We start from the raw sequence: 54,622 nt of genomic DNA on the forward strand, positions 1-54,622 counted from the left end.
GCTGTAAAACAGCTGGACTAATAAGGCACGTCCATCTACGAGCGAATTCTTGTAGAATGACTTGAATTCTCGCAACCTTTCCTGTACCCTCAATATCGTGTTACAAAGTACTCGTATATGCAATTTACATAAAGAAATCTTCGATCGCAGTGTCAGAATTTTCCCTATCGGCGTTTTTTGGTACTATTTTTTTTTTTTTTTTTTTGACAAATTGAAACCACCACCTATTTCAATTTGTCAAAAAAAAAAAAAATGGTGGCCAAATTTTGTTATATTTTGTCCAGGACGTAACACGCTACAGGACTCCGAACACCTCCTGTTATTTCTCCATCACCCTGTATATAATTTTCTACTAAAAAATGAGAGAGCTCATTTTTGAATTCAGATAAATCGAACAAAGAAAATCAATAACTTTTGAAATTAGAAGTTCATTAAAAGAAATTAGAAGTTCGTTTTTCAAAAATTTTATTATTGTGATTAATTTCTTATTTTCCGCCATTTTGAATTTTAAATAAAAATTCAAATTTTAATTTATAAAAAAATCAGTTTTTGTGTATTTTTATAGTTACTTTGATTATATTTTAATTTTAAAAATTGTAATGGCGTCATAATTAAAATATCAAACAGTAACATCAAATTCTATATTTTGCCAAATATGATTTCTTCGTAATTTTATTACTTTAAATTGCTAAAAAATGCGAGTACACGAATTTTACAATGAAACTTTCTATAATTTTAATTTAGAACACAGACATATGATAGTTTTATTTTATCTTTTTTCATTTAATGCATTTTTCTCAGGAATTTGTGACTAATTTTCTATGAAACTACCTGAATGTTTTACTTCTGTACTTAAATATGTAATAATATAATATATTTAAGTACAAGTACTAAATAGTAAAGTTATCAATCCTACATTAAGTTGAGACGCTTTCTAATCTTATGAAATTAGTTTAAAAATATACTCAACTATAACATTTCATAAAATTAAAATTATTTCCTATTTAAGAAACATTGCAGATGTTTTGAACTGATGTATTTGCGACTTCTTTGAAAAATATTTAATTAAAATAAGGAGAACTGATAAAATTCAAACAAATATTACTAAATAGAAATGAGAATTGAAGTATGAATTTAGTTGTGTTTGTTCTGTGAATGCTTACTGTCTGTAAGACAATGATTGATAAGAAGCATTATGGACAATTGTTTCGAAGATTTTTAATGTGCAATCAGTATTTATCGTTGCTTAATCTTATCTTATAGTCTTTATCATGCAAAGAATTTTCCATGATCTCTTAAAACTTTTTTACGAAATATTTCAGATGTAGATGATTTTTTTCGTAAGCACAAATCATCATTATTACGCATTTATTTAAAGTCGACTAAGGTAAGCTTGTTTTAATTAACTTCTCTACCGGGTAATTAACCTTTATTTAATTCGTTCGTATTGACATATTTCGTCATACCCAGTTAACGGGTTAATAATGATATTGCAATAAAATTAAAAGAGCATTGAAAAATTGGTGAAAAGTCAAAGACAATTATCTGCCTTCGTTTCGTTTAATTATGCCTATTTTAATTTCATTTCATTCACCTTTGATGAATTAAATACTCTGATAATGAAGCAGATGCAAACATCATTACGTTGATTTTATATTTAAATATGTTATTTCTTTTTTTTTCATTTTGTTCTTTTGTGTTTAAATATTTTCATGAAATCCATTCTATTTACACTGAACGCGGCAGGATGTGTGATACCTTGTTACCAAGATCATTCCTGAGAACTCATCCAACATAACGAATCGATATCAAAGAAATTATCAATGTCTTAAATAAGGATTAAAACGATTAGAAAATAAATAAACTAAGCTGATTAGTTTATTGTTTTATAATATTAGGTTGTCCTATAAGTTTCTTTCCTATTTCTATGAAATGAATACACAATATTTACTGTTTAAAATATTATTTATTTTGTTATATAAGAACCCTTTTGCTCTATTACCTTCTTGCATCTCTCTTGAAGCCTCATTATGTCTTTTTTCCAAAATTGCAGTGTTTTGGAGAAGAAATAATCCTCGAGGTGTGCTTTTATTTCGTTGATGGATTTAAAACACTTATCGCGAAGAGAATTTTTGAAGGACAGAAAGAAGTAATAATCAGAGGGAGCGAAATCTGGAGAGTATACATGTGGCTGTGAAACATCGCAATCAAACTGTAAGAGCTTTTCTCTTACGACTAATTCAATATGTGATCTCGCGTTGACATGATGACGAACAACCACTCTTCGGTTAATTAATTCTGGCCGGGGTTTTTTTTTTCTGTGGCAGTTTTTAATTGATCCAGTGGATGACAGTGTTTCGTAGAATTTATTGCATCACCTTTTAAAAATCACGCCTTTCCAATCCTACCAAATGGACAAAAGAGTCTTTGGGTTTCCTTGGGATGTAGTAAAGCTCTGGTACGACTGAAACCGATGACATAGACGGCTAATAGATAAGTCTACATGTTTGCACAAGCAGAGCCAGATAAGGCCATTCACAGAGCGATGAGAAAGAAACTTTTGGGACAACCTCATAGATATCATGTTTTATAAATATCAAAATCGCTATAAAATATTGATTTTTTTTTCACACTGCAAAAAAGAAACGCAGCATATTTCACAAAATTGTTATTTAAATATTTAAATTTCATACTGACAAAAGATATTTTGCTGATATCTGCTTTACTGTTACTCCTTTGAGAAAAGCTCTAAAAATGCTAAACAAAAAAAAATTAATTTTGAAGTCATTGTTATGGTATTATAGAAAAAAAAGTACATTGAAATGCACATAAGTTATCTATATTTAAAAAATTGTGTACTCGTCCTTCCTGTATGCAGGTTTGTTTTTATATTGAAAGAATTTACATACTGAAACTATATGTACAAGCAAATTTGATATAATATTTTGTACCATTCTTTTCACGTACTTTTATTTAAATAACTTGTTCTGTGTTTCTAAAAACGGAAATTTGTATTCGAATTATGTACATATTTTCAATGTGCTGAATTTGTATAACTGTGCATTTTTCTTGAAAACATTGTCTACTTAGTTTCGTTTCGAGTGAAGCTAAAATGAGATACTTGTTAGAACTCCAAAGATGGAAAATGGTGTGAACCCGTTTGGTTAGAGGATCGGTAACCACAGTGGCACAGCTGTTGGGGGTATCAATAAGAACCGTGTCGAAAGTCATCACATCATCCAACGTTCATATAGAACTAACTATGAAAGAAAAACAAAACTCACTGCGAAAGGCAGATGTACATTAAAGAGGATTGTGACTATGAAAAGGAAGACCACGGCAACAAAAATTATAGCTGAGCAAAATGATCATCTTCAGATCCCAGTGTAGACCTATACAGTTCGAAGAGGATTGCATAAACAAAATATTTGGGGCACAGCTGCGATTACAAAACTGCCTGTGACAGATGTAAGTCGAAAACGGCGAGTACAGTGATTGAAGGACCATGAAACCTGGATTACATATCAATTCAAACATGCCTTGTTTTCTGATGAATCTAAATTTCTCCCTATTCCCTATCATAAGACGGGTTTAAGTGTGGCAAACCCTTGTAGATGTCTACAACTGCCTTCTTCTTGCAGTTAAGTGTGGGGGGGGGCATAAAAGTTTGGGACCTCATCTCATAGTTTAGATTAAGTTCCCTTGTCACCTTACATGGAAGGTCACTAGAAATACCTTTGTCACTCTTTTGCCGATTCCCTACATTCTACAGCACAGACATTGTTTCTGTCTGATGGAGATAATTTCCAGAGTCGAACTGCTAAATCATAGTTTCGGGCACATGAAGACTCTGTTACCTAACTTCCGTGGCCTGCTCGATCTCCAAACTTAATATCATCAGCCCCTGTGGTCTATTTTCGGAAGAAAGAGTGAGATCCCGTTGTTCTCCTCTTGCACGTCTCCTGGAATTAGAGCAATTTCTGCATCCCACTTACCATCATACAGAACCAGTATATGCCCATTTCAAGGTTGGATCTGCCAAAGGTGATCCAACACCATATTATGTGCAAAAAATTTCTTTTTATATGAGTTTTTCATTATTTTGGACAATCCATGTAATTTAGAAATAATTATTAACCTACGATTTTTTATCCATATTTACTAGATAGAACTCTACCAAAAAAAAATTTCAGTGAAATCCTACGCCGCATGTAATTTAAAGTGAGAAAAGTGGTAGATTTTACCCTTATTTTAATTATTAGAGCTCTGATCAATCGGAAAGAGATAAGTAGAAACCGGACAAGAAAATCGTAATACCGGAACGATAGGAACAAAATAGTAAAGCGGACACAAATAATATGATTAAGAGGTGTTTTTTAAAACTTATGGAAAATACTAAATGCCTTCGATTCAAGCCATTATATTTAAACAATGGTTTTAAAAAACATTTTAAACAGTTCTCAAGACACGATTGATTTTCATTTTTTGAGAATAATAGAAATAATAAAATTCCTGAACTTTCCAAAATTTAAACAGAAAATTTATATTAACTTGATAAATATTCCAATTTTTTTTTATTCATAAAAGGATTTGTCGCTTACATCGTATATATATAACTACAGCTATTGCAAGAGCATTATTTTATGTAATACTTAGGTTTAGATTTTAGAATGTTATTTGCTATATAAGGATATTTCACATTCTTTAAATGCAATTTTATTTAAGATCTACTGAACTATTTCTATTTTTTTTAATAACGGGAAAGGAAATTATGTATACATCATGCATGTCTGATCTGTATTCCGCAGGTAAGACGATGCAACCTGAAACGTTCGATTTATGCATCATCGGCGCTGGCATGTATGGATCTGCCGCTGCCAGGCATGCTTCGTCTAATTCAGGAGTGAAAGTCTGCTTAATCGGGCCCAGTGAACCTAGGGTGAGTTCTGTTATATATACATAGTAATGAATGAAAAAAAGAACATATTTTTTGTTGAAATATTGTTTGCTATGTTAAAGCAAATGATCATGCTAATCCAGGAATAAATGCTATACCTTTTGGTGCTTACTGCAGAATTACTTCTGTAAATTGCTTAAGAGTTATAATCTCTAGCTCAATAAATGAAGTGGATTGTATTCGTTTTTAAACGGTTTGTTGATAAGCGCAACGAAGATATATCAAATTATGATTTTTAATGCAAACTAAATTATTAAAGGTATTTTAAAATTCCTCAATTAAACACGCCTTTGCTTAATAGAAGGTAAATATGAACATTGATCCCAAATAAGAAGGTTTTATCTTCTGCTTAGTAGAAAAGGATTTATTCCGTGCTCCAGCTCCTGACGAAAACCAGCCTGAACCCTTCAGTCTGAACTGAGGGTTTTTCTCTCGTTTGCAATCCCAGGGTGATTGACGCTGAAGTGAGCTTAAACAAGAGTAATGTGTTGTTATTGTTTTAACAGATACCAATAATTATTGCATTTTATATAACCCTCTTGTCTCGAGTAGTGCAGAAATTTAGTCTGACTTAATTCCATATTCTGCGGATATGGAATTAAGTTAGGTTTAAAAGTAGTATATATATGCGTGTTCTGGCGCACCTTAAGAGCCATCAATAATTTTAAAATAACATCAAAATTTAGAGCAAAAATAGTGTAAAAAGGCCATAATTAGCACACCTTAAAATCCATCAATAATTTTAAAATAACATCAAAATTTAGAGCAAAAATAGTGTAAAAAGGGCATAATTAGCACACCTTAAAAATCCATCAAATAACCTCAAAATTTAGAGCAAAAATAACATTAACAAATAACATCAATAATTTAAAGTATCAAGTCAAAATTTAGAGCAAAAATAGTGCAAAAAGGTCATAATAAAATAACATCAATAATTTAAAATATCAAGCCAAAACTTGGAAAAAGTTAACAAATTAACCGAAAGGCTATCGTCTTAAAATCAATATAAATTCATGCGTTGTTCACATTATTATACACATTAAAAGAAATAAAAATATAAGAATAAAAATATAAAAATAAAAGGTTTCACTATTCAATTTTCTTGATATAGCAATCATCATATTTACCATCAACCTTACCTCTATAAACAAAAATATATGAGCCTTCATTAATTATATCAATTGCTTCATCAGATATATTAGATTTATGTTTAGGGAGAAAATATTCTTTTTCTTGCCCTTCAACTTGTAATTTTGCAATAACTATATATCCATATTTAGCAGATTGAATTTTTTTCAAAGATAATAGAGTGTATTCACCATTCTTTAAATCTTTTAATCTATATGTTACAAGTGGCTTAAGTCTATTGAAAGCTTCCATTTATTTAGAAAAAAATTTTACAAGTTGAATGACTTCCATCTTATGAATCGATTATTTCTTCAATTGAGTTGATTAATTGTGTGTTTGAATCGATATTTTCCAATGCATTAGATATTTTATTTGTATATGAATTAATTATTTCTTTGACATATTTCGTTATTAATTCATGCAAGTCAGATCTTAAATATTTTGAATTTAGTTTCATAAGTTCTTGTGTAAGTTGTTCTAGATCCTCCATTTATTTCCTTTAAGAATCTATCGTCTTATAATGACCCAATGCTAAAGTGTGAATTCCATCTTCTAAAATATATCTTTTATCATCTTTTGCTGATAAAGCTATTTTATTTATTTGAATTGAATACAGCTCATGTTTCATACTTCGAATTAAATTCTGTGTTCTATATTGATGAATTTTATCAAATAAACATTTTTTATAATCATCAAATGATATTCTATTTTTAACTACAGATTTTTTAACTCCTTTCGATTTTTTAATTTCACATTTTTCTAGTCTGATTGCATACATTTTACTTCTTAAACCTACAAATTCTTCCATAATAACACCACTATTTTCATCTTTCATTTTACCCAATATTTTTTTATTACATCTCGGCATATTATATAGATTATTTTCTTGATAATCAGAAGTATCAAAATAATCAATCATAGATTTCATATCTTCATAAAAATCATCTGTTTTAATATCATATATGAAACTATCTGTATCCATATATAATAATTTAATATTATTCTTATATCTTGGCTTCATTACATTATAATGGAAATCATACATTAAATATTTAGACAAATCTAATATACTCATTCCAACATAGATTGGTTTATTAAAAAGTATTTTTGTCTTTTTCATATGAACAGCAACCAAATTTTCATCAAAAATAGTTCGACTTTTAAAATGAGGTTTGGCAATTAATTTTTTAACTTGATCATAATTACAACATAATCTTATATCTATTCGTTTTCTTATGTTTTCCATGGTTTTTCCAAATACTGAGTTATTCATCAATTTATAAAAATCTTTCTCAAAATCATTAGTTGCTCGTTTTCTCATTTCAGTGTTTAAATCTATATATTTTTTCAACCAATTCGATTGTTTGAATTTCAATATTCTATGTACTTTTATAATTTTTAAACCCATTTTCAAATACTGTTTTAAACTTCTATAATGAACTACATATTTCTCTTTATCGTATAAAGTTGTTAATAACTTACCTTGTTTATATTTTTTTTCAGGACATAATGGTAAATCTGTATGATAATCATGTAATTCTTTTGGATATTCTAAATCAACTTCCAATATATATCCTTTTTCTGAATCATCAGGACATTTAAGAATATTTTGTATTGCATTTGTATTTATCCATTTAAATCCTCCATAAGGTAAATATTGACTCATTGCCCATCCATATAAGTTATTAGCATCTAAATACATTAAAAAATTGGATTCTTTGCTTTCATCATAATTTTTCATATATTTATTATTTGCTTTCCCATATCTATTACAACATTGCGAAACTCCACCTCTTAATCCTTTTTCTAACATAAGAATCATATCATAATCATCTAATAAATCTAATTTAATTTTTGTCATTTTTAACATTGCATCCCAAGATAAACCAGGAGCAGTAAAATACCAATCTGGATCTAATTTATAAGTTTTTAAACAAACATCTCTAAAATTTTCAAATACATCTGTTAAAATTAATACATCTGTTTTAACATATAAATCTGTATATTCACCCAAATTTTTTATATTAAATGCTTTCCAAACACGTTGAGCATGTTGATATTCTTCATCAGTTATATGACATTCATTCAATTTATTATAAAATTTATCTTTTGGAGGTAATTTTGTTTCTTCATATTTATCTTTAGAATCCATATAATCATACGGATATACACCTTTTCTTGTTATGAGATCTAATTTGTCATCAGGAAAATGTAATGATGTCTCTCTAAATTTCGATTTTAAATAATTAATATATTTCATTTCTCTTATTTTTGACGGATATTTACTCAACTCATTTTCAGGCATCTTTCTCAAGTTTTTTGATAATTCATCTAAACTGGATGACATAAATTTAAATGAATCAATAAATCTCAATTTCATTCCTCCTATTTTTTTGCTGAAAGATATATATTTTTCTTCAGTATTAGGTATAGCATCTATTTTTGATTTATCAAATCCGAGCTCTTTTATAAATAAATGAGAATCATAACCTGTTAAATTATGGATTTTTACTGGAATAAATTTTGGAATTTTATAATTTAAATTACAAATATTATGAGCTGGACCTCTATATTTTCCGGTTAAATGACAGTGATCAATTACTTTTTTTTCCCCATCAACAGGAGAATCCTTTAAGATTTCATTTTCACATATATGACAAATATTAGTTCTTTTGTAATGATTTTTATCGAAATCTATCATTGATTTAAGACTTTCATATTTTTCAGTTTTCTCTTTTATAAAAATTTCAATTTCGAGAGTATCCTCTTTTAACATAGATATAAACTTTTTTATTGCATCAGGTCCTCTATAATGAATAGGAGGTTTAAAATATTCATTTTCATATTTGATATAATAGCAAAAATTATCAGATTCATGTTTCTGATATTTCATAGTATACGATTTAGTTTGATCTGGTTCACTTGTATCCATTTTATGTAAAAGACACTCAAAATCTGCGTATATAGTAAATGGATTTCTCATTTTATGATTATATTTTTTAAATCGAATAACTTTACCTTTTTCTGGCATATTAATTGTGACAGCTTCTTTCTTTTTACAGTATTCTTCATGCATTTTTAATTTTTCCTCAGAATAAAAATGATTTAAACATCTATCACATAAAAATATTCGATGATTATCAGTAATTTGGGATCCGACCAATTTATTTATATCTTTAATCCAACAATAATGATCATTTTGCTCATCTTTCATATAAAACAAGTTTACATGATTTTGTAATTTATTGTTAGTTATTCTAAGTGGATAAATCGAACTGTCATAACTGTAAACATTTACAGATATATTATTTTGTTTTTCAAATTTTTTAATATTATCTAATGAAACAGGGAAATCAATTCCTTTAAAATTCAATTCATCTTTAAATTGTTCATATTTTGACACTCTTTGAGGATCTTTTTTTACAGGATGAATCGCTGATAATATAGACCACATAAAACATTTATTATCTTTATTTTTAACATTTATTATAGCTTTTTTAGATTTAATTTCATCAGGTAAATCAATATAACTTGATCCACTCAAAGGTTGATATTTATTTATTCTCAATTCCAAAAATCTAATTTCTTCAAGACTCCAACCAGAGCCTTTTGCTATAAATTCATCAGATTCATTAATTAATTTGTCAATAACATTATCATAAAAAGTATGTAAATCATTAGAATTTAATATAATTTGATTCTCAGTTTTGAATGAAAATTCCTGAATTTCATCATCTAACCTATACAAACAAAACAATTTTAAATTGACTTTTATTCCATTAAATTCATTCAAAATTTGTCTTATTTTATCAATTACAATTTTTCTTTTCTCTTGTAAAAACTCTAAGGGGATTATAATATTATTATAATTATTAATTCTATAAGATCTTAATCTAGATTCAAAAGCAGTGTCATATTCTATAATTTCTCCATCTTTTATTTTTGATAATGCTTTTAGATGTTTTCGACTTGATATGTGATTACTTAAATGTGCTATGTTATAATATTCACCACAAATCATACATTTTCTCTTCTTTTTTGATTTTTTATTCATTAAGTCTTTTTTTATATGCTCCTCTATATCTTCGATTTTGTAATATTTGCCACATATATGACATTTTCTATCTTCTTCCACTGTAAATAACTTATCAAGATTAAACTGGCCTTCAATTTCACCTTTATCAAAATCATATAAATTTTTTACGAAAGAATCAAATATTTTTTTAGCTGAAAAGCTATCTCTTTTAATCTTATCACGCTTTTCTGGTTTTTTGTCTCTTTTACATTTATTCAAATAATCAGTAACATCCAAGTTTAATAAATCTACCAAAACCGGTTTATATTCACCTGTTTCTTTAATGTATTTCCTTAATAATCTAATCAATTCATCTTTCTTACAACCTCTAGGTTGTTTAATCTTTAATTGTTTTACAGCTTTTCTAAGTTCACCGATAGTCTTTGACTTAAACTGCACCTCCATTTATTAGGAAACATTTTTTAAAGGACTTTGCGCTAGACGACTAATATGATATCTTGAACTTTCATGTCTTTTTTTATGACCCATAGAGTATTGTTTACCACATTCACAATCATATTTTGTATAATTATATACAGATTTACATGTTTTACATATATTATCTCGATTAAATTTACCATAATTACGATGTTTATAGAAATCATCTAATGGTTTTACAATTCGACAGTATGTACAAGTTCTTAGCACTTCCATTTATTACGACACATTTTTATTAAGGCTTTTCATAAAATCATTCCAGATCTTTAAAGTGTGTGGTATATTGCATAATTCGCAAATTCTAAAAATTTTAAAAACAATTCATCCGCTTCGTTAGTAAAATTTAAATTAAAATAACACATTTCCTTATTTTTTATTTGTTTAACTACTTTCAAATAATTCAGAAGAAATATCTTCTTCCAAGTCTTTTAAAAAATTAGTATTCATTTACGTGGAATTTTTTGAACCTATCAGATATTAAAAAGAAATAATATAAAATTTTAAAAGATGAAGCCACTAAACAGTGTTACATTCATTGCACTCTTATCAAAGACGAATATTTTTCAAAAGCTTTTGACGAACCTTGTAAAAGTCCTTCAAAGTCTTGAAGGACGCCTTTTTTCATTCATATTTACGTAACTTCCTGGTTTCTTATCATCGCTTCGAGAAGCTTCTCTGATGCTATATATTATCTCCAATTCCATAACTAATTTTATTTCCTCCGATTTTTTCTAATAATTTAAATCTTTTCGGATTATTTCCTTTCTTTTAATTTTATAGTCTTATAGTCATTGTCTTTTTTATTATATTTAACCAATTCAGATTCATAATACGTTCCTTTAATTTCTTCATCATTTAAATCTTTAATTTTATATGTTATTGGGTCAGTTTTTAATATTTTTGAGATTAGAAATATTTCTTCAGTAAATGTAGGATCATAACCTCGTGTAAAAGTTTCTTTATATTTAGATATTCTAACTTTATCACCTACTTGAAATTTCGGTTTTCTAATCACTTTTTGTTGGTATAAATTCTTATAAACTAATGATTCGTTTTCTTCTTTACTTGCTTCTATAGGTGTCATTTTTATAGATCTGTGGTAAGAATTGTTATAATTTTTTAGTAATTTCGGTAATACATTTATATACGTTTTAGTATTGTTAGCTGCTAAATATTTTCTTATTTTAGTATTAATAGTGCGATTAAACCGTTCAACTATAGAGCATTTAATTTCAACATTTTCTGTTGTAAACCAATGAATATTATTATCTTTGAATAACTTTTGAGTATGTTTATTAATAAATTCAGTTCCTTTATCTGTTTGAAGATTTTCAGGAATTCTGCCTTTAAAAACCTTTTTAAATGCTTCAGTAACTTCTTCTCCTGTTTTTCTTTTAATTGGTATAGCCCAAGCATATTTGCTAAAAATATCAATGACAGTTAATAAATAATTAGTTCCATCATTGTATTTACTAAATTTTTTTATGAATAATAAATCTGCTTGCCATTGATCATCAATATGAGAAACATATACTCTTCTTCTTTTAAATTTTCTTATAACAGGTTTATATCTAGTATAAACATCTTGAGAATGTAAAAAATCTGCAATTTCTTTTTGTTTTATCCCTGTTTTTCTTTTTATCTCGTTAATTCCACAATAACCAGTTTCTGGATTATAATATGTTTTTTCAAGGACTTTTAAGGCTTTTAAGGCTTTTTCTCCTTTCCTAGATTGCTCCCTAGACTGAAGGGCTAGCGCCCTAAAAAACGACACTTTTTAGATCCACATTGTATACAAATTCCTTTTAATATTGGTCTATTATTTTTAGTAACAGTTTCTTTCATATCTTTAGTTTCTGTTTCCTTTTTACATTTTACACAATATATCATGAAAACGCCTCCCATTCCAAACCTTTTTTTAGTTTTAATAATAGGTTTTACAATTGCTCTTTCAATTCTTTCTCTAATAGTTGGCTTTTCAATATCATCCAATTCTTTCAACATATTTGAATCACATACTTCATTTCTTACTTTTGTATCTTTATTTTTTAAATAACAAACATCATGATTATAAGCAGCTTTATCAACTCTATTAATCGGTTTACTCAAATCTTTATATGATAAATCTGGATTTAATCTATGTTTTCCCCATAATAATTGAGTTCCAGGACCAGTAAAATTATGACCTGGTAAATGCAATTCGAATGGTAAATTATTTATAGCTGAATTTATAAATCCTTTTCCATATTTAACTGATTCCGGATTACTTATTAGTTTGAATAAACCTGAACCTAATTGTTCACATTTTTGACAATATCCTTTAAATTTTCCATTTTTTGATATTTTTTCAATAACAAATTTTTTACAGCTGCAAGGTGTCTTTTTCTTATCACAAACCATTTATTAAGGATAAAAAATCATACGTTATTAACATATTTATATCCATTCAATTGAGTCTTTTTTACATATTTTTCGACAGGAAAATAGTTTAAACTATTAATAAAATCTTGTTCTCTTTGATATATTTCTTCTTCAGAAATTGCTTTAGCTTTCCATAAATTTAACAATTGTTTATAAAATCTATAACATTGCTTATATTCTTCTTTTCTTTCTAAAATATTTAACGATTTTTCAATAATTTCAACAATTCCAGCACTTAAACTTAATGCTGCTAAAGGAATAAAAACAAATGCTGATAAGCCTGTTCCACTTAAAATAAACTTACTGACAGATAAAGAAATGCTTATCTTGTGAAAGTAATTATAGCTCTTTCTGTAAATAAAGATCCGTTTTTCTAAATATTCGTCCATTTAATATAGTCAAAATTTTGTCTGTATCTCATTTTTGGATTCACTAAATCTAGCATAAAGAAATCATATGGTTTTTGAATGCACTTATTATATAATTGTTTAAATTCTTCTGTGTTTAATTTACCATCTATTTCTCTAATAATTTGTTTCATTTCTCTTGGTTGAAGATTGAAAAAAATGAAATAATTACAGTTTTTTCTAATATTGATTGGTGTAGAATAATAAGATTGTGATAAATAAATAATTGATGCATTTTTTTTCCTTCCTCTTATGAATAAATCTTCTATACATTTTTGATTTTTTTCTGTAACGCAATCATCAAATATAACCAAGTTTTTAATAGCAGGATCTAAATCATCCACTGTAATAAATTCATTCAAATCAGATGAAAATAAGACTTCTTTCTTTTTGAATTTGTTGTACAATTTTAATAACCTTTCCCTTTTTTTATGATTTTTAATATTGCTAATAATATCTTCTTTTTGAAGATCTTGAAACAATGTATAATTTTCTTGCAATTTAGAATATTTAGGTTCAAATAAATCTTTAGCACATACGTATAAAGCATCAAAATCTAAATAATCATAGATTAAATTCAATAATAAATTCGTTTTTCCTGAACCAGATGCTCCTGTAATTAATAAACGAAATGGATGTTTTGGTATATATGGATTTTGGTTTTCATCTGTAAATTCTTCTTCTTCACTATAATTTTTGATTTTTATCATTTATTATAGTTGAAAAATATTCTTTTGCTCGTTGCAAATATTCTTTTGCTCGTTGCAAATATTCTTTTGCTCGTTGCAAATATTCTTTTGCTCGTTGCAAATCTTAAGTTTTTCAACAATAATAAATGAATGAAAAAGACTTGAATGAAAAAGACTTGAAAGATTTAAAACGTATCATAAAATTAGAAGAAGAAAAAAGAAGAATAAATGAAGAAGCTTTAAACCGACAGGTTATCACCTTAAAGGTATCGAATAAAAAGATTACCCCTTTAAAGAAAAGTTCAGAAATAAGAGATTTATTACATATAAATAAATTAGATGAAGAAAAAAGAAGAATAAATGAAGAAAAATTAGAAGAAGAAATTGGAATACAAAAATCTTTAAAGAAAAAATATAAGCCTATTTTAGAAGAATTTCAGAAACAAGAAATAAATACGAAAGAGCAAATACGAGCTATACAAAATATTGTAAGTGATTTTTCAATCATTCCACAGCATGAATCATCCAAAATTCCTTTAGAAATTGAGCCTGATTATTCGTCAGATATTACAAATATGTTTGAGAGAGCTGACGATATATTTAAGATGCATTTTAATAAAGATTTAGATACATCTTTTATTAAAAATGAAGGTTTTGAATTACCGTCAGAATTAGTAAATAAAAGTGCAGATGAACTGAATACAATAATAAAAAAAGCAAAAGATAGACGAGATGAATATAAACGAGCAAAAGGAAATGCGTCTAAACATAGGAAAACAGATCAAATACAAGATGCAGATAAAAAGATGAATAATATGAAAAAATACATAAAAGCACTGAGTCTTATAAACTTAGGTAAAGATTATATTGGAGAAGGTTTAGAAGATAAAAAGATGCTTTTAGATAAATTAACAGATAAAATTTGTCAATTTAAAAGTGATATTCCTGCAAAAATATATAATCAAGTTGTTATATTAATAGATAGATTACATAAAGAAGGATTTATGACTAATGATCAAGTAATACGATATTATCATAAATTTCTCTTATAATAAATGAGTTATATTAAAAAGAAAGTCTTTTTAAGTGATGGGCAGAAAGATAAATTAAAATCGGCTTATAGAAAAAATGAGGAAATTACCTTACAAATCGATAAATCTAAATCACCGAATTATGAATTGTATTTAACAAAAACAAATATTAATCGAATTAATGAAGGTAAAAGAATTACAATCAGTAAAGCTCAATTGAATAAAAATGGGGGATTTTTACAATTTCTTATTCCTCTTTTAACTGGTGCAGCAACAGGATTAGGAGCCTGGGGCACTAAAAAAGTATTAGATAAAGTAACAGGCTCTGGTAATCCTAGACTGAAGGGCTGGCACCCTAAAAAAAAAAATCGAAAACCAAAGAATGGAAAGGGAGTATATCTACCAAGGGAATATCCGATGCAATGATTAATGAAAATATGATAAAAGAGAAAGGATTTCGAGGAGTTTTTACAATAGATACATTACCCAAAATAATGAGAAAATTAGAAAATGGGATAATTAATTTTGATATTTCAACTGGATCTGGAACTCATTGGGTCTGTTATTATAATGATCCTAAATATAAATTTGTTGAATATTTTGATTCTTTTGGTGAATATGAATATGAAGGGATCAAATTCAAAGAAGGTGATATTCCTAAAAATATTGTAAATTATCTTAAAACATCTAAGAAAGAAATCAGATATAATTCTAGTTTTTTACAACAACCTACTTCTGTAAAATGTGGTTTATTTTGCATGAAATACATAACTGAAAGAAATAAAGGAAAATCACCTGTTGAAGTTTTATATTCATTTACTCAAGAACCAAGTGCTTATAATGAGAAATTAGTCGACTTTCGACTATAATAAATGAGTCGTTTAAAATTGACATCAGATAATTATGAAAAATCTGAAGACTTTACAGTTGAATATTCGCCTCCTTTGAAGATTAAAAAGTTAGCTTTAGAGTCGTTTTCTATTAAAAAGACTTGGCATAACATAAGTGAAAAATTTAATAATAATAAGTTTAAATTGATTGAAGGAAACAATGAAAGGATCATTAAAATTCCAAATGGTAGTTATACTGTTAAAAGTTTAAATCGTTATATGATTGAACTATTCGGAATAGATTCACCCATTAAATTTGGTATTATTGAAGAAAGAGAATTAATTTCTGTTAATTTGAAGAAAAATTTTAAAATGGATTTAACAGAAGGAAATCTTCATCAATTATTAGGTTTTAAATCTAAAATATTAGATCAGGAAAATCAATTTGGTGAATATATTGCAGATATTACACATGGAATCGATAATATTTATATTCATTGTGACATCGTAAAAGGTTCATTAATTAATAATTGTGATTCAGATGTTATTCATTCATTCGTTAGTAAAATTCCTCATGGTGGTAATATAACTAAAGATTTTAATAATTGGATATTTTCAGCTGTGGAAAAGAAGAATATATATAGAATAAGAATGAGAATTACTAATCAAAATAATGAACTAATAGATTTGAATAAAGGAAGAGTTGAATATAATTTTGTAGCTGTATATGATGAAGAAGAGGGAAATTATTTAAAGAAAATTTACAATTTGATGCATGAAAGGTTATCCACTTAGATAAACCCTTAAAGATGATAGTCTTTTCATCCTATAATAAATGAATAAACATAGATTATATCGTAGAAGTAAAAGAGATAGCTTTTCATCTAAAAGAGAAAAAATTCAAGGAAAAGGATTTTTTAAAGATTTGTTTCTAGCAGCTATTAAAGGAGTGAAACCAGTATTAGAAGATAAAACAAAGAAAATTTTTCATGATAAAGTAGAAGAAATTTTATCGAAGAATAAAATTGGAGGAGGCTTTAAAAAGTATTCCAAGTGACCTTTACACTTTTTATCCTTAATAAATGGAAAAGATTTATGATTTGACAGATACTCATTATTTTCAAAATAATGATCTCGAACAATTTGAATATCAGGAAAAAGAATGTGAAAATCCAAGTAATGCTTATGATGAAAATGCAACGTATAAGTTTAGTATTAGAGGTGAAAATGATAATATATTTTATTCAGGAGCCTATATTCATCTGGAAATGAAAATTACTGATAAAAATGATTTAAATATTGGAAATAGAAAAGCAACTTTTGAGAATGGAGGAGGTTTTTTTAAGGGTAAAAAACTGCAAATTGGCTCAACTACACTCGAATCGATTAATGAAAATTGTTCAATTCTAGATCAAGTTTTAAGACATATTCATTTTACAAGTGATTATTCAAAATCTGAAGCTCAAAATATGTTTTTTTACTCAGATACCGCAGATACGAATGATATAAATAAATTTAAATATGAGGGAGCATTAACAGATACAACTAAAATAACTGAATTTTTTAATAAGTTAAAAATAAATGAGAATTATAACAAAGGCTTTGATAAAAGGTATTATTTCACAAAAAATAGTAAAACCGTTAATATATGGATTCCTTTGAAATATATATTCGATTTCTTTAATGAATACAGAAAAGTATTGACTGGATTTCATGTTAGAATGGAATTTACGAGAAATACTAATAAGGATATGATTATTACAGATGATGCAAACCCTGATTTTAAAGTAAAAGTTGAGAAAATATCATTATTTTTACCTTATGTAAAGTTTAGAAATGCCGCAAATTTGAAATTTACAGAATTGAAAGTTTTAAATTCATATATAGATATATATTGGGATCATTATAGAATAGAAAAATCTGGTACAAACTTAAATGTAAAATATGGATCATATAAACTTTCAACTGAATGGGATGAAGTCTCAGCATTTTATGCAATTCCCCAATATTATGATAGAAATGAAGATTATACTAAAAATAATCTAATATTTGATAATTTAGGGATAGTTGAATATTGGGTTACTGTAAATGGACAAGATTATCCTGAATATCATTATAAAGTAAATTTTTCGGATAAAAATTATAATAATGCATATACAGCTCTTTTAAAAGAAGGATATAATGCTAATAATACAGAAACAGGTTGCATGATTGGATATAAAGATTTTGGAGAATTATATCCATTTCTCTGTATAGATTTATCTGCTCATAAGAATCTTACTTCTGTATCTTCCAGAGAATTAATATTTCATTGGAAATTAGAAAATAATACCCAAAAAGAATATATATTTTATTTTATTTTGAAGGAAAGGAATAAATGTTACTTAAATATGTATGAGAATAATTTTACGTTTAGTATAAAAGATCATTCAGAGTGATAGTCGCTTTTCATCCTATAATAAATGGCTGCTTATTATCCACTTTTTGATGATGAAATGAAAGAAGGGCCAATTGGACCCTCAGGAATTGGTTTTAAGTTAACAGATTATGGTGATTATGATATGGAAAAGAAAAAATTAAAAAATGTAGATGAACCTGTTGATATAAGTGATGCAGCGACTAAATCTTATGTTGATTTGAATCAAATATCACTAAAAGAAGATATTGTAGAATTGCAAAAAAGAAGTTTAATTCATTCAGAACATGGTGATTTTGATGCTAAAGGTAAAATTATCGGAAATGTGAAAGATCCTATAAAAAACTTGAATGCTGTCAATAAGCAATATTTCGAAAAAAATGCTTTAACTTTAAGTCAAAAGAATACTGTTCCACCTGAAGAATTTTATGATTTGAAAGGTATTTCTTTAAAAAATCTTTCTAATCCTCAAGATAAAAACGATGCAGTTACTAAACAATACGTTGATAAAAAAACAAAAATAAATGATAAAAAAACTGACAATATGTTAACTAGAGACCATGATGGATTATATGTTCCTAAAACATCAACATTTTTAGCAACTAATAAAGAACAACAGATAGAATTTCACCATGAGGGTACTTTGATTGAATTTAATGTTTTCAGTTCTACTTTATTAACTAATGAACTGCAACTTACAACTGATATGTTGATGAAAATTACACTCTTTTTAAAAACTGATAGATTTGTAAATAATTATCATTATTTGTTATATATCCAACTCAATGATAATATAATATACAGTGATGATCTTAGTAAAATGGTTGTCCTGTTTGCTTATGGTAAACGTGATGATAAATTATCATTAAGTATACAACTTAAATTTTCTACAGAAGATATGATATTTTATGTAAAACCTTACCTTTATATCGAGAAATTAGCTGAAATTGATTTATAATTTTTTTCTAAATAAATGAGTTCATCTACCTATTTTAAAGACGATAGTCTTTCCGACTATAAAAAACCAATATTAGCAGAAAATCAAAAATTAAGTGAAGATTTTATTCGAGAATTTCAACATAAAGTAGATTTGGAATGGTTTTATATATCCAAATATCGAAAATTAAGTGAAGATTTTATTAGAGAATTTAAAGATAAAGTAGATTGGAAGTGTATATCCCGAAATCAAAAAATAAGTGAAGATTTTATTAGAGAATTTCAAGATAAAGTTAATTGGGACTATATATCAGAATATCAAGAATTAAGTGAAGATTTCATTAGAGAATTTAAAGATTTAGTAGATTGGTATTATATATCCGTAAAACAAAAATTAAGTGAAGATTTTATAAGAGAATTTCAAGATCAAGTATATTGGTATGATATATCAGCTTATCGAAAATTAAGTGAAGATTTTATTAGAGAATTTAAAGATAAAGTAGATTGGAAGTGTATATCCCGAAATCAAAAAATAAGTGAAGATTTTATAAGAGAATTTCAAGATAAAGTAGATTGGTATTATATATCAGAATATCAAGAATTAAGTGAAGATTTCATTAGAGAATTTCAAGATAAACTTGATTTTTTATTTTAGATTTCGACTTATAAAATTTTTCTAAATAAATGAGTTCATCTAACTATTTTAAAGACGATAGTCTTTCCGACTATAAAAAACCAATAAAACAAAAATTAAGTGAAGATTTTATAAGAGAATTTCAAGATAAATTTAATTGGAAACTTATATCAGAATATCAAAAATTAAGTGAAGATTTTATAAGAGAATTTCAAGATAAAGTTAATTGGAAACTTATATCAGAATATCAAAAATTAAGTGAAGATTTTATAAGAGAATTTCAAGATAAAGTTAATTGGAAACTTATATCAGAATATCAAAAATTAAGTGAAGATTTTATAAGAATATTTCAAGATAAAGTAGATTGGTATTATATATCCCGAAAACTAGAATTAAGTGAAGATTTCATCCTATAATAAATGAGTGAAAAAGTCAATTGGGATGAAGTTTCAAAAGAACGTGGTATGCCTGAAAGTTTGATTAGAAAATTAAAAGATGAAGTGAAATGGGATTTAATTTCTAGATATCAAACATTATCAGAAAATTTCATTTTAGAGTTCAAAGATAAAGTTGATTGGAAAAATATATCAGCTTATCAAAAATTATCAGAAAAATTTATAAGTGAAAATGAACATTTAGTTGAATGGGATATCATATCGAAATTTCAAAAATTAACAGAAAAATTTATTTTAATGCATGATCATAAAGTACACTGGCCTGCAATTTCACAATATCAAACTTTAAGTGATAAATTTATTTTTGAAAATGTTGGAAAACTAGATATGGATTTAGTTTCTCAGTATCAAGATGAAATGAGTATGAATATAATCGAAAAACTAGAAACAACTGTTAATTGGAATAAAATTTATTCATATCAGAAAAATTTAACCTCTGAATTTATAATGAAACATGTTGAAAAAATAACAGATTGTAGAGTTATGAGAAATCTGAAACTTTCAGATGAAGAATTTAATAAACTTTATAGAAGGATGAAATTATGGTATATAGCAAGAACGTGTTTGAATAAATAATAATTCTTTTTTTAATCTTTATAAATGGGTGGTAAGCAAACAAAGATATTAACAGGTAGTTGTACTAGTGATCGAATAAACGTTAGTTTTACAGAAACTTTTAGAATTCATCCTGTAATAACTGTAACACCTATTTGTAAATATGGTGAACCTTTTATTGTTAAAATAACAGAAGTAGATCGATATGGTTTTAGATTTCAATGTATAAAATTAAACGGCGAACCTTTAACAGAACATAAAGATTTTTTTCAATGGGGTGCGTGCAGTATTTATGAATAATTTTTTCTTTTTTTATATTTTTATTCTTATATTTTTATTCTTATATTTTTATTTCTTTTAATGTGTATAATAATGTGAACAACGCATGAATTTATATTGATTTTAAGACGATAGCCTTTCGGTTTTGGCTTGATATTTTAAATTATTGATGTTATTTTATTATGACCTTTTTGCACTATTTTTGCTCTAAATTTTGACTTGATACTTTAAATTATTGATGTTATTTGTTAATGTTATTTTTGCTCTAAATTTTGAGGTTATTTGATGGATTTTTAAGGTGTGCTAATTATGCCCTTTTTACACTATTTTTGCTCTAAATTTTGACTTGATACTTTAAATTATTGATGTTATTTTGGTGTGCTAATTATGACCTTTTTACACTATTTTTGCTCTAAATTTTGAGGTTATTTTAAAATTATTGATGGCTCTTAAGGTGTGCTAATTATGGCCTTTTTACACTATTTTTGCTCTAAATTTTGATGTTATTTTAAAATTATTGATGGCTCTTAAGGTGCGCCAGAACACGCATATATATACTACTTTTAAAATACTATATTATTTAAAGTAAATATTTATTTAAAAGCTTTGGAACTGCCGTCGCACCAATCCGGCTTCTACCTTACTCATTGGAGAACTTCAGGCACTCGTTACTCAGATTGATGATATTAATGAGTATTTTAAGTAATTTTTTTTCCTATTTTGTCGGGATTAGTTTCCCTTTCTAACCCCAGATAGCAGCGCATTCCCGTTGTCTTGAAAATTATGCAGAAAATATTTCTTGCTTACTGGACAGTCAAAGAAAGGAGACGTACATGTGGCGTGTGAGCAATCAGTAGCTCACGAGGAAAAGCAGAGCAAATTTATTTAACGATCACGCGGAAACCCAGCGAGTTTCTTGTGAAATTAGTAGTTTATGAAGAAAATAATTTTTATTATATTTAAGAAATATTCGTAACCATGATATGGAATTGCTTATCGAAAATTGTATAAAAATAAAGTATGGCTCGATGTGGATAAATGGATGACTAGTCAAGAAAACCGTTTCATTACTTTTCTTGCGTGAAATCTTCTATTTTTTGCAAACAGGAGAACAGAGTATGTGCTCATAAACAGTGCAAAAATACATCGACAATAAATATCTGAAGTAATTCTTCGATTGTTATGATCAAGGTAAAAATTTTCTGGAACAAACAGAAGCTCTCAAAATATAAGATTATATGGAATGGAAGTGAAACTACAATGATTTTTTAAAATGTATAATTAAAATCTTTATATCGATTAAAATTTAAGCGGATAAAATACATTAAAAATCAAAGATTGACCCAATCAGAGATTGATTTTTACTCTCTTATTGTAAACTGATATAAATTATTTTCATTTCAATACTTTATTTGTCAAATTTAAATTTATAATATCATATACATAAAAAAAGATTTTTATTAGTTAATATTGTTTTTAGAATATCCTTTTAATGAAATGATAGAAAATTGACTTTTATCTTTCTTGCTTATAAAAATGGATAAAAAAATACATTTTTATTTTTAAATTATTTAGTGCGGGAATGACATAATTTGTAAAATATAGAAACACCTTATATTTCTATTAATATCAACTAGCGTAGATGAGTGCAATGGTTATTAGCTCATTTGTATCGAAAACTACTTTGATAGGAAGATGAGATGGAAACACGAGAAATTCTGAGTTCTCACTACGACGAAGGAAGAATTGTTCACATAGCGTACGCAAGTCCCGTAATGCAGGTGCTGGTACGCCACACAATAAAGAGATTCCGAGAAATCGAGAAATTATCGGGTGAGCAATTTTGTTTATTATATCATTTGTTATGACATTTTTAAACTACCATCTTAAAACATATTGCACTGAATCATAAGTCATTAAAAGCATTTTGCACATTTTCCAATAATATGTACATATAATAAAGCAAACTCACAGAGAGATAAAATGCTTTTTAAAACTTCACCGAAAAAACCAGCATTAAATTAAAATTGTAATTCCCATTTATTGATTTCTCCTTTTTTTACTGCCTTCTTAAAAACATGCCTAGTTAAGATAGTTAAGAACGAAGTTTCAGTAAAAACTAGTTAAGTAGGAAAAACATTTTTAAAAATAAACTGTTCACAAGAATTTTTCCTCTCGTGATATTTCATTTAGAATTAGAAATGTTATTTAAAAAAATATATTAAATATTTCTAAAAGCATTTGAAGCATTATATGAATTAAAAAATGAAATTTCTTTTTTTACATGTGTTTTAAAAATATGTTCTCGTTTAATTTTTCTTGCGTTTTTTATTATTTAATTTTAGCATATTTGCAATGCTTTGATTAAATAAACATAAATTGCAAATTAAGAATTAAAGATTTTATTGAATTCCGATAATCCCTTTATTCAAAAAAATATGAAATGTCAAGAAAGAAAATCCTCCGATTTTGTCTTTTTTCAGGAATTAATTTTTTCTCTCCCGTTGGCACCATCATCACGGCAGAGAGAGGTACAAGTTATTTTTATACTTTACTGCAAGGATTTGAAATGCACGATGTAAATTACATTGATCTTTCTAAAGAAGATATTATGAAACAAAGGTAATTCCCATTCATAATTTAGATCGAAATTTTTTGATACATTTATTCAATTTCATTTCATGTTATGCTGCAATTTTTTTAAAGATTTTTTAAATACTAGTTAATGTTTTAAATATTTTAAGTCTTGCAGACTTGTGGATTTTCCATAATATTGTAATATTTTTTAGACCTTAATGAAACAAGTTCTTACTTTCAGACCTTATTTCTCAAATAATAAAATTTTAATGTCTTATGCTTTGAACTAGTTCGGAAAAAATTATGACGAATTCCATAATAGTTATAATAATGGATTGTCAATGCTGACTAAAAATTTATAAAATAATTAAAAAAAAAATACTTTCTGTGAACCGGAGTTTAACCCCCTTCTTCACCAAGTTGTGATAACGCTTCAAATCTGGCAACCTCCAGACTGGCAAACCTATTATCTTTCGCCTTTATTATGCGCTATGATTGGACATCTGCTCCCTCGCTTTTGAACATTTCGCATTGGCGATTTTTTGAAAATTTCGCCAAGCAGAGAGTACTATTCCGGTCGTACCAATACTTTTTATCTAACTATTAATACTGTTTATATAATTATTTTTTCGATATTTTTCTCACAAATAATGCATTTGTTTATGATATCATATAAATCTGAACGATTAGAAGCTGTTAATGAATTTCCATGACCATAAAAAAAATTTTCAATCCACAAAATTTCTCAATTAGAGAAAAAAAATTAGACTGAACGTATATTACAGGTATGAACAAATATTGTGGCTCCTCATAGAAATTGTACTGATTTGCAACCATTTTTTACCGTTTGCTAGAACTGTTTGAAGAGAATAGAAACACAATTTAAACATTAACAATAATATTTCATTAACATTTCTTTACACATATTTAGACTATTTTTATTCACTTCTGCATAATGATATTTTTCATTATGCAGATTTGTTAATCATTATTAAACAAATATTTAGTTTAGTAATGATTCAACAGAATGTTTTGAATATTTTTTGGCTGGAATCATTTCTAAGTCACTTCAGCTAAATACGAATTGTTTTTACTTCTAATGTGAAAAATTCGTTTTTCTTAGAAATAATGATGTCTAAAGATAATTCAAGTTAAAACAATAAATTTTTAAACAGACCTATAAGCGCATTAAATAAAAATTATTTTTCTTACCAAAAGCATTTTAGTGTACCTGTAAAAATTTGCTGTATAATTGTTACTTAACAATCTATTCCGAGAATTTGAAATTTTGGAAAAACCTACCAGATTTAAAAAAATCCACCCCCCCCCCCCTCTTTCTGTTGTAAACTCTAAGCCTTGAGGTGAATGTGTTTGCATGGAGCATGGAATTTATCTGCGGTAACTTTCACCTTTGTTATAAATACACTGCGTAAAAAAAAGTAGAAGAACAGTCGTTTTCTGTAAAATTTCTTTTATTTTTTATCCTGGATAATAGATTCTTATGTAGGTTTTATTTAACAATGTTTTCTTTATTTTCCTGTTAAAATGAAAAAAAAAACTCTCACTATTTATAATTAGAAAGACTAGAATTTATAGTTTACAGTGTGTAAAAAAAAAGTAGAATGACATCTACTACAATTTTTTATTTGGTGCAGGAGTAGAAAAATAAGTATATACTTTTTTTTAACTTTTTTCTCAGGAAAATGTATTTTGTTAAAAATTTCACTGATGCCTTAATTTCAGAATGTCTAGAGGTATGCCCTTAAGTGATTTTCAAAAGGGTCAAATTGTTGCATATAAAAATGAAGGTGAAGCCATTAGAAAGATCTCTCGTATACTGCACGTCAGCCCCAATACAGTTTCTCACTTTATTAAAAATCCAAACAGAAAGGAAATAAGGAAGAAGACTGGTAGGCCTAAAAAGTTAATGCCTCGTAATGAAAAAAAAAACTTGCTCAGGAGCTTAAAAAGAGTAGTGGAAGTGTTGAAAAAGCTCGGAATCAAGCAGGACTTATTCATGTGTACAAGTAAACGGTATACAACTACATCCAAAGGTCAAATGATTCGTTTTCAAAAAATGGAAGCATCATCCAAAGTGGAAACAAACACATATTAATAAGTTAATAATCTCTTATCTTGGGCTAAGGAACACTTGTCATAGACCACAGAATAGGAGGAGGAAGTTTGATGGTCTGGTTAGCAGTTTGTTATGGAGGAAAAACAAATTTGGTCTTTCTCAATGGTAGACAGAAGCATACAGACTACATGAATGTTTTGAATTCTAGGCTTCTTCCTTATGGCTCCGAATTAGGAGAAGAGTGGATGTTTCAACAAGATGGAGCCTCAATCCACACCGACCAATGGAGTTTAAAATTGGTACGCTGCAAATAATGTGCAAGTTTTATCATGGCCAGCTAAAAGCCGCGATCTGAATATAGCAGAAAATATCTGGGCAATGCTTGTTCGTCGAGTATACGCTGATGAGAAGCAGTTTGAATCTCTCTCTGAGCTTCTAGTGGCATTAACTCTTTATTTACCGAATTATGTTGCCATCCATTTTTCAACTTCATTTTTGCACCAGAAGTTAAGTTTCCTTGCAGAATAATCCTAGGTAACAAGAAAAAAATTTAATTAATAGAAATATCTTAATTAATTTAATTATTAATTAAATATTTTTAATTCCTACTTAATAGCTTATATGAACTTTTTGCTATTTCGGTTACATTCTCCGTGTTCTTTAGAATACCATCAGCAAACATAGACATATTACGAAGATATAATCCAAATTTAAATGGTACTTTTAAGTACAGTCAGTAAATAGAGGATTAAATACCTCATGAGATAATTTTTATTAAACAGAAATCTATCTTTGTTATGATTCACTTCCAAACAGAATATTTGAAGTCATAAAAGCTAATGGAAAGAGTATTCCTTACTTAAACCGCTTATATTTTGTTCATTTTATAATTGTCCTTCCACATTTTTTACATGGTTTCAAATGAAAGAAACCATTTTTATTAGCATTTATACTTTACTTTTGAATATCATAGTAATGATTTTAATATTTTTTCCTCGAATGATCTAAAAAAATAATTCTTATATAAATAATTGCAGTAAAAACTTTTAAAAATCCTTATGTTGTTGTTTTTTTAATCCGGTGTCCTTCTACTTATTTTACACAGTGTATTTATCATATCGCAAGTACTAAATTATATGAAATGTTTTATAACAAAAAAAAACTTTCTTGGTAAAAATATATGAATATTTTATTTCGAAAAACGGTATGTCAGCTAGTAAATATCGTTTCGTCAGAGTTTGTTTTTAAACAATTTTAAAAAGATTAACCATTTATTCATTTCATTTTTAAAATCAGATTTCCATACCTGAAGCTAGACGATTGTGATCATCCGTTATTCGACGATGACAGTGCCGGATTCATCAAAGCCAGGGATATGGTAGAGGCCCAAAAGAAAATAGCACACTTGCAGGGATGCCACATTGTAGACGATGTGGTGGAAGAAGTGAAGGACTTTAAAGACGGAGCACACCAGGTTTGTTTTTTGACATAATTTCTGTCTAAAATGGATTAATTTATCACTTTTGTTATTTGCTTTTATAATTCCAATAAATATACCACTGAAAATTCATTTAACTATGTTTCTTATCTTTTTTTTTTTTTTTTGGTTTAAAAATTCTGCTTGCATTATTTGTATCTTTTCTTCGGTGTCCGAGTTTGGCTCGGTGCGACTGTATATAAAATATGAAACCAAAGAGACAGTTCTACAATTTCAAGAACTGGGCAGATTTCGTCTATTTCTTCTTGATATGAATGCACGTAATATCCAAATATGTCATTATAAGTTGCCTGTTTTCCCCTTCTCTCTACTCCAGACAGTTTCGGGAGAAATCTCAAAGCACTTTCACTCTTGATTTTCCAAGGAAAAAATCTCAAAAGTGTTCCACAGTTACAATCATTGTACCGATTTCATAGATTTTTATTTCATGCTTATGACCCCCCCTATTCTCTTCACAGCCTACCCAACATCCTACATTTTCAACAGGCAACATGCATACAGATTTCGGAAAATGAATTTTTTAGAGGACCTCCAACGTACTTGATAGTTGGACACATTTTGCGAATTAATTTCACCCTTTTCCAACAGTAGCTAACCGACCATAATTCTCTATATTTTTATAACTATACATTAAAATAGTACTTTTTTTATGGCGTTGAAATATAGCTTATCGACTAAATTAATAGATTTAAATATGGTGAGAGAACAACTGGTATGCAGAAAACAATAAGTAGGCAAAATTATTGTGCAATTTAAAAATAATAAATAAGTGAATTAGTGCGTTATTTAAAACGCTAAATTATTGCGCTGAAGTTTAAATGTACAGAGCTTGGCAAATGATTCAAGGACTTAAACATTTCAATATTTTGATCCCCTTTAACACGATTACAAGTATACAGTCTTGCTAGATTTTGCTGCCTAGTTTGTCAGAGGTCTTGTATACTCTCTGTTGTCCAATTTACTGTGAACCTGCATTTTTTAAAAAATATTCGCTAGTTTATAATTCATTTACCTATTTAACCATATTTCACTATACGCACATCAATACTGTATATGCAAATTAGCACAAAATATTTCTATTATGATCAATCACTTGAGCCTTTAACATATTCGAATATTTAAAATTCGAGTTTCACCAATTTTATTTTGTTCGGCAGATAATAACGAAGGAAGGGCATGTACTAAGAGCAAAGAAAGTTCTGTTCTGTACAGGTGCATTTACTGCTTTCAAGAAGTTTGATCCTTTGAAGAAGAAATTAAAAATTCAGGTGAACAGAGAAACAGCTGCCATGCTAAGGATACCAGAGGAAGAAAAGGACAGATTGAGGTAACAATTGAGCATTTTCACATTTTTTTTTTTTTTCGTTATTGAAAATTTAGCTTTCTAACTGATTTACTAGAAAAGGTCTCCGAGTCTTTCTAAATCAAAATACAACAAAAGAGAAATCCAGCCAACTTTCTTTTTTTTATGGTCAATTAAAGCAAAATACAAATAAACAAAAATAGGATCGATTTTATGAGTCCAAAAAATTTATCACTTAACATTTACAAAAAAAAGTATACAAAGAAGAAATTTGTGTTTCTTGTTATTTCTTTGGAATTTATCACTGCATTTAATCTTATTCTTTTATTTTTGTCAGTTTCATACCAAAATTATTGCTATTCTTCAATAATAATTTTTTTTAAATTTTCCCTTACTCTATAATATTTACTGATATGTTTAGTTATCAAGATATACCGAACATAAAAGAAGGGAATTAAGGTATGGGAACAGCAGAAGATGATCTAACTCTAAGGTGTACGATATAGTATTCATTTTTCCACAATTTTTTTATGTTGGGCTTTAGATGATTATAATACGGGAAGATTTAATTTCGTGAGTCCAAATTTTTGAATGCTAGGGGTAACATTTTCTTACTTGGTAATTACTATACATTTTTGTTTATTTCTTTATTCATTTTTGACATGATGGATACCAAAATTTCCAATATCTGTTGTTGTTTCTTATGACACTTGTCATAGACAAGCCCGCTGACAAAGTCAGCGATTTTAAGCCGAGAAGTAGAGTGTCTTGTTTTTCAATAGCGCCATCTAGGGCCAAGAGTACGACTTAGCTACTCATTCGTCACAACTCTTTTTACGGGGTGGATTTAATTTATACATTTCATTCACTCATCCACAGATCCTAATTTAGACCTGAATCAGAGAACGATCACCTCCGAACCAATATCCCCAGTGGTATTGTCTCAACTTGGGGACTGTGTGACAACGACAGATTTATACGTGCACTAGCTACCTTATACACGAAGATCTTCGGCCGGCGGGGTTCGAACTCACTACCCGAGAGATGCGATTCCAACACCCAACCAACCAGGCTATCCCTGCCTACTATATCTCCTACTGCCATACACCACCACACTACAAAAGGATCTCACAAAGGATCAAAGGAACACACTCCATATCTTTCACTTTTTGTTTGTTGTTGTCAAATTCACTCTTTGATCTCTGCACTTTTGTATACTTCTTTGAGCGAAAAATTAGAACTTTTTTATTACGAAACGAAATATTATTTTATTATTTTAAATCCTTAGTATGGATTCTAGAAAGTTATGCATACTCTTTCTGATTAGCTTGATATATGAAGGGTTTCTCTTATTTGGAATCTTATCACATAACCCATATTCATTACGTGTTCTCCCGATGATATTGAAATGAATATGGGTTCCTGATGAATATATCCTGATGAAAATAGCTTGAAGTTTGCAAAGTACTTTTCGGTATCTTCCTGCTATTATCAACTGAATTTGCTTTGATCATCAGCACTACATTTCTCGTTCCTGTATCAATAAATCAGCAGAGATTGCCTGTTCACTGAAAATTATGCTTTTTTTTGTAACCTTATATATTTGTTAGTTATTTTAATAATCGTACAATGAACAATTGTATGGTACTTTGAACAATTTCTCCTATCTCACTTAATGATTTTTCATTTTCCTTTGAATTTATTATTATTTTTTCTCATTTACAGCTATATTTGTTTCCTGATAGCAAATCCTTTTTCCTCCCTCCCGAAAAATTATAGAATAAACTACATATTTGACCTTTTATTTATCTTTAGATTTATTAAAGGGAAAGGCAATACCTATGAAGTTAAAAAAAAGAAACAGAAATTGAGGTTTACCACTTTATTTTTTAAGACATAAAAGTGATTCCATTTTTTGAGAAAGTGAATTATTTCCTCTTATAATTACTGTTTCTTTGAAATTTAAATTGTGTTGAAATTTTTATGAATTAGAAGATGTACCCATCTGGACGATATGTCATTCTCTTACCAATACCTCATATCTTGTTGCCACAGATTATTTAACAAAACTTGTAGTACAAAATATCATGACCCCTTGCAGAGTACAGAAATAAAAAAAGAATATCCTTAGCAAATAAAAAATAAATTATTTGTAGTACAATTTAGATGTAAATAATTAATAACAACAACAGTTTATTTCTTGCCGTAAGATTTTCTCTGTTCATATGTTCACGAGCTAAAATCGATTTGAAAACATACGTAGTAAAAAATATAATCGTAAATAAAAATTATAAAATGCTTAGAGAAAATATAAGCGATAACCTTCAATTTGCCCCATGAATAGAAAATGTAATGACTGATAAAATATTACAGACCTCAGCTCATCGACCTTTGTTATTTGTTCATGGTGAGGGTTATCCGTACACAGATAAATCAGTCAACGCATTTAAAAAAAAACAGTCTCAATTGTAAAACGTCAGAATAAAAGTTGGGATTTAGCTTTTGATAATGGCATAAACCAAAATGATTAGAATATTTAGAATTCGCTCTGCATTACAGACTGCAGCGGATATTTATACATACTGATTATTACTTAATCATGCAATATTACTTCATGTTACAGGTCTATAATGTATTTGAAATAAAAAGTTTTACATGTGAAAAAAATCGCTTCCACTTTTTTTTTTAAATTCTCGCTGTACATCATTCGTATTATTCCTTATATTTGCATTTTCCGTCTTTATTTTATGTTTAAACAATAATCATGAAAATTTATCTAAATCAGAGAAGTAAGAAAAATAATTTTTGATTTTAAATGAATTTAATTTTTGTTTTAAATGAAAAAAAAAGTTTTTTGAAAGTGTCTTCCTTTTTAATTGAAACAAAAACAAGTCTGATACACCATTAAATAGTATATTGGTGAATTATGTAAAACAAACAAGAAAAAAGCAAGTATATGCATTTTGTTTTCAGTTCTATGCCAACCATGATGATGTACAGGGATAATTTAGCCCTTATGCCGGCTGTTGCAAAAGGAGCTTACATCCTGCCACCGATTAAATATCCTGATGGTAAGTATCTTTCTATTTAGCATTTGTTTAGAATGCTGGTAAGCATTTCCTTACTACACGTTTTTGTCTTGACCTTTTGACTTATTTTAGTAATTGATAAATCAAGCTCATCAGTCAAGCATTAATGGTAAAATTAGAAGTGTGACTGCTTCTGTTTGACAAACCAAACTTGCAGTACAAAGGTACCACCTGAAGTAGAAGCAAAATGTTATGCCTCGATGGCAAAAGAAATGAAAAGATGGCGTAGGAACCGGGCAATTTTAATTTATATAAAATGAAGTATTTTATCAAAATAATTTTAAATCATTTACCGTTTTGCATCTTCAACAATAATAATATCAGTTAAGCATTTCTCGAGTTTTTCTCTTTCAAACCTGCAGACGCTTTCAGGAGACTTCATTTCATACTATGTAGAGATATATAGTGAAATGCCTATTTTTAATCCTATACAAAACCAGTTGTTTACAATAAATACTTCTACTAACTTATTCATGACGTGTCAACGGTACTCATATGTCCATAAGTAAAAATCGCTGAACTATCGAAAAATTACTGTACATTTTATACTTATTATCTTTTCGATTTCAAATGTCAATTGTACTGGTATCATCTTCCCATTAAAATTAATGTACTGTATACTGGACCTGTTCTTGAGGAGTCATGACACTTGTTACTAGCACTGAAGCTTCTGTTTTACTCACTGACATGCCATCATAATGCTTACAATACTCAAATTTCTTCTAAGACGCTACAGTCATCTACAAGGGAAATTTAAATTTTCAGCAACTGCTTTAAGGCCACCAGAACAGCAATTCCACTTTCATTTGATTGCACCTTGTAACAGATTTAATAAGTTTTCGGTGCTTTCATGTAATTTCTTTCAGGTCACTGGTATTTGAAAATTGGTCACATGGGCATTCAGAGAAATTCAGAATTGAATACACTGGAGGAAATCAAGGAATGGTATAAGAGTGACGGAGATCAAGAAGTGATCGACAAATACTCAAGATTCCTCATCAGCATAATTCCCGGTAGGCATTACATATACATTTTGATTCTTGTAAACTTATACATACATATTTATGTATATATAATATACATATTTACAAATAAATATATATAATACTTTACATATTTCGCATTCGATGGATAACTTTTATTCGAGTAGCAAGGTCTCTATATTACTTACTAAAAAAAGCATTAAAAATACATTTGCTCAAAATGTATACTTGGCAGCCCTTATGCAATAAAAAAATATTCGTACTTCTAGTTTGCCCTTTTCGTGCTTTTTAATATAAACTTCTATAGCAGAAACTTTCTGCAGTTGCCATACCGAGGAATTATAGAGAGTAGTGGAAACTCCTTATTTCGCGCGAGCCCATATATGTTCAATGAAAAGTCTTTAAGTGTGTTTTTGAGTACTAATACAATTTAAAATATAATAAGTTGATAGACATATATTATTCCACACTTGGTTTGAAACTTTCAGTTTTGTCATTTTTTGACAATAACCGTCTTCTCTTTGTATACTTTTTACCAAAACCATGCACTTTTAATGCATTTAAAAGCGTCATATTACAAACAGGAATAGATTTTACGATGAGCAGAAATAATCATAGCATGAATTAGAATATTTAATTGATTTGCCCAATCAATTTCTAGAAAATGTTTTTTTAAAAGAATAAATCTCTTTATTATTATTATTAGTTCAACTTGACACAATGTTTCGATATTCACGTGCGTTTTTCCTTTCAGGTCTTAAGGTAGAGGAGGTGAAAGGTAAGACCTGCATTACCTGTGACAGCCCCAGTGACCTTCCTTATATAGATCGAATATCACTCACTGTAACCGTAGCCGTGGTGGGAAACGGCAAAGGAGCTACGATATGTGATGAAGTTGGCAGAATTGCAGCTGATCTTAGCCTAACTGGGAAATGGAAATCTGAACTACCACAGAAATTATTTGAAGCAATATTTGTTTAAATATAATTAGCTACTGACTTTTGCTGTAAACTGTTAAATGATTAAATTAGAATGAAGCTTTATTTTTGTTTTCAGAAATGTTCGTTTTAAAATTAAAACCAGTGATTTCAACATAAGCATCTGGCTCTTTTACTTGCAACTGTTTTCAAGTCAATATTTGGAATAGAACAAAAAAAAAATGAACTTATTGTTAAAATGCTGCAACTATTTTATCATAAGATCATAAATCATAACATTCTATCCATAGAGATTAGATATTGATGATGACATCTAAAAAAATTCAATATTCCACAAAGTTTTCATATTCGCTTAATAATTATCTAATCAAATCGTAATCGTAATTTGACCTTCCCTAAATTTCCACATAGAATTTCTAGTAATATACAAGATGATGAAACAGACTTTTGGTTATGTTAGACAGATAACAATTTATTGATAAAAAAGTTCATTGGGCTTTTCGAATTTCAGAAATCATCAGAAATGAATCATTTAGGAGAAAGATAATCCCACGATAAATCTTTAAAAGGATCAATTAAATCAGTTATTTAACTCCAATTTTCAATGCAATTGTAAACGAAGAGTTCCTTAAGAGCAATAATTTGTCTCTGCCTTAAGTAAGATGTTATATTTATTTTATTCATTCGATATTATTAGTGATTAGAATTAAGAGCATAATATTAAAATTATGTAATTAAATTGCTTATGTATTAATTCTACTTTTGGAATATCTATTTGTATCGAAACAAGTACATCATCCTAAGCTTTCATTTTTTTCAACTCGAAGAATTTTTCAAGAATTAAAACAGCTTATCTGGAAATATCAAGGTCATGGAAAAGATACCATATAAATTGAACGACTTTCTTGAAATTTATTTGCAAAATATTGTAAATAATTGGATTGGAAATTCGATTTGAAGAAAATTACTTTCTAATATTTTTTTTATTTCTAAGAATGGATATTTTAATTTGTACGTAATATATATTTAATATACTTGTCGGATAATGAATATATAATTCTAGTTTCTTTTTTAGTAATTTTCTTATTCTAAAGACAAATTTTCTAATACTTATCTTCAAATAATATTCTTAATTTCTTACTTTTAATTACTTTTTTTATCAAAAATATGGATATCAAAACAAAATTATAAATTTTTGATAGAAATATTCTAACTGAATTTTTATCAGATTTATAATATATTTTAACTTTTAATAAATATTCATAATTTTTTCCTGTCCTTTTATTATATCATAATTTCATTATAATATTGCTAGATTTCCAATAAAAAAAATTTAATTAATCACTCTTTAATGCAATAATAAAAGCGTGTTGAAACCTTATTATTTTATTTTATTTTTATTATTATGCTTGATTTTTAGAATATTTCATACATCAGTATAACAAATACTATGAAATCTAAAAATTAATATTCTTTAAATTCAAATATAGATTTCGTCATGTCTTGAAATCAATTTTTAGTTAAATTAAATGTTAATTAATAATTGAAATCTCTAAAATTACTAAAATATTCTATTATCTTAATGAATTAACTTCCCAAAATTCAGATGAGTAATTGTTTAAAAAAATCGATTACAAAATCCAATCATTACTAATATGAAACATGGAAATTTGAACAAAAGCGTTCGAAAATCAAATTTAATTATGTTCTTTCGTACTTGAAATTTAAGCAAAAGTATTTAAAGGTGAAAATTAACTATCAGTTTTTCCTTATCATAAACTTGAGATCAGAAAGTGAGCATACTAACGTATTCTGGATATGAAAACTATTTCCATAACTAAATTAAAACTTGATTGATTAATTTACTTAATTAAGTTTTGATTATGCGATATGTTCCATTTGGTAATAAATTTATGGGGGGTTGACTGACGATTACACAGTATTTATCATAATGAATTATACAATGAATCATAATGAATTATGAAATATATTATATAATGATAAGCAAAAGATAATCAAAAATAAACATAATTTAAACGCCTATTCATAAAAAGTGTAACATGATGTTTTAGACTCTGACTGTCTTTCTTGTCTTCATTTCACCAAATTGCATCAGTTATTGCATTCTACCCACAACGATTTATATATCACTTAATTTTCAGAAAGAATATTTCTTTATGAGTCTTATGCCAATTCTTTAGAGAACTTGTTTTTTTTTTTCATTCCATTTTCACGTGCCGAATTTTCTGCTACATAATTTACAGAAAGTATTACAGTTTAAAAACATTATCATGTTGAAAAAGTTTTTAAAATGCACTTTTATTGATATTAAATATGGAAAAGAATATTAAAAAATACAAAATAAATATATTATCAACACTTTTCTCACCAGTTAAACATGTATTAATTTCCACTATTTTGTTATAATGTTACCAAAATGCATATCAAAATAGAAAGCGTTATCTTAACTGTCTCTCTCTGTACCAATAACAGCCATGAATGTGTGTTTGTCTATGTTTATATGTTGTCGCTCTACAGGGCAGAACATTAGACCTAGGTCTGCCAAATTTGGCAGAGATGGAATTTGGTAGATGGAAATTTAAGAGAGATTTTTTTAAGTTTTAATTAATTAGAAATTGAAGGAAATTTTGGCGGTTTTTCATCCTTAATGTATTCGAAATTAACGTTTATTTAATTACAGCTTACTGTAATAAATTTGACAGTTTTAAAGATATTCAAATCGTCTGTATTGTTTACTACAAATATAGGTAAAAAACGGTATAGTACAGATATAGGTAAAAAACTTCCAATAATGAGAATTTTTTTATTTAAAGTAAGTTTTTAATCTAGTTTTTGAAATTTGTTGAGCATATAATTAAAGTTTAGCTTACAAGTAATCAATATTGAAAAATATTTTAAGTGCTACCATTTAAAAGAACTGCTCTATTTTAATGTTATATAATTGGATATAAAATACATCGTTTGAATAATGTTTTCTTATTGTAGTGCATTGAATTTTTTTTCTACAATAGGAAACATTTTTATTGAATATTTTTTAGTTATTACTCAAACTACATATAAAATATATTCTGTAGTACACATGAACTTCTAGAGTGAGTGATTTTACTTCCTTCCATTAAATTTTGAATAAAAATATTTAGTTTCGACAAGATATTATTAGTATTGTATTAGTTCCGTTTTTCAAATTAAAATTTTATATAAGATGATAAAAAAAATTTTAAAAATACTGCGTGCGATGAACGAAACCGTGTAAAGCTTTTAAAGTAGTACGTGTTAAAAAACGTACAAATTTTAAATTTAAAGAGCATTGTTGAAGAGCAAGTGACATTAAATATTTAATTGAAAACTTTAACAATCTTTAATCCAGGCGAACCAGCCGGTCGCCAAAGGCGTAAAATCATGAATAAATCCCAGTTTCATTCTCCAGTAAGTGGATAAATAATTAAATAGAACTTACCAATGTTTTCTGTACATTAAAACATTTTCTTAAGGTTACTTTTTTTTTCCTTTATTATTCTAGTAACTCGAATTCTAGAATGGACACGTACGATTTATGCATCATCGGAGCTGGTATGTTTGGATCTTCGGCCGCCAGGCATGCGTCCGCCAACCCCTGTTTGAAAGTTTGCTTAATTGGTCCTGAAGAGCCAAAGGTAATCAATAATAAAGGTCTTCAAAAATACTTTTAGGCAATTGGTTTTGCTTTTGATAAATGATTTTTAAAACCTATTTCATTGCTGATTCCAAAAATGAAACAGTTTTTTTTTCCAAATCATAAGATTTTTTTCCGTAAACTATTTCATAATTTAGGAAAAATAGCTCAAATCAAATTATTTTGACACTTTCATTTTAATTTAATCATTTATTAAGTGCATTTATATCCTAGCTCTATCATGATAAGTTCTGAAAAAATTTGCAATTGCTCAAAGTACTGTTTCCTCAAATTCTCAAAACGTTACACTTTTCATGAACTGAACTTTGGATCTAAATTTTGTAAATTATAATCCAATAATGAATGGGCAAAATTACATACTACATCTTGGGATACATTACATATTACATGCTAAACAAAATGTAAATGTTGGAATGCATGTTACTGCTAACATTTTTTAATCAATAGATTTGAAATTTGAATTTTTTCTAAATTTTCTCTCGTTTAGTTCCTATTTAGCAGAAAATTTGCATTCTTAATAATTTTTCTGGTGTCAGATCCAACGATTACTCCTTCATTCTATTTTGTTTTTAATAAATTTAGGAACGGTTCTAAGAAGGTATTTGAAGTATTCTTGTCGTATTGATAATGAGTGAGGAAATTTCTTTATAAGATTTAATTTCATATGAAATTTTGGAAATAAAAGCCGTTTTTCTCTTTAATCTATTTTTGTTTTTTCTTTCTTCTAAATCAAACTTTCTAAGACACATTTCATAATTTATGTGATGCGCGAAGATTGTTTTGATCCCTCGACTTCAAGTAAAAATACACTTTTTCCACAAAATCTGAAATGTTTCTTTGCTTCTTTTTGTTTAATTTATACTGAAAAAATATAGCCGAAACAATCAGATGAATTAACACATCTTCTAGAAACTGTTTCTCTCTATGATAATGCAAAGGAAATGTAGGATAATGCAAAGGAAATGTATTCAAAACTCGGAATTATACACACATCTACATACCCGAGTAAAAAAGACATCAATGGCGGAGTACAAAAAGTAGCAGAAAAGGGAAAAGGAATGATAAAAAGGGGGAGGGGGGAGTATAAAAGAGGAAAGACTTGCCCGCATGTTCTTGATCCGGTTTTAGACTGGTTTTTCTGACTTAACTACTGTGTTTATCAGATAGTTTAACGGTTTAGAAAAAATAACCTAAATAAATAAAAAATTATTCTTCCTCTGACGGAATTTATATAAAATAAATTATTACTTAAAAGCTATAAATATATTAAATAGGTTCAGATAAATAATATTGCATTGCTCTTAAATATAAGAATTTTGAATTCATTTGTCCACTTGATTTTTGGTAAAGGTGTAGGCAAAGTAAGGATGACTAATCCAATAATTCAGCATCCAAAACACTATAAGATAATTTTAAGAGGATTTTTTTTTTCATTGTAGACCTTTATAATCAGTGCTATAACTTCCAACCCCCCCCCCTTCGTTTTTGCAGCATGAATTTTACAATAATCTTATCTGCTTATGTAATAACATAGTATATAAACGTAGAAATTTGATAATTAAATGCATTTCAGAGAGAATTCTGATGTACTTATTATGACTTCTATTTAACTAAATTAGTTTTATATTCATAAAAATCAACACTCATATCCACATACAGCAGAACTAAAGTTATTAAATTCTGCATATGTACGGAACCAATATACTCTATTATTTTTCAGGACTTAATTATCAGTTAATTGATTAATTTAATTAAATTTTGATACCTTATAAGTGTCTTCACCTGATAGAGGATTAAAGGAAACTGATTTTAGGGTTACATAATCTTTTAATAAATTATAAATTAAAAGCTACATAGAAGCAAATATTTTAATTAAAATAAATACTGCTAAAAAGTAGTATTTGTTTTATTAATAATTATATTATAATAATTAATAAATATTTTATTAATAGTTATATAATTATAATTATATACTTTTATTTATAATTATATTAAAAGTAGTATATTATTTTATAAATACTACTAAAAATTGCTTTAAAAAAGATGTCCTTAAAATTTTTGTTTAAGAAATGTATTTTGGCAAAGCTAGTTTTTTTTTTTTTTTCAAAAGTTAAAGATACATATATTTTTTTACTTTATAGATAGAAGAATATAATTCTCGAGAAATATTTAGTTCTTATTATGACGAAGGTAGGGTTGTTCTTGTTGCAGAACGCGATCCAGCAATTCAGGTTTTATCCAAGCATTCAATCAACAGATTTAGAGAGACAGAGAAGTTATCAGGTAAGCAATAATAGCTTTAAAAGAGTCGTGTTTTTTTAAAAGCAGAATTCATAATATATTTCTAATATCAGAAATATCTTTTGTTGAGGCTCTTTCGTCAGTGTTATTTAATGTTTGCAGAATGCGGAGTACAACTGATTTAAAGCGCTTGGGGTAACAGCACAGATGACGTCCTCGGCATCTGAACCATTTTTCAAAATCACGATTCTTCTGAAAATAGCTCAATGCTGCTTCAAAACAAAATTTTAATATATCAAAACCGAACAAAGTGAGAATATACGTTTGAAACTTTGGCATGAAGAATGTTAGCAAATGTTCACATTTCACCTAATATACAATATAATAGTAAATGAAAAAAATGAGTTGCATGTTAATTGATCACATTCGAAGTGAAGAAAATCGTTTTATATTGACTTGTAAGTTGTGCCTATTTACGTATTTAAGAATGATTTACTACGTCATATTCTTAATTCTATACTAATTTAATGAATTTTCTTTTCTAATTATACATAATTCTATGACTTTACGATGAAATCACTTAGAGTTGCATACTAAGAAATTTCAAAATATTTTCCGAACGGTTTTTACAATTTCAACCACCAGTAAATTATTCTACCTATGCTTTAAACTGGCGGGAGTGGAATTTCCAAACTTTTTTAGCAAATTAAAAATTTGCTAAAAATATTATTTCACTCAACCTGTCTTATGAAATTATTGACCTTGGGCAAAGCCTTCAATGCCAAGGGTACTGGCATTCTTTTTTCGCACATAAGAGTGATGTACATCATAGTATAGTAAAGGAAACAAGCACTTGTGTATAACATCCATGGCATTGAAATTTTTTATCCTTGGAAAACACTATCGTGGGACTTTGGTCGCTTAATAAATAGCATGGTATTAATCCATGGGCTCCAAAATTCTACATACTACTTAAATCGTCATCACAAGATAACATACCATATTTCATTTATTTTTTATATCATTCGTCTTTCCGTTATTGAGATTATATAAATGCAAACGAAAGTACAGACCGTAGAAACAGTTACCCCTTCAAATGATTTGGATCAAAATTAGATATAGATCTATATTTGATGATAATTTGTGCACCAAATTTTATGTGTCTCACTGTTTACTTTTTATAGTTATCTTGCTGATTTGAAATCAAATTTGCTATAAATAGATTTCACTTATAATTTAATAGAAATATGCAAATTTGATGTATATATATCAAATACCAAATTTCATTCTTCTTTCATAAATATTTTCCGAGTTATCTAGTTTACACACCAACAGACATAATTTTAAAAAATTTGCTTTTTGGTTTTTAGAAATGTCTCAAAGGGATAGATTCGCCTTAATCTCGGGTTTTGAATTTTTTTATGATTGCAATATTTTCTGTTTGAATAACTTCATTTACGAGAAAGTGATAAAAAGAAAAGGCCCTCCTCTTGACTTTCTCATATATTTCCACAATTTATGTCTTGTACACCAGTGAAGGAAACCGGGTATGTCTGTTTGACTTTATGTTAGCCAAAAAGATGCATGACAGATTGTCTATTTATGACACTAGGGCCAGTACAAACCAAGCTGCGACAAATGCATGCTTTTTAAGGACAAATAAAGTCGTAATTGGTATGAATTAACAGTATAGAAAAGTAAAAAGGGTCTGAAAGTAATGAGAAATCAAATATTATACAGGAAACCAATCTCACGAACAAATGAGAGACCGGTAGTATGCCTGATTCGCCTAGCACTTTCTCAAATTAGAGTATATCTTCCCGAAATATTTTGAACTTAAAAATTGGCATTTAGTTCATTCACATAAAATAAATCGGACAAAGAGGATTATACCACATCTTGAGTATGATGGATTTGAATCTGAATGAAGCAAATATTTATGAGCGAAATATGTGTGGCCAAGGCGAAATCTTGCAAGAATAATGCTTAGCGAATGGTTGAGACAACTTGCTTTAAATTCAGGCACAGAGGTTGAATGAAGTGCAACTTATTATTTAACTGTCAATCGCATGTACATTTTCATTCAAGAAGTGAGTAAATGACCGAATGAATAAAAAATGTTTTGATTTACCTACAATTTTGATATCAAGATTGCATTTCAAATTTTATTCATTTAACTTAATTCGCTGATTAATTAAAAGCATTCGTTTAAATTAATTAAAAGCATTCACTACTCGGGAATGGATATACCAAAATATATTTACTCTTTTTTTACAAGTCTCGATCCGTAATTAAATACAAACACCGTTTTCTAACAAAAAATTATATATAATGGAATCTCGCTTAACAAGCATAATTCAGTCCCAAATCTTAATCATTATGTGAAACACTCGTTAATTGAAACATTTTTCCCATAAGAATCTATTTAAAATAGGACAATGCGTTTCCTTTAAAAAAACCACAAAAACATATTTAAAAATAATGTAATTTATTATTTACAAATATGCTTTTTTAACAAGAAAATTGTCTAAAGTCATTTGTTTTTGGCTCCAATTCAAAATTTAGCGAAAATGAGGCTCGCATTACCGTTAAATATATTTGTAATGCGTATGTTACGGCCATATCAGAGTGATGCTTTTCTATATACAATTTTCATCGCTTTCAGCATTTCTCTTATTTCCTTGGAAGGTTGTTTCTTCTTTGCATCGGTTATTTCCTCTTCTCCAGACAAATCCTTGCTGCAGTTTTTTGCTGTCCGAAACTCTTCAGTAATTATGGCTATATTTTTCCACAAGCTCATCAATGTCATTGTTATCCACCTCTAACCCCATAACCTTGGATGGATTTAAATCTCCTCAATTAAAGTTCTAAAGGGCACTTGTTCAAAACCCTCGGGGTTCCGTTCCACAGAGCCATCCGGCCAAAACTACTTCCATGTAGGCACAGGGGCTCTCTTCAAGCAAACTCTCAAAACAGATTAATATAAACAACCCAGCATTCTTCTCGTTTTGTGAAACATTACTCGTATACGCGAGTCACTTTTGCACATAATTTGCTTCTTATGCGATGTTCGTTGAGGAATGTTTTTGACTGCATTTTACACATCAATCCAACTGCTTTTTTTTTTCAGTTTTAGTTATATTAACGTGCCGTTGTAAAACAACACTAGGGCTATTTTAGGACAGGACCTCGTAATTTTGAACCGTGGTCAGATGACGAGAATGACATCTGATCTGACACCCCCCCCCCCTCTCCACACCAGCGGGAGGACGTTTGGCGCTGACGGATTTAACGATGATTCTTTGGTGGAATCGGGTCTCGAACCTAAAACCCTACAGCTCACAAACCGAGAGCTTACCACCAGATCACCGCGGCCTCATCAATCCAACTGCATTCTTGAGTTTCGTATCCACTGGCTCTCGAATGGCCAAAAGACACGATTTCCGTCAATAAATTTCATCCACAGTTTGAAGTGAACCACTTTTTGATGTGAACCGCATCACCGAAGAGGTAGAAACTTTGATGCACTTTTTTAACAAGGCATCGACAGGAAACCTAATCCTCAACCAGCATTATTGCAGATTGGATAGCATTAAAAATCTTTTGTTTTTCCTTAGAAATAGCCAAAAAGAAATGAGTTTTATTGCTTTTCTTTTCAAATTACATGGACAAGTCATTGTACTTGTTATATCTCCTTGACAATTCTTATGATTTCATTTTTTAATCGATTTATAGTTTCTACTATTTGAATTCAGACATTAGTTTAATTAATAAGCTTACTTGGATTTTTTTTCTCAAATAGTTTTTTTAATAACATTTTTATGAAGCTATTGCAGAAAGTCTCAGATACGAATATTTTTCTTTTGAAGGTTGAAATAGAGGATGCGGCATATAATTAGTATTTTGAATCCGTTTTTCATTTATTTAGGATTACAGTAATCCCAGATCAGTTCATATCCCTTTTTGCCATTAATGTAGACAGCCTTCACTACAGCACCAGTCCATCCTTAAATCAACACTACAGCTACAACCTCATATAAGTCCAAACTTAAGTCCATCAGCAGACTTATAAACAAGAAAAAGACGCTCCATCGTCTAACCAGGTTCCTGGCTTCGGCGAGATCCATTCTCAGATCCAAAAAGAGATAGTTTGTTTGTTTTGTTTGTTTGTGGTTTAATGGCGCAAGAACCAGTCCAAAAAGAGAGAGAGAGAGAGATTTATCTCAAATAAAATCACGAATTAATCGCTGATTAGTAAGCAGAAAACTCAACAAATCGCAGTTGAAATCATCCAACGCACTTTTTAATAGTAAAGAACAAAATATGAGAAACAATCGCTACTAATTTAACAGTTCATATTCGAAAACAATGGAATGGTCCGTTGTTTGATTCTTAAACAATATGAGGCTAAACAGGCAACGATACTAGTGGTTTTTTCTAACATTTCTAAATCTATTCAGCGATACTTCCTCGAACAATCCAATTTATGAAGTCGCATTCTATTGAGTATTCATCAAAAATTAACAGAATTATGCCAAGAAGCATAAAAATATTCAACTCCAATATGAAAAGCCATCTGTTCTCTACCAAATTTGTCAGAAAGTATAGATCCTCAGTAAAAAATTAAATATATTGTGAATCAAATTTTATTCTACGTAAATGATGAAATAATTAATTCCTAAATTTTAAAAAGAGATCATTGATAGATAAAAATTCACATATGCCCAATATTGCATTTATATTAAAATTATTTTATAGTTCTAGAACATTAGCATATTTTGATTTCCCTCACACAGTATATATTTAGTCACCTTCCCACAAAGCCAGTAATGCCTTTTATCAATAAAGGATTTCAAATTAAATATATTCAGCAAAATAAATTTAATAGTACTTGCTGAATATTGAATTCATATCATTTCTAACTAAAACCCTTTATGCAAACTGATTTGCTTTCTTTAACAAATCTTCGTAATTAATTTTTCTCTTCAGAAAATAAATATTGCATTAAAAATTGGTGAGTTGAAGTGTCACCCTGAACTAGATTTCAACCAAAGGGCATTGTGGTACATTTTTTATACATATATTGTGATGCATATACATTGTGATATATACTGAAGTTATATTAAAGTTATTGATTTGAATCAAATTTTGAACAAAATTGATTCAAAGGAATTTTTGTCTATTTGCTGATTTAAAAAGTGTGTTTTTCAAACTCGGGGAATTTTGAAGCTTGAAGAGACATCAATATCTCAAAGTCGTGTTTTTAACTACAATGTTTTCATTTTGAATGCATCATATGCACGCAAAATATATTACTAACGCCGAGATCTACTTTTTAGGAATTAAATTCTATCATCCAGTTGGAACGTTGCTGGCTGGAGAAAAAGGAAGCCCGCTTCTTCTAAGTTGGTTAGGTGAACTGAAAATGAATCGAGTTCCCTTCATCGATTTGTCTCAAGCAGAATCACTAAATAAAAGGTAGATTCAATTTGTTGATGAAAAATCCATTGCCACTATGGGTCATTGCATTTCACATTCAATTAAAACGGCATGCAAAATTAGAACTAGTACCCATGGTGATTGTCGTTGTTATAAGAAAAGGAATATGACAGGCCGAAAATGTCAAACAATGTTAGTAATTAGATGATATACTTAGTTACGTTTCGTCATGCCATACTGACTGGACGAGAAGTAGCTTATGAAGGGCTAGGAATACCCGGATAAATATTTTTTTTTTCTCCCACAGTCTTCAGTGACTTAGAAAGTATAAATGACGGTCGGGATTTCACAGTATTTCTTAAACTTTTCGTCATATTTTGCATCATAAAATGAGGCAAAGGCTTTAAAGTTTTTATCAATGGCAGGCCCTAAGACCTGGTTCTTCTCTATCTCTTCAACCTTGCCCCTTTGCTTGTAATGGTACTGATAGCTAAGAGGCTCCTTTTAGTTAAACTTTCATTTAGAAAAAAAGGTAACTTTTAACTTATGAATGAAAAAAGAGTTCGTATCAATAAATTCTTGCCAGATAATTTCAATTCGTGTATAGTACACAAGTTGAAGTTCCGTTTATTATAGTTCTCAGACCCTCTAAACGGAGTTTAAGACCAGAGTTAAACTTTCGGAATACTTCCAGCAGCGTATAAAAATATATCCATATGCAGATAGAAATGCAAAATTTAACATAATAATTAGTTTGAAAATGTATTGAAGATAAGTCTTTGAAATTTCAGATACAAGCAAAAAAATCTAAAATATACTAAATAATAATAATAATTCAAGTTTTTCTCACTGATTAATTTAATTATTATTCAAAATTATCCAGAAAAAGTTTGGTTTCGGAAAATAATTAATAACTGATATCTCTTTCAAGTTTCTCTTTAATCCAAATTAATTAGAATTTATCTAAATTTTTTTATTGCTAGTCCTGGTTCTCAAAAATGTGGACTAACATATCTGAACAAATTAATTTTCGGTTAACTTACCGGGATTTTTATACGTCACTTTTCAGTAATGATTTTTTTTGTAGTAGATATCTTAACTTCTATTTTCTAATGAACATACTTGCCAGTGAAAATACTTCTCTACAGTTTCTTGTATCACTGAAAAAAGGGCACATATTTGTAAATTATTCTAAGGAGAAGAGTGACGCGGATTTGCCTTTGAATATGCTCTGCAAAACTCTCTATTATGAATATTACGCACAATAGAGCATGATTTGAGAAATACGAAATAGATTTTCAAACGTATTAGAAAACAGTAAAGAGACATTTCAAGAAAACATAATGCATCTTGTTTTTTAAAAAATTAAAAGAAAATAATTTGTTTTTACATAAATAATGAAGTCATAACAATCTTTATTCCACAATCAAACAATCTTTATCCAGCAGGCAAATATAAAATATTTAAAAAAATACCTACTTTTGAAGTACTATTTTTTTCTTTTTAAATATTTTTATTTCATTGCGATGTGAAATATATATGAATATTGTTTTCATTCTACGTGTATTAATTTTAGAATATTTGTTAGTGATATCTTATATAATAATATTTATTTTTAAAAAAACTCTTGTACATATACTTATGTAATTAACGACAACATCCAAACAAATGCAACTGATATAAAATGATCCTAAAAGCAATTGACTGACTAATGTACCCGCTGTCTCTAGTAGTCAAGGTAGGATATTCATTTCGTTACCACAGTCTTCAACTGCAAAAATTGATAAAAATATTGCAGGTTGATTATTGAATTAATTTTAAATGCATTCATTGATTCAAAAGATTTCTTTAGCACTTACATTTACTCTGAAAAACATTTTCTTGCTTTACTAACGAAAAAGAGCTTCATCATAAAAAAAGGCATAAATTTAAAATTACTAGTAAAATATTCCAATTAATTTACAATGGTAACATTTTTTAAAGCGCATAAGGAAAATTCAACTATTTCCATTGTAAAATGACGAAAACAATTTTCTAAAATAAAAGATCTTTAAAAAAGTAAGACAGACACTGTCCACCGTACTTCAAAGATTTAAATTCTACTATTAATATATTTTAAGAATATTATCTGAAATATCAATCTTTAATGATTGTCGTCGTATTAAGTGTAAAGAATCGTTTTTGTTCCTGCCTAGATATCCATTTCTGAGACTAGAAGAATGTTTCCATCCATTCCTTGACAACAGTGGAGCCGGTCACATAAGCCCTCGCAACCTCGTCGAGGCTCAGAAAAAGTTGGCGAAGATGCAAGGTTGCCATTTGATAAATGAGGTCGTCCAAGAGGTATCAGAAAATGATTCTGGAGAGCACAAGGTAAGAATTCAAAATTTATTTTAAGAATACTGTTTCTATATTCCAAACCCTTACAATCTCATCGCGAGTATCAAGGTCTTACACTCTTTCGGATAAGCAAGTCGTCAATGGCACACCAGAACAGGCCATACTTTTACATGGCTGTATAAAAAAAAGCATAACATGCCAACAAGTAGTATCATGTACCTGTGCGTACAATCGCAAGGAGCATCGACATTTATAACTCAAGAGTCGCAATGTCTTCATTATTAGATGTGTAATTCATCTTTCTGTGACAATTCACGTTACCACTTTTGCTATTCCAATATAAGAAAAGAGTGAACTTGAAGTTTTGTGTGAAACTCTGAAAATTTGGCACTGAGATATTACGCATGGTGGAGCTAGATTACGTTAATACGACCAGTTATTCGAGTGGCATGCCCGCTCCAAGAGTGAAAGAAGACAACGAGACATCCATCACAAAGATCGAACGCGAATCACAGAATGGGCAAGAAGCACTTCACTATTGAACCTGGCCCAATCGGCTATGCAAATTTTACCCTAGAAGACCGGTTTCTGTTTCAAACCAGGGATGAAGGGTGTAAAATGAGTTATCGCTAATGTTGTTCTCACTTAAATCTCGTTTGAAACAGAAACCGACCCTCCAGGATAAAATTTGCACGGCCGGTTCGGCCGGATCAGTACCGAAAGAGTCAAGAAGCAGACTTTCAAGATACATTCTGTAGGAACAGGTTATTGCGATGTAAGGAGATTGTTTTGAAAAGGGCAGTTTGTCCTTTTAAAATAATCACAGTACAAATCAGCACAAAGACAAAATATTTCCTTTTATTGCAAACCCAACTCGGATAATCTTTATAGAAATCACTATTTTTTCCTCTCTCTTGTGTCATTTTATAAATTATTGTATACTTATTGCTTCATTAAAAAATTATTTGTTATTCATTCAGATTTTAACAGAAAGTGGAAGAATAATAAGAGCTAAAAGAGTTTTATTTTGCACGGGGGCATTTACGAAATTCAAAAAGCTTGGCCTACCTCAGCACTTAAAGATCGCTGTGCACAAGGAAACAGCAGCACTGCTGGAAGTTCCTGATGATGAAAGGGAAAGATTGAGGTGAAAAAAATTAATTTTGATCATTCTTTAACTTCGCTTCCATCCATTTATTTTTTAATACTTGATTGGTTTCGTGTATGTAATTATAGAATCTTTCAATTTTCATTCCTTTCCAGATACCCTATACAGTTTTCAAATTTTGTAACTTCTGTGAGGTCGGTTCCTTTTATATACTATTTAGTGTTGTGACAGACAAATATCTCTCTTAGGAGTTTTCTTCTCAGAAAATATTCAGTGAAACAATGCTTTCAAAATATCTCTCGGAAATATATGGCGTTTAAAAAAGTGTACCAGTGATTTGATATGAAAATCTTTTGGCCTTCATGTGACCAGGTGTGGACAACTGGAGAAATCGTTATAGTGGTTGTTGAAATGGTTTTTTAAATTTGCTAATTATTTTAGGTATACAGATGATGGCGGAGGGCATCTATATTTTATATATAACAAAAAAGAAATCAGAAGCAATTTTTCATTAAAAGAAGAAAGTATGAAATTGTATGCAAAATCTTCATTCTTGATCTTTAACAATGGGAAAACATACTATTAAATATTTAATAAAATAATAAAAGTTGTTTAAATTTCATTGCTACAAGAACGAGATATTGAAGTAAAAACTTTCAAAATACACCGAAATGTTAATATCTAATATGGCATAGCTTGCCAATGAGTTTATATTCACCAATTTTTATATGCCAATTATATTCACCTAATTATTGGCTTTCAAATTAACATTTGTTTCAAACCATACAAAATCTCCTGTCAGTAGAATGGCTTTCTTGTCAGGATATCTAGCATTTTGATTATTTCAAACAATATTCTGCACTGAATCCATTTATTGCTTAAATAATGGATGAGAACTATAGCATCTACTTTGAATAAGTTATTCGTACATTTTGAAAGCAGTTACATGTTTGTTTGTTTTTTATTTACTCGGAAAAAGACGAGGTCATATTCATTAACATTAAGTAGAAAAAACTATTATTTTATTTTCTGTGCATAATTGTTCTTAATTTTATTTTCAGTTCTATGCCAACAATTATGATGTACAAAAAAGAAATAGAGGACATGCCTCCAAGTACAACTGGAACGTACATTCTTCCTCCAATCCTTTATCCCGATGGTAATTTTTTCTTTCTTATAAGTAATTTTAGATGTCCGATATTCTGCAATAAAGTAACTTTGGTCTTATAAATAAAACGATATCCATCTGTCAGTATTAATTGCACCAGCCCTTTTATTCGAATCTTGAGTCGAATAACGTCGAATTTTGAACTATTAAAACTAATTATCACCTTTGTCGAATGAGCATTCTGTCAACCCGTGATTTGTTTAACATCTTCGCGGCATTTGGCAGCACATTTATTTGTTAACATCTTTGCGGCTTCAGAATCATAACTTGTTTCACCAAAATATTCTTGAAAATAGGCTAAGAGTCAAATGCATATCAGATACAAGCAATAAATATTTGGATGGAAAAATAGCAAGAGAGCTTTAAAGAAAAGTTTAAAGAGAAAGTAGAAGCTTTCGGGATTTATATAACTTTGGAAGGGAAATTTGTTGATAAATCATTTTAATTTTATTGCATGCAAATAGGGCTTCATAGGGAAATAGGAATCCATCGCTCAACTCAGAAGTTAAAGTGAAGCATCAGCTCGAGTTATTAGAAAATAATTAAATTTAAAACTTAAATATATTAAAATTGTTCCATGTTCACTCACACACACACATAGGGTGTTCCAAAAATGTGGTAAACTCGTTTATTTCTTTCATTATTACGACTAATATATATAATTCCTATCAGAAAATTGTGTTAAATAAGATGGGAAAATGCATGAAAAGGCTTTAAATCAGTCGACACTGATTATAATTTTTGAAGAAGATTAAATTTTATTCGCCCTTAATAATGTTGAAATAATTACTAAAATGCATAGCATTCACCCATGCACATACAGATCCTTTTCTCACCTTTCTGTCAACAAAATTCACAGAGATATGTTTATTTCTACATTTAGAGGGGTGTATCCCAAACTTAGACTGAAATATTTATTTCAGAAATAAATTTTATTCAATACATAAAAGTTACCGTAAATCATTATTTGACTAGTAGTTTATCATTCAAACATCATGACTTGAAAGAACTCTTGTCTTGCGAAGAACGATGGAGAGAAAGACACTATTTCCAAAGAACAATGTTGGTGAATTTCATTTGATACTGCACTAGCTATGGAGAGAGATCTCAATCATTCGATTTATACTGGATTGATAAAATAGCCAAATGGCGGATTTTATAATTGCAGCACGGATTTATTAGGTGATCAGATAGAAGTCAATCTCACCATTAGGTGCAGTCAATAAACAGCGAGGTAGAGGCTATTTCATATAATGTATTTAATGAAATTCAAAAGTATTGTTCACAGTTGCTTAGACATTTATTCAATTGTATCATTAGTCCCACAATGCCAAGTTCTTAAAAATCCTTTGCCTGACTTTTGAACCGTTGCAATGAACACCTTGATTTCATCGTCCGTTTTAAACCATTGTTCCTGCAATGACTTTTTAGCTCATCGAAGAGTAGCAATGGAAGTAGATATGGAAGTAGCTAGGAGACAAATCTTTGTTATAAGGTGATGGGCTCAGAGCTTCTCATTTGAACTTCTGAAGACGTTCTTTTGTTAATATATTTTTCTTTAATTTTATCTTCATTTCAAATTCAAAATTTTTATTTTTCAGGAAAATATTACTTAAAAATTGGACCAATGGGACATCAGAGAAATTCTGAGTTAACCACACTCCAAGAAGCAAAGGAATGGTACAGTGACCCTGGAGACTCCGAAGTCATGGAAAAAATGTCTAGGCTCATTTTCAAAATTATACCGAGTAAGAATTCGGGTCGAGTCCATTTCATTTCCTTCCCTTCAGTAATAGAATTAAAGTCATTTTTGTTACAACTATAAAATGAATAGATTATAAAGATTGTACCGTGTGTTTATAAATCTATACTCATCTATTTTATATCTTACTTGACATTCAAAAAGTTTAAAACGAATGATTTGATATACTATTGTCTCGAAATATCTATGTAAAGTGAAAAAATTGGGAAACTCAGTTCTACTGTTGAAAATAGATTAAGAAGCAAGAAATATTTCATTTTAATGCAAATAACATCTCGAGATATACCGTTTGAAGCACTCATGCTATAAATTAATCCATAATATCGAAAAATTCGTTCGGATAAACAAATCGAATGATTAAGTGTGTGTATGTGTGCGTGAGAAAGTGAGTGAGTGTGTGTGTATGTGTGTGGTATGTGTGAATGAGCAAATCAAATCCTTCTTTTTTATTCACATTTTTTTTTTAAATTTCATTTCATTCGTCAGAAAAACAATCATATATATTGATTTCTTTTTTATGACATGTTGAAATTTAACATGTCATAAAAAAGAGTGTGTGTGTGTGTGTGTATGCATTACTACTTTTTCAATGAACTATAAGAGGGTTGTTTTTTTTTGTGCCAAAGAAATAGACATCAGATTGTGCTAAAGTGTGCTGCATTTCCTTAAATCATTTAAACACTTTACAAGGCAAATATTTTAAATAATTTTTATAAGCATGTTTAATATTATTGCTTTTTAACAATGCAATACATTTTTTATAAATAAAACTTATTTGTTATAAAGCTACTTTTTGCAACAAAATTTATTCAGAATTTGAGAACTATTATCCATTGATAAACAACTAGTTAAAATTGAATTCTTAATTTTTTTTGGGGGGGGGAGGGGAGTCAATAGATTTGATTGTTTAAGAATCTTTCATTGATTTTTGCTCTCAAAAATTTTCAATCAATGAATCAAGAATTTTAACAATTTTTAAACTATTTTAACAATTGATATTATGTAAAAGCTTCAGAAATTCCTATATTGGACTTCGATATGTGATGGGAATGATATTAAAAAATTATGATACCAAACAAGATTTATTTTTAAGTATACAGACTTATTATGCAGAATATCTTTAAAATTCTGCTAACTTATCTTTCAAATTCTTTTTAAATATATCAGTTACTTTGGAATGTAGTTAGGATATATTTAGAACTTTTATGAATATTCCATGATATTCCTTGGTCCTTGATTATTCTCTTAATATGTGCAATCTCGTAATAATTCCTTTATTTAAATCTACTTATCGATTTACTTCTTCTTTAAGTGTTTACAGAGTATTTCTTCCAATAGTCCCATGAATAAAGGAGTTTATTTACTTCTTCTTTAAATGTTTTCAAAGTATTTCTTCCAATAGTCCCATGAATAAAGGAGTTTATTTACTTCTTTTTACACATGCATCTGTTTAAGAACTTTTTTTTTTTTTTTTGTTTAAACTGGCTTACTTCATATTTTCAAGGAAGGAAATCGATTTTTCATTTATTTCTTTATTACATGAATTTATTTTTAGAACTTAATCGTCACGTAATCGGTTATTTTAATTCAATTGTTATTCTACACGAATGGCCAAATGTGTGAAAACATTTTTTTTTTTTCAGTGGTGTCAATTTGAGAACAATTTATTACAGAGATTCAAAAATATTTAAAATAACATTTCAATACCAATTTACATTTTTATTTTATAAATTAAAAATGAATAAATTATTAAGAAATAATAATAAGTAAATAACTAACAAAAAATTCTACTTTCTAGTAGTATTAGTAGAGTGATTTTAAAAGTTATTTCTATTAATATTAAAAACAAAATTTAACCATTAAATGCATCTAAGCTCTCGATTTTATTGAAGGACATTGTCTTTGTTTTCCAGATTTGAAGGTCACAGACGTGCGTAGTAAGACGTGCATCACGTGTGACAGCCCACCCCATCTGCCATACATAGATCGAATAACACCAACAGTGACCATCGCAGTCGTGGGTAATGGATTGGGTGCAACAACATGTGACGAAATAGGAAGGATAGCGTCTGAGCTTAGTGTGACGGGAAAATGGGATTCAGAATTGCCGAAGTCTCTTTTTGAAGCCATTTATGATCAATGATAAATCAATACTTTTGTTTATTATAAAAAGAACAATGCGCTGGGTTTTTTTTTCTATTATAAATAATTTTTGAAATAGAATGCATTTTTTATTATTAAGTGATTTCCCATTATTGGGTTTTATTATATTATCACGGGTAAATTATTTAAAAGAAATAAAACATGAAATCTAAATGAAGGATTTTATAATATTTTATATTCTTCAACACCTTATTAATTAATTAAGTAGGAAAAAAATGTTCATTGCTATTTTTGGAAAAAAAAATCTCGCATTTTTTTTTAAACTAATTACCAACTAAGCGAAATGTCGGGGTTTTTTTGTTATAGTTTTATAAAAATTTGCCACACAAAGTTTTTATCATCATCTTAATATTCAGTACATTATCATTCCTACTATACAAATTTAAATGCCATTGTTTGGCTTAAATTTAATGATTTTTAAATTATAAATTGCTCTATAAGGTAGTTTGTTTTCTGACTTTAATGCACTGATTTTTATTTCATTATATTGAAATTTAAACCAATTTCACCATTTCTACAAATACTTAAACGTAAATTTCCTTTTGGAACTAAAGACTAAAATGCAAAAAAAAATGGTTATTTTTTGCACATTTGATTTTAGAATACATTTTCATTATAAAACATGTTCAATTTACCGATAAGGATGATATTATTATTATTTTACATTCGATGTTATTACCTTACTATTACATTTGATTTGATATTATTACATTTGATGTTGACTTCGGAAAAAAATTGATGCAAAAAAATACATGATGTAGCACTTCTTTTTCTCCTTGAGCAGAGAACGTCCCCTTGTGGCGTTTTTCAGAAGACAAGCAGTTGGATGGCAGACCTGCATCCTGAGGTCGACTTTTTCCCTGTGCGCAACCCTTGCGTTAACGCCGAATGCTTTCGGCTGGAAACGGTGGAATCCCTCCACTATACTGCATTCTTTCACCTAATTTTCTATGTGTGTGTAATAATAAGTGTTTGTAAATTTTGTAGTGTA

At 28.4% G+C, this 54,622-nt stretch overlaps 2 protein-coding genes across 2 annotated transcripts; both read left to right on the plus strand.

Annotated features, from left to right (window-relative positions):
* The first annotated feature begins 2,156 nt into the window (after positions 1 to 2,156).
* Positions 2,157 to 33,869, plus strand: LOC129981569 (uncharacterized). Its single transcript, XM_056092465.1, has 9 exons — positions 2,157 to 2,214; positions 4,809 to 4,939; positions 22,943 to 23,084; positions 23,735 to 23,873; positions 27,202 to 27,379; positions 28,561 to 28,730; positions 31,680 to 31,777; positions 32,662 to 32,808; positions 33,533 to 33,869. The coding sequence occupies exons 2-9, from the start codon at positions 4,817 to 4,819 to the stop codon at positions 33,757 to 33,759; spliced, it is 1,224 nt and encodes a 407-aa protein (XP_055948440.1). The 5' UTR covers positions 2,157 to 2,214; positions 4,809 to 4,816; the 3' UTR covers positions 33,760 to 33,869.
* Positions 33,870 to 33,997: 128 nt separating this feature from the next.
* On the plus strand, positions 33,998 to 53,742 carry LOC129981571 (uncharacterized). The gene is made up of 9 exons (XM_056092469.1): positions 33,998 to 34,373; positions 37,258 to 37,390; positions 39,552 to 39,693; positions 44,991 to 45,129; positions 47,286 to 47,463; positions 48,411 to 48,577; positions 49,600 to 49,697; positions 51,308 to 51,454; positions 53,382 to 53,742. The coding sequence occupies exons 2-9, from the start codon at positions 37,274 to 37,276 to the stop codon at positions 53,609 to 53,611; spliced, it is 1,218 nt and encodes a 405-aa protein (XP_055948444.1). The 5' UTR covers positions 33,998 to 34,373; positions 37,258 to 37,273; the 3' UTR covers positions 53,612 to 53,742.
* Positions 53,743 to 54,622: the final 880 nt, after the last annotated feature.

This window comes from Argiope bruennichi, chromosome 8 (genome assembly GCF_947563725.1).
Source record: "Argiope bruennichi chromosome 8, qqArgBrue1.1, whole genome shotgun sequence".
In the NCBI taxonomy this organism is placed as follows: domain Eukaryota; kingdom Metazoa; phylum Arthropoda; class Arachnida; order Araneae; family Araneidae; genus Argiope; species Argiope bruennichi.

Bases quoted from the DNA above. Each gene is read 5' to 3' on its own strand.
- LOC129981569 (XM_056092465.1), top strand. From the start codon at position 4,817: ATGCAACCTGAAACGTTCGATTTATGCATCATCGGCGCTGGCATGTAT. The intron at 23,874-27,201 runs GTAATTCCCATT...TTTTAAAATCAG, and splicing joins GAAGATATTATGAAACAAAG to ATTTCCATACCTGAAGCTAG. The intron at 28,731-31,679 runs GTAACAATTGAG...TTTTGTTTTCAG, and splicing joins GAAGAAAAGGACAGATTGAG to TTCTATGCCAACCATGATGA.
- LOC129981571 (XM_056092469.1), top strand. From the start codon at position 37,274: ATGGACACGTACGATTTATGCATCATCGGAGCTGGTATGTTTGGATCT. The intron at 47,464-48,410 runs GTAAGAATTCAA...TTATTCATTCAG, and splicing joins ATGATTCTGGAGAGCACAAG to ATTTTAACAGAAAGTGGAAG. The intron at 48,578-49,599 runs GTGAAAAAAATT...TTTTATTTTCAG, and splicing joins GATGAAAGGGAAAGATTGAG to TTCTATGCCAACAATTATGA.